The sequence below is a fragment of the Caloenas nicobarica genome, chromosome 5, assembly GCF_036013445.1.
Source record: "Caloenas nicobarica isolate bCalNic1 chromosome 5, bCalNic1.hap1, whole genome shotgun sequence".
Taxonomy (NCBI): domain Eukaryota; kingdom Metazoa; phylum Chordata; class Aves; order Columbiformes; family Columbidae; genus Caloenas; species Caloenas nicobarica.
The window spans coordinates 15,961,932-16,034,020 of NC_088249.1; the positions used below are offsets into that span (position 1 = coordinate 15,961,932).

The window sequence follows — 72,089 nt, forward strand, 5'->3', positions numbered from 1 at the left end:
TGACCAAAATAATAAGGAAAAAGAATGGTGAGAAACTATTTACAAAGCTAGTTTTCAGTGGAGTATTTCTGATTACTTTTATTAATTATTGAGTAATTCACGCATTATTCAAGGTTTGCTGCAGTTTATGCTATGGTCAAGCACACTTACGGATTGGAATCAATTGACCAGCATCTTGCGCTCCTGCCTCCTGTGTAAATGGTGTGCTTGCATGCAGATGGAGAAGGTAGCTCTCTACGCCAGGGCTTTGCTCTGCTGGCTGCTGTTTCTCCTGCTACCTTGTGTCTGAGAAGCTCTTCCTGGACTATTTCCAGTCACTCTCCTGACCTCACACAGCAGCACAATGATCCGTCTTAAAATGGTGAAGTTGTAGATACAAATCAGCTCTGCTCTGCTCTCTTTCATTGCATCTCCTCTGAGGATTTTGCACTGTGTTCCTAATCCCCAGAGCCTCGAACCCAGATACGAATCCAGATGGTCCGTGCCCTCATAGCCACAAAGATAGATTGGACAACCCACACCTGAGATCTGCAGGCCGACAGCTTTCTAAAATCTGGTTCCTAACTTTTCAGACTGGGAATCATGTTGATTAGAAACAGAGGTAAGAAAGTAAGAGAGGGAGGGCAGAAAGAGAGAGCAATGTCCTGTGAAATGGAGCACCTTTCAAGCATTTTTTGATGAAACTTTGTCAAATATACAGACCTACAGACAATGGGTTTAGTCACCAATTCAATTATATTTCTCCTGGGCATAGAAACTCCTGGACTTGTAGTTTCAAAGATGATTCTGATGCCTAGGGTTCACTAAAGACACAATTGAAATTAGACTTCAGCCTTCTTTTAATTAGATCAGACCAAACAATTAGACCAAAATATGTGCAGTTTTCTATATGCAGGGGAAGTTTAAAAAAATAAGTTATGCTGATGGTTTTTTTCTTAGTGATTCTCCATCCTTGCCTTTCAGCTGGAACAACCCATGCTCTTGTACGTTTACTCAGCCTCATCTTTGTCATCTATCCATTTCCATAATGGCCTGGGCAACCATGGTTCTGGTCTTATTTCATCCTTCATCTGTAACAACCTCAAGGACAGCAGAGAAACACATCCTTAATAGTAGCATGGAATAAACAGTGAGGTACCTTTTTAGGCCTTACTAAGGTTTGATGAACTTTTGTCACCTTATCAGCCATTTTCCAGTGGAACAACTACAGACTGTAACGTATTAGGCAAATTTACCAGATTTCCATGGTAAAGGGGATGAGGAATTCCTCCTGGAAATGTGCAACCAGCCCTACCTTTTACATCATATCCACGAGGGAGTCAAACAAAGTCCAAGAGTAAATGTGAAGGCGATGTTTTTATATTATCTTTTACACATTCCAATAAAGAGTATTTAAACTTCTGTAAAGACAGATGAAACCTAAGCAGCAATGAATATTTAGTCTAAAAGTTATCCAGCACTTATGTGATTCAGGCAACCTGCAGTTCACTCAGGATGTAGGGACTTCATTCTAACAGCCACAAGAGACTAAGAAAATAGTATTTGTATGGAGAAGCAATATGTTGTGTGAGGAACTGATAAAGCTGAAAAAAACCAGACATATTTGGGGGGCATACAAGCCCTTCCTCACATCTGGGACTTTTTTGGCCACTTTTAACAACTAGTCCCACACATCTTTACCTTTGCATTTATAAACAACGAACAGTGATTCTACTGAGCAAATCCATTCGCTAAAGAGAACAAATTGTGAGAAACTACCAAAAGGGAGCAAGCAAGAGGCCTGTTTATCACTGAATGCAGTATGTCAGAGCTAGAAAACTGAAAAGGCAAGAACAGGCTTACATGATGTATAGCCATAGCTTTTCTGGCCATAAATACAAATCTGCAGTGTCCTCTAACTTCAGGTGCAGGAGCACGAGCTAAAGATAACACAATGCAGCTTTCCATGTTGGTCCTGTTCACTCCTCACCTAAACTGACACGGATTCACTGATTTTGGCAAAGGTATTTCTGATTTATACTAATGGAAAGGAGATACCCTCCCTTTGTTTTCCAGGTGCAGTGCAATAGCCCTAATTTATCTGGGAGAAAACTTGAAAAGCACTTCCTGAAATTCTGGTACTTTTAAGACTTAAAACCCATTTCCAATATTTTATTAACTATTCATTTAATATAATTAATATTAAAGAATCAGTTATCTCGACAACTTATTCTAGATGTGCTCAAAGTTGGGAATCTTGTCCCACAAACTGGAATTATCAAACAATTGAACAAGTCTTCTGAAAATCAAATCTGCTGTTTGTATGTGCAAATACTATCTCCTAAAAACTTCCTGATAAGGTCCTGGGTAGAGACTTTAAATGCAAAACCAATAAATTTGCTTTCCACACTTTGAAAATGCTGCATTAGATATACAGAGCAATAAGAATATCTTTTAAATAATAGCAACAAAAATATTGTCATTTCAAGCCAACATTCAAAGTGAAGTGATGTTGTACATTTAGCAGCCTGACGACGGTATTTTAGACTCAAACCCAAAAATTAGGCTGAGAGAGACAGTGGTTTTGAGCTACAGGAGGCTTTGAAATCTCAGTGCTGAAATGTTCTCTGTTTATGTTTTTCTTAGCATTTCACCAAGTCAGACACTCTTTTTGAGTTCATTGACTCACATCCAGAAATGTCATTACCAAAAAAAGTTTAAGTGGATTCTTCCTAGGCCTGACTGACCACAAAGCTTGAGAAGTGGTCGCCTTTGCTTTCTCTGCTGCTGGCTCCAGCTAAAAACCATTCCCATGTATCAGAAGACACAAGGAAAAATCTACCTACAGTCAGATTGGTGAATATGTATTGATTTAAATGAAGTTTTGACAAGTCAGCTTGGAAGAGAACCTTCTCCCATGCCCTCTGAATTTTGAATACATATTGTAAACTCTATCCATACTGACAAAACAAATAGCCTCTTAGAGTCCATTATAACCATTATGGCTACTTAGATTAAAGGAGCACAATAATGTTTGTTTGCACAGGTAATCAGTGTTGCACTCCTTACTAATGTTTCCTGAGTAGCTGCTGTATTGGAGTGTTAATCATGGTTGTTCTCATTATCAGCAATTGTTTAAAAAAAAAAAAAAGCAAACAAGATAAATACTCTCAAATGAAAGATGAAAGGGAAAAAGAGTAATGGTCATCATTCTACTGAGTGTTAATATTCATCTTAAATTTTTGAGAGACTGCTTGGATGATACTCTTTGTATGGGTTTTTTCTGAAAACAAACAAAAAAATATTTTCAAATACCTTCAGTTTTTATTTTGAGCTATGACACTTATTTAAAAGGCACTTCTAATCTCCATAGCACTGAGCCAGAGCATGGACCTGTGCTGATGACATCAGCCAAGGATCTGGCATTGCTTCTGATTTCTGCGATGTGCTGAATACATCCTGGAGGACAGGACCCCGTTACTGCCTCTGCCACCAAACACACCGCTGCCTTCGGGTAGTTGGACTTGGCCATGCCATTTTGACAGGCGGGAAACCTGGTGCAGGTGATTTTAAAAATGTGCCCAAGATAGCAGAGGAAATCATGGCTGGTAGTAGGACCACGACCCAGGAAATCCTGGTTCTGGTTCAGGCATCATAGCCCTAGCCAATATCCATCTCAACACTTCGGTAGTGTGACTGCTGCAGACAAACCGTCATGTGCTTCCTTGCACCAGTCCTGGTGCTATAAAACACTTAATGTGTTACTAAGCAAAACATATTTGCAGCCTGTCATTGATTCGGGGCCTGCAGTCTTACAAGCACCATATCATTTATCTTCCTTATAAGAGGGAAAAATTACTGGAATCTATTTTCTCTCCATAGAAACTACAGAATAGAAGCCAATGCAACTAATAAAAAGCACTGGTACCATGTGGACAAGAACAGGGCACATATTCAGCCCTTTCTTCAGCCATTCAGTCTAATGGGAAATATGGCTCTATGTGGACCGCATGACTGAGGCCAAAGATTGGATTTAATATATCCACAGTCCAATCATTTCCCCAAGGGAACTGTCAATTACCAGTGTGATACAGAAAAGATGCTGATTACCTGGGCCAAACTCTGCTCTTGTTTGTGTCAGAACAATATCCCTGATTGCACTTGCTTCCACGCGACTGCGGGTCGAGTTTGGCCCCATGTCCTCAGTTCCCTGGGTTGTCTGTGAACCGCAGGAATGCTTCGAAACAACTACGTGGACGATTGCTAATGGCAGGAAAATCCACAGTTCTTCTGACATTAAGGCATTGTAAATACTGAAAGAAATCTGTGTTGTATTTTTTTGGCGTACAATGCCTAAAGCCTTATCTCTCATTCTGTCAGGAACCAAGAACTATGTATACAGATGGTGCAATTTATTATGTTCTGTACTGTGACCAAGTGCTGAAATACCTTCAGGAAATCACCAGAAAGCCTGAAAAGCTTTCCTGTCTCTTGTGACTCCAGCTCACTAAAACTATAATTGAATGAGCACAATATATTAAGCACTGCATGTTACACAGTAGACTTACAGAAAAGGACGCCATCTCTTCCAGCATCATTACAGGAAAAATATTTGCTGGAGAATTACTGCCTGTGTCCAAGGTCATAATGTCTGTCTCTGTGTGCCGCCCTTAAAAACTCACAAGATGAGGATTTACAAATAAATGTCTAGGCTCAATGGGTCTACCTCAGCTCAGGTGTAACTCCATTAAATTCCACTATGCTGTTCTCTTTGTAAGATGTTCTTGGGCCTAATAGTCGTGACATTTAAATCACTATGTCAGGGCTGAAATGAGTGGAGGTTGGTGTAATAGCGTATGAAAAGAGAATTTTAGCCCTGTATCGGCTGATAAGTTAATATGTTTCCATTTCTGCTTCGCTGAGCAGATTTTTATTAAATTGTTTATTAAACTTGGCTCAGTGGGTGCCAGAAATACAAAGAAAAACTAAAATCAGTGTCTTCAAACTCATTCACCTCTGGTGTGAAATGTAAATCTCAAACCTTGTTTGAATCCATTTGCTTACTTCATTCAAAACACTGAAAACAGGACCCCTGTGCCATTGACCGAACAACAGACGCTGATACACACTGGATATATACCTGACATACACCAAGCCCAACTTGTAGCAATGACAACCATTCGCAGAGCAGCTGTTTTGCTCATTAAGTGCTTCACTGGAAGTGAAACCATTTTCATCTTTGATTTTCTACTCTTCATCTTTGATTTTCTCCTGCTTCCTCTTTGCAGGGAGGCTGGGCTGTGGTGCCTCGATATTAGAGCTTGCTCTTTATCCTCTTCCCCGCAAGTGCTGTTAAACATTTCCACGTGCCTTGTTATGACACAGAAACATGAATGCCACAAAGCATCTTCTTCATTACATCGCACGGACACCGGACTGGGGACACAGACCCGACAACTCCTGCCTGTCACAGGCAAAGCCTTCCCATCCCTCGGGGGGGAAATACGTAAATAAATAAACGAGCAAACCCAAAAACCACTTGGCTGCAATTGGGACGAGGATCCTCCAGGACACGGGGGTGCCGGTTGATCTCTCGCCTCCCCCTGGGCTTGGCCCCGCTCCCGGCTGCGGGGAGGGCGCGGGGGGCGGGTGCGGCGCCTCCCGGGCCCGCCGGAGCTCTCCGAGCCGCCTCGGGGGCCGCCCCCGCCCTGGGCCAGCCTCGCCGGGGCCGAGCGGAGCGAAGCCGCCGCCGGGAGGAGCCCGGGCGGGGAGGGAGAGCCGAGGGGAGCCGGGCGCGCAAAGGACTGCCTCGATGGGCTTGAAAAATCACTGCAGCAGCAGCGGCGGGCAGGGGGGAGATGCAATCCCCGGGCTGCGCTGCCACGCCGCTCTCTCCGCCTCTCCCCCGCTCCGGCTCCGGCAGCGCTCGGCCCTTCCACCCCCACGCCCGGCCCCTCTGTCCCCGCGCCCGGCTCCAAACTTTTTCGGCCGCCCACTCGCCTCCCGGGGTGTGAGGGAGCCCCGGGCTCAGCGGTGAGCGCCGGGCGAGGAGCCCCCCGCGCGGGCGGGCTGCCGGCGGCGGCCGGCGGAGCATCCCGGGGAGGGGCGGCCGGCGGGGCGGGCAGGGAGGGAGGCGGGCAGGGCGAGGGTGGAGGCATGTCTCCCCGCTGAGGGAGCCGGGACTTGCTGGGCGCTGGGTTTTCCCGACCACCCTTTCCCCTCCCCACCCGCCCATCTCCCTGCCTCTCTTCCCCCTTCTTCCCTCCCTCCCCTCCCTCCCTCCCCTCCAGAATTAAAGTTGGGACAGTCGCGCTCCGGGGATGGGTGCGAGCCAACGCCTCTGCTGCCGGCTCGCTCTGCTCCCTCCCCAGGTCGCCCGGAGCCCGCGCCCCCGCCCGCCCGCCCAGGAGGGATGCTGCTCCGGGAACTGCTGGGGCTGCTCCGCTGCTGCTGGCCCTCCCTGCTGCTGCACTGTGCCCTCCACCCGCTCTGGGGCTCCGTCCAGGTAGGGCTGCCCGAGTCTGCCCAGAGCCGCGCCCGCCCGCCTGCATAGAGGGAGCGGTGGCGGCGGGGCCGGGGTTGGGGGGCGGCAGGCAGAGCCCCCCGGCCGACACCCCGGTAGTGCGGGGAGGGCGCTGGGGCAGGCGGGTGCTGGCGGGGCGGTGGTCGCGCAGGCGGCCCCCGGAGTAGGGAGAGCTGTTGCTCTTCTCGGCGCGGTGCCCCCCCACGTCGGCTGCTGCGGGACGGAGCGTGTAAGGGGTGGGCGGCCGAGTCCCAGCCCCGGGAGCGCTGAACTCGAGGTGGTCTGTCTGAGCAAGATGTAGTTGACTTTCTTCGGCGCGCTGGCAGCCAGAGGGTTTGTAAGAGCATTTTGCTGTAAGTGGCAAGATGCACAGGAAGAAGCAGTGCACCGGGTGAAGCTCCGGCAGTCTAATTTTGGTCATGTTTTGCCGTGGGTTTTTGATGTTGATTGCAAATTGAGGATTCTCTGGGTAAAGGGCTGAATCAGCTTTTGCCAACTCCGATGCTGTGATGTTGTGTGACCTTGATTGTAATGTGGGGTGACCAGCAAGATGGACTGAGAGAAATTAGTATATGGTAAGGGAGAGCGACCATCCAGTTTGGAGAATCAGAACAGCAGCAAAGCTGAACTCAGATGCGTCACTGATATTTTAAAGTTTATTTATAATATATGCCTTCAGAGGAGTGATTGATGAGCCAGCCAAGTGCTGTTCAAGAACAGAACAATCACAGTTTCTTTCTTGGATAAAACACAGTGGAGACTCCACATCTTTTACTCCCTGTTTTAAACTTAGTGACTCCCAAGTGATTAAAGAGAGACGTTGTTTGTTTTAGCATCTTGTCTTTTGCAGTGAATGACAAAGGGGATTTTTGCTCCGTAGGAATTAAAATGAACAGAAATACAACAAAAACAACCTTCTTTAAACCAATGCCCCTGTCATAGAAATCTCTGCCAGCACTACCTTCCTGCTGTCTTGCTCAAATATTCAGGTAGCTAAGCTTAAGTTAAAACTGTTACGGCATTTTTAAGGGAAGTACAATCGTGTAAAGAGATGCCTTCTGCAACCTCTCTCCTGTAATCAGTCAGTCAGTCAAGCAGATTAAAAAAAAACCTCACACGAACATCTTTCTGGCAAATTACTCAGATGATCTAAACCAATGTTTCAAAAATAATTACATTTGTAAGAACTGAAACAGGCTCTGGGAAATGCAAAAGCCAAGGGGCCCAGCCTTTCCTTGCAATAATTTGGAAGTTTTGTTGTCCTATTCATCAACTGCACTTGTGCCTGCTGTTCTGTGGAAGGGCAATCAATAAATCTGCTCATGCTCAAGCTTTTTCAAGCTCTCCCAAAACTAGGGTGTATCTAAGGCTCCCTACAACAGGTACCAAATGGGAAAGGCAGGTGTGGAGCTCTCACTGGCATGCTGGCCTTCCTGTGGCCAAAACTCCCTCATCTTCAGACCCATTCCATGACTCCCTTACCCATGTTGAGTTGCTCTTATCTTCAAAGTCTTGCAAGCCATATTCTCCTCAACTAATTCAGTAGTATGTCCCATCATGTTGCTCTCCTGTCCCTGCTCCATCTATAGCAGCCATCGTGTTTTCTCACATCTCTTCTCCCAGCCCCTCTTCACCCATTTGTCTGTGCAATGACTTATGTGTGGCAGGGCCCTCCTCAGGCCCTGCCTGCCTTGAGGCACTTAAGAGAATCAGTCAGATGCTAATCAGAGGAGAAGCATTTCTCTTATTAAAACAAAATGAACCAACGACAAAGACCAAAAAAAAAAAAACCCCAAAAATGCAAAACACAAGCAAACAACAACAAAAAACCCCACACAAACAAAAAAACAAACCAAAACCCACAATCCTTTCTTATTAGTGTCATAGCCAGCACTGTGACAAAAAGGAAGGGACGATTCTGTCTGAGGCTTTTGACATAATTAAAAAAAAAAAAAACCAACAGAAAGTGTCATGATGAATAGCAAGGTCATGTTTTTTTCTGGTTTCATAAACATGGATCTGGATTAACTCTGATGTGAATTATGCAGAGCTGTCCTGGGATTTACGCAGCAATCTTGAGATCTCATCTCTGTAGACTGCTTCCAAGACACAAAGCTCTTCCCACTTCAGCAGGCTTTTAGAGGTCTCTGTGCCTTTTCAGTCAACTGCACTTTTCTTTTCAATCCTTCCTCCTTTTACCTGATTCAAAAATTCACAAGACGGCTACCCTCCGGGGACTGTATTAATCCTCTTTTCCCATCTCACTCTGTAGAGCATGCTCGTGGACTGCTGCAACCCCATGGGACTCTACTGAAATACTAAACAGCTCTGACCACATGCAGATTTATTATTCTACTCTATGCAAAGCAGGACTAGGACCACTGTTTCTGAAGGAAATCTCGGATTAAAAAGAAATACATCACAAACACGAACTTCAACTGAGAGACTGCAAAAGGAAACCACCAGTTACCACTTTGTTTGCTTTTCCCTGGACAATTGTGGATCAAATTTTAATTGCCATGAGTATTTAAAAGCGTTTGTATATTTTTTTGCAAAGCATGTTCATATAAAAAGCACAAATCCATAAAGTCAACTCTTTATGTCTTTTTAGAGCAGGGAAAAAATGCATCAGCTTGAAGTCCGGGCAACATATATGTCCAAACTGGCCAACTGCTAAGTGTATTAAGAAAGCTTCATGCCAAAAAGCAACCAAGTTTTAGACAGGTCAAGAAGACACATGTTCATGGCACCTCCAGTGCCTGGAGGAATGTCTGGAAGGTGCAGAAGTGATGACTAGGGAACAAGCCCTGTGTGGTCCAGCTCTGGAGATGACCCCTTGCCAAAGCAACCTCTGTGCTAGAAACTGCCTGGCAGCCCAGCAGGTTTCTGATTAGTCATTATCGGCAAGGTGCTTCCAAAGCCCCTTTGGGGCCACGCTACTGTCCAACAAAACAAACTAGCAGTAAAGTTTGAGGCTGGACTCTAATTAGCAAACCTGTGCAGTGAAAGATTAGGCTCTTTCAACACACCTCTTTTCTCCTACCATCTCATGTAAAGACAGCTTACCTTGAATTGCAGGCAGTAAGAAAGAACATGGACTAATTTATTTCATCATCCTCTGCCAGAGCAAGATTGTTCCCTAAAGCATATTTTCTCATGATTTGCTCTGCTTACCTTCAGAAGACACAAGTAATAGCCTTCATTCCTTTCATAAGAAGACTAATAGATATCAACAGTGGGACTCTTTTTTTTTTTTTTGAAAAGGAGCCAAATGTCATTTATTTTTTTCTTAATCCTATCTCGCTACTGTTAGTTAATCTTCTTGCAGCAGCCTTTGACTATTTCTCTTCTCCTGGCGGCCCTCAACCTTGATTCATGTCTTTCCTTTTCCTGCCAGATTTCAGCCAACTTACAGTATATTTATGATTTTAAACTAACCCTCCAAGACAAAGCCCTGGCAAGATAATATCCGTGTTCCTACAGGTATTCTCTAACAACCACACATTTCACTGAATAAGAAGCAAAGGGAAAGAAATAGGTGATAATGCCTGTGCTTTTAAACATCAGCTATTTCCCAACCATTCCAAAATGATGGTAGCAAATTTTGATAAGGGTTCAGACTAAGGTATTGAGAGACACATCAGCTTTTTTTTTTTCCCCAGAAATAATATTTTAAAAACACAAGAGCAGAGAGTGGCTGGGCATGTATAGGGTTAATCTTGTCTGCAAAGTAGTTGAGGAAAACATCCACTGGTTTCTGAGGACACTCTATTACCAGCCTAAGGTAGAAGAGCCTCCTAGGATTTAAAAGCAGTCAATAGTTCTAAAAAAAGGCAGGGCAAGCCTTTAGTTCTGGTTGATATTAAGTTAGAGCAATAAGTCAATGTAGCTTTTCCATAACCAGCACCGTCTTCAGACTTATATACACAAGGCTGCTTCTGGTCTGCAGATGAAGCTGGCACCAAGTCTGCTCAGTGTTATTCTGCCCTGTCTCCATCCTCTCCCATTGCACTGGCTCCTGTGAGACTGTACCAAGCCATAGGATTCAGCAACTGGGATCCAGGTAGGGGATGATTATTGTAGCTAGGAGTTAATAGTAGTTTTCTAAATCAGCTGCTGGGGCTAGTGGAGAGATGTTGCCCTACCTCCTCTGTGAGCATGGTAGATGTTGTCTCACCAGTACAACTAGGAGGTACCCCAGGTGTTCCACTGCCACCGCATGGAATGGGTGCTCTTCCTACAGAGCTCCTCTTGGGAGGGTCCCTAACACCCCAACCCAGCATGTGAACGGCATTGGAAGAGCTGAAACGGCATGGAGGATATGCTGCTGGCTGTGATCACTTACTTTAAAAATAAATAAGCCTTCTTAGGTGACAGATTTATTACCAAGCCGTGAGGGATTATGAAGCCGAGTCACTTTGATTCATGAGAACATTCAGAGAGTTTGTGTAAGTCCCTGGAAGCTGTCTGGGATGGTCTTTAACCATCCTCTGACTGTTACCTGATGGTGAAGGGGAAAGTTGGAAAGTGCTTGTGCTGAATTTGTTTTTCCCTATGTTTGGTAATAGATTTTGACAAGCTGTTTAAAGAACTGAGCCTTCTGACTTGTGCTGTGCTGAGCCGTCCTTCCAAATCAGCTACACATAGCCTCTTCTATTCTTTCCTCCCTCTCTATAATATTTAATCAACAAAGCCCAACCTCCGTTTCCCTGAGGCCAGAGTAATACATCTTTCTGCATTTAGAAACCTCCTACGCATGTGAACATGTCCTTTGTGCAGTGATGTTGTTTTAATTAGCCATGTCTCTCTTTTCGGCCAAAAATACATGAAATGACTGTGGCAGCTTTCCTGCAGCCAAAAGGCAGCACAGCACCCCGGTACCCAGCTGTGGGCAGTGCCAGGGTTGAGAGGGGAGAGAAGACAGACTTTTGTGCCCAGAACTGTCAGGGGAAAGGAGGCAAAGCTTGGGCAGGAGAGAGGAGTGGGGAGAAGGCATCCCTCGGTGACCCGGGGTGGGCAGAAGAGGCATAAAACACATCAGAAATTATAGCATGAGACATCATCTTTGTATTGACTGACATATTGTGGAAAAGAGCTAATTAAAGAAGATTATGTTAGGCCCAAACTATTAACATTAGGACAAGAACCCAAGAGCGAACTGTACAAGGCAACAGTTGAATGCCAGCATAACTGTCCTTAGTTTCAGCAAGACACAAGTCTGCCCCAGGTGGTCTCCTCATCTTACATTTAAAGTGCTTGTTAGATAACGTGCTTATTCATCTTGTCCCCTTGAAATTTTATCCAATATTTTGCATGAGTATCAGTCCATTCAGAAAGAGCTGGCTTAGAGGCCTCTGAAGTAAACACCTCTCAGAAAGTCCTGAGATGTTCAGCAAATTTCCTTTTCATTTGGGACTTACTCTTCTTCATTTCATAGTATTAGATTAGGAATTCTACTGAATATTCCTCCTGGTCATGTAAATATTACTGATCACAAGAAAAATATGCTGTTAATAAATGGTTCTTGTCGCAACTAGATCAAGCTATTGAATATATTGTAAATTAGTACTGGCTAAATCATTGTTGGTGGCCAAGCGATGCCAACTCTTGGGTTCTGCAGTGCATCATCTTCAGCTGTATTACTAGCCGACACTGTATGTTATGGAGTCTACAAGTCACAGTCTGTGGCATTTCCATTTTGACCGTGTTATTGATGTGGTCCACAGATGAGTAAAATGTGGGCTCCCTCTCCAAGTGGTGAGAAGTGACACACTCCATTAAATGCTCTCTGAACATCAAAGGGCGGCTGGCAAAGCTGAGGAGAGATCTCCTCTGGCTTTAGTTCTGCCATAAGGAAGATGAACATAATCCTGACCCTAACTGCCTTGTAATTTTTATTAGCTCTCTTTGGCTTGCAGCAACAACCCTGTGAATAATGCATGCTGCTAGATGGCTTTCCTAAGGAAAGAAGGCCTACACAATCACAGTCTGCCACAACCTGCCTTTTCCTTACCCTATAACTCAGAAACCAGCCAGCCAGTTTCACCCAAATTTGACAAAGGGAAAGAGTTCTTGAAGATACTGTGTTACGTAAAGAAATGTAAAATGGAGATCACGTAGGGATGTAACTTCCTTGAAATGGCCTTAGTGAGGAACACGAGCTCAGTTTTCACTACAGGGCTGAGATGCCATTCGGGTAATCAAGCCCAAGAAACTCACTCACGGCAAATCAGTTTTCACTGTTTCTGCTGCTCATGCAATGACTTGTTTCTTCACAGATCACTCAGGGTGAGCCCCAGAAGTCATGCTCCAAGCCTGTAGCAGAGGGAGTCACAGAGAGCTGCCAGGAAATCTGCCAGTGCAGGCCACCTCCACCGTTACCACCGCCTCCTCCGCCTCCACCGCCCCCGAGGTTGCTCGTGGTGCCCAGTAAGTAGCTGCTGGTACGGTCGTGGTGCGCTGAGGGAGGGCAAAATAACGGGGACGCCTGGACAGATGGAAGGAGAAAGGATGTGGGAGAGGGCACAGCTAGCTCGTTTGTCATTTTCCACTTAGCAAATGGAGGCAAAAATGTTCTCAGTAGAGATGGAGATCTGTTTTCTGATCAATGAATAATGCTTGGCTTTTGGAGGAGAGCCAGAGAAATTCCCTCTTTTCATTGCATTATATATGATTCGTAGGTTTAAATGGTTTCCTAATGCCCTAACCCTGGGAAATACTCTCCCTCGCAGACACAGTGCTGTGCTTCCCCTTGAGTTACCTGACCCCACATGTTGCCAGGTGTGCAGCTGGGAGGTTTGAGTGCTCTGCGACAAATTAATTTATAAGCAGGCAAAAATTCAAACACTCTGCCTAGACCACCCTGCAGGTTTGGCTCTCTTCAGGACACTGGGGCTCTACTGGTTTACCACAGCAGTGAGTCACATTCACTGGTTTTAAATTGTTTATGACTGTATACAAAAGTCAGAGGCATGTCAGGAGTCAATGGCAAGTCAGCAGTTTTCCCGCTAATGCACATGCAGTCTACGACTCATCTATTTCTCTCCGTGCAAATCAGTGCTCCCAAGCCTTACCCAGCCCACCCAAGCTCCTCTTAATTTCCACCCACGCACCCCCATATCCAGCACACCTTGTGCCTGCGGTTCCTGCCGGCTAGCTCTGCCAGCTTCCTTCTGCATCGCTATTCCTATGGTCGCTGACACACAGATCCTTTCTGCAGCGCGACAGCTGTGCTGGTGGTCCCTGGCAAGGCAGTCCCTCTGCAGGGGGACAGACCTCGCTGGAGCTATCCAGGCTGGCTGAGTGCAGGGACATGGGCTGAACCCTGCACAGATGCTTTTAGGTCCCAGGTGTTTGGTGTTCCAGCAAATCTCCTTAATGCTTCTGTATTTTTGCAAATTTGTCTCTCCCTAAAAGGCTGCCTATTAATTTCTCTCCTTGCTTACATAAACTCTCCTGGGAACAGTGTTGCAAAGTATATCTATTATCCTTCTCAGTGCTTCCCCCATGGGAAAAGAAATCATTAAGTAGCATCATTTGGCTGTTTGTCTTTATCACTGCCATCCTCAGATGTGCAGAAGACATGAAGAAGGCTTTTGCACAGCTTTTAGCGGGGCAGAGGAATAGCAGAATTTTACAGTGTTTTCTGCCAGAAGAATGCTTTGCGTTTGTGCCACAATGCAGAAAATTAAGGCAAAGGCAGGAAAAAAAACTAGTGAAACACTTGGGAAAGGAAGTACAAAGTTTGGAAAACAGAGATGAAGGGTTTTTAATAGCAGGAAAAATCAATGTTCAGGAAAATGTCATGGACAGCAATATAGAAAATTCTCTTGATCTTTGTCTCACAGTTGGCAAATAAAGCACTTACTTTGCCACTCAGTCTACTTGTACCTGGGGTACCCCGTTGCCCCAAGGGAGCTGCTCTTACCCACACAAGAGGTGGCAGAGCAGTGCCAGCACCAGGACAAGCCCAGGGACCAGCGCTGCTGCTCAGCTGCCCCAGGATGAGAGCACTACATGGCTGCCCAGCTGCATCCCCTCCCTGGGCTGACCTCGGGCAGCTGCTCCGAGAGCCTGGATTTGTCTCCTGGGAAGTAAGAAGGAAATAGTATCAGAAAAAAAAAAAATAAATAAAAGTCTGTCACACATTGCAAAAAGACGAAAGAGAAATCACATGGGCCTGCGACTGGGATAGCCTGATGCTTACACAGGCTGGATTGCCAGGTGCTAACTCAGTTCTAAAAATGAGCTATATAAATCCAGATGACTAATATTTAAACAACCTATTTTGTTTCAAATACGATAAAAAAAAATAGATTACACATTCCTTTCACCAGTAAGTTTTAGAGCAGCAATCAAGTGCCTCATCTTGAGAGATGCTTTCATTATTATCAGCTGTCTAGGCACTGTGATTTAGCCCACGTGTACACAGCAATCCCCATCCTTATGAGAATGAGCAAGCCTCATGGTTAAATATTGATGTTACAGACACCGCTTTCAAACAGCATTCAGAGGAGAGGGCAGTAAAGGGACAAGACAAGCTATTATTAAGTGGTTGATGCTAGACTTGCACTTTGCACTTTTTAAGTGATTAAAGATAAGTAGTAGAAAGACCTCTGCAAAAAAGCAGCAGCCCAGGAGCTGCGGGTTTTTTACCTTTACAAGGTGCAGTGTCTGCGCCGTGAGCCACTTCATAAAGGTGCTGGCATCGTTCTCAGAGCTTTGTGAACCACAAAAGGCTGCAGCCTTAAAAGGTCTTTTTGCCATCGAACTGAACTTTGCTGGAGGTTGAGATCACAGAATCACAGAATCACAGAATGTTAGGGATTGGAAGGGACCTCAAAAGATCATCTAGTCCAATCCCCCTGTCGGAGCAGGAACACCTAGGTGAGGTTACACAGGAAGGCGTCCAGGCAGGTTTTGAATGTCTCCAGAGAAGGAGACTCCACAACCTCCCTGGGCAGCCTGTTCCAGTGTCTGTCACCCTCACTGAGAAGAAGTTTCTTCTCAAATTTAAGTGGAACCTCTTGTGTTCCAACTTGAACCCATTACCCCTTGTCTTACTGTTGGTTGTCACCAAGAAAAGCCTGGCTCCATCCTTGTGACACCCACCCTTTATATATTTATAAACATTAATGAGGTCACCCCTCAGTCTCTTCTTCTCCAAGCTAAAGAGGCCCAGCTCCCTCAGCCTTTCCTCATAAGGGAGATGCTCCACTCCCTTCATCATCTTTGTGGCCCTGCGCTGGACTCTCTCCAGAAGTTCCCTGTCCTTCTGGAACTGAGGGGCCCAGAACTGGACACAATATTCCAGATGAGGTCTCACCAGGGCAGAGTAGAGGGGAAGGAGAACCTCTCTCGACCTACTAACCACCCCCCTTCTAATACACCCCAGCATGCCACTGGCCTTCTTGGCCACAAGGGCACAGTGCTGGCTCATGGTCATCCTGCTGTCCACCAAGACCCCCAGGTCCCTTTCCCCTACACTGCTCTCTAACAGGTCATTCCCCAACCTATACTGGAACCTGAGGTTGTTCCTGCCCAGATGTAAGACTCTACATTTTCCCTTGTTATATTTCATTAAATTTTTCCCTGCCCAACTCTCTAGCCTGTCCAGATCTCGCTGGATGGCAGCACAGCCTTCTGGCATGTCAGCCACTCCTCCCAGCTTGGTGTCATCAGCAAACTTGCTGATAGTACACTCAATTCCCTCATCCAAGTCGTTGATGAATATATTGAATAATACTGGTCCCAGTACTGACCCTTGAGGGACTCCACTAGATACAGGCCTCCAACCAGACTCTGCCCCATTGACCACGACTCTCTGGCTTCTTTCCTTCAGCCAGTTCGCGGTCCACCTCACTACCCGATCGTCCAGTCCACACTCCTTCAGTTTAGCCATGAGGATGCTGTGGGAGACTGTGTCAAATGCTTTACTGAAGTCAAGGTAGACCACATCCACCTCTCTGCCTTCATCAATCCACCTTGTTATGTCTTCATAAAAGGCTATGAGGGTGGTCAAGCACGACTTCCCCTTGGTGAAGCCATGTTGACTGCCCCTGATGGCCCTCTTATCCTTGATGTGTCTTTAAGATGGCACCAAGGATAAGGTGTTCCATCACTTTCCCAGGGATGGAGGTGAGGCTGACCGGTCTATAGTTGCCCGGGTCCTCCTTCTTGCCCTTTTTGAAGACCGGAGTGACATTTGCTTTCCTCCAGTCCTCAGGTACCTCTCCCATTTCCCAAGACTTGGCAAAGATGATGGAGAGTGGTCCAGCAATGACTTCAGCCAGCTCCCTCAGCACCCGTGGGTGCATCCCATCTGGACTCATGGATTTATGGATGTCCAGATTGCTTAACTGGTCCCTAATCCAGTCCTCATCAACTGAGGCAAACTCCTCCATTGCCCTGCCTTCCTCTGGGGCCTCAGGAGTATGGGGGTACAGAGATCATCTCTGCATCCTTCTAAAACAGCTACTGTGGTTTGCACCTGATGATTAAAGCCAATAGATACAAAATTCCTGTCTGTCCAGTTACTGCAGACACTGACATCTCAGCTATCTGCTAAACGAAGCTACCTTGTGCTCTTCGACATGTCCTGTCTGGTCTCCAGCTGCTGCTATGGAAAAGCAGGGAACCTTCTTTGTGTCCTCTCCATCAATCCCACCTGAATGTTCTGCAAACCCTAGATGCATGTATGGGATGGCACTGGCTAACCGTGAGCAGCTGAATCACTGTCTGAAAGGTTTTTATTCTGCTCGAGGACAACTGAGGACTTTCAGGAACAATTACAGTGCGTTTAGTATTTCTTTAGACATTTTGGTATTGACAGATTGATCCAGTGACAAACCTTTAGTTCTGCTTCCTGAAGAAAGACTTACACAAAATCTGGTAAATGTTGTGAATTCCAGAATTCATGTGTAATAACGCCTAAAAGTTGTGTTGACTCTGAGGGACAATAAGCTAATTCCCTCCACAGAAAATGGATAGAATCACACACACTTAGCAGCCAGGCTAAATACATGAGCAATGGTAGAAACACCAGCTTTCCAGGCTTTAGGAGGCACCTCGCTATTGTCCTCATGTATTTCCAACAAGAAAGTGTGGGGTATGTTTCAGTGCACCCTGAGGAGGCATGTCATTTGTTCAACAATACGAATATGGGAATTGAAATTAGATCATGTGGCCCATATATTTTCGAACATGGACAACAAAATTATGAGCTGGTGAATTCAGAGAGTTCCTCTGCCCCCCGAACTCCAGGCCCCAGGGAAGAAAAGGCAGACTGTTTTTGTGTTCCTTCAGCCATGACCCCATGCCTCCTTTTCCCACATTTCTAACTCCTTCATACAGACCACTGGTGTTTCCCGTGTCCCTTCCAACCCCTGTCCTTGCGGCCAGGATCAGCTACATTGGTCCCCATGGATGCTGGTTTTCTCAATATTGCTAGTTCAACTTTGTCTCTTTCCGTAAAGTGGGACACATGGAGCATTTCGGTTTTGAGTTTCCCAAGTTTCTTTCCAGATGCACTTTGTCAGTATCCCACTGAGATACGGCTGTCTGGTTCAGTATAGGTGTGTACATTACCAAGGGTCTTCAAGGAGAGGGGCTCCAGCCCATGCTAGGAGTAGCTAGGATGGTGGGGATTATGTGACAAAGTGCCGGGGACTGGCAGGAGACATGGTGGCTGAGCCACTTGCGGTTCCTGCAGATGGTCTGGCGTATTGATGTTTTCACAGTAACGCTCCTTATGCAAGCAGCAGCCTGCTCTTTAACCTGTGCCTAGAAAACTGCACGTTGATGAAGTGAAGGGAAAGCTCATGAGGCTCTGAGGGGCCTAAGGCCAACTCAGCTTAGATGCTGACAGCAAAGAAAAGAGGAACTTTCAATGAAATTGAGTGTTTTCCCTAGATATAGCTGTAATGACCTGAAGGAGATAGAGATCCTCAGAACCTGGCCTTTAATTAACTGTTTCTTTTTTTCCTCCCATCTGCTTTCCTCCTTGTCTCAGGATTTCAGCCAGGACTAAGGAAAGGTAGATAAACTACTTGTTTAGGCAGCTTCACAGACCCATGAGATTAAGCTAGTTCAAATGATCCTTCAAAAATCTAAAACACGGCTGTTGTCAACCCTTAAATACTTTGTGAGCCCACAGGTTTCTCCAGAGGCACTGTAAAGAAGAAAGGACTTTGCTTGGAAGAAGAAGCTAGGCTTTCAAAACAGGAAAGGGTTAAAGCTAGATATACACTGGCATCAGTATCAGTTTTAACTTGCTGAAAGTTTGAGGAAAAAATATTTCAGAAGTGGCTTCTTCAAAGTGGTACAAGGAGGAGAAAGGATGTTCAGCATGAACTCCCCATTGCTGGTTTAGCAACATTTGCTGCCTCTGCTCTACCCACCTCACGTGTTGGTTGAGGAGTCCATGGTACTGCCATCTCCTCTCTGGATGACAAAGTGTCCGGTCAAACATTGTTTCAGTCAAAATTTAGAGGAAGAAACTTAAATAAAATTTTTAATCTGAGCTTAGTACAGCTGAGTCTGGGTATGTGAACTAACCTCTGACTTGTTGGACACTTACACATAGGTACACAGTGAGGTCTTTACAGCTCCTGACCTCAATGAAAGTTTGCCCTGAGCTGTCAGTTGAGATAAAGCATGATTAAGTCAGTGCAAAGCCAAAGTGAATGACATCACTGCAGTGGACTCTAATCTCCAGGCTGTAATTGTATGATTTTGTTTTCCAAGGTGAAATCTTTTCCTTTATCTTTGGAGATAGTGCATCTAATTAACTAAGTATTTGGGCTGGTGAATATGCCAAAATAAAAATGAGCAGCTGCAGGAAGGGTGCAACTTTTTGGCAACTACATGAACCCAAATATAAAGCTTAATTTCAGAAAGTGTGCAGGGTCCCTTCAGTGCAAGTAGGAAAGCTAAGGACATTCAGATCTTTTCAGACAGATGGTCACAATGTGTGTATACAGGCAGGAGTCTGAAGTACAGGAACACTCTGGAACTTCTTGAACTTCAAGTAGGTTTTAAAACAACTGAAATGTGCAGATTTGGCTTGCTGACTTTTAGCAACATAGCCTTTCACAGCAAGAACTTGTTAGAGAAATAGAACAGGTATGGCTCTGAGACATAAAATAAGAAGAAATTTTTTTTCCTTAGGCTTTTCTACAACCTAAATCCTGGTGGTAGAATAGGCAGGGTGACCCAGTATGGATCCAGAGAATGAGTCTGAGCTTCACGCTGAGCACCGTCTCCACGTGGCCATTCATTCAAGCAGGAGACCTGAGCATGGTCCTGATGCTCACCACACCGCTTCTTGTACTATAATACATGGGTAGCAATGTTGATGTGCTTGCCTACACAATGCCAAAAGGACCTCTGTCCTTGGCAGAGGGCTGTGATTGTCCCCCAGGAGTTGAGAGGAGGCCGTGACTGCAAACTGAACTTAAATCCTTCTGGAGGCCACCATGTGTTTTAAAACATGAGGTGCCAAAGAATTTGCTGCGAGCAGTCTGGTGTAGCTGCTATAGTATGGGTTGAGCATCTCAGAGAGTTCTGACTTTAAGTTTCTCTTTGGGTAAGCCTTTTGTTTTGTGAGTGCTTTGCACCTTTCCAAACAGCTACTGCAGATGCAATTCTGACCCTAAGGGCTCAGCTGACAGGACCAGCCTTTACCTATGGCTTTTCTGCAAGAAGGACCGCTTCTGAGTGTTTTTGAGATATTTGGGCACACTTGAGGAGGCTTGGATTAACTTCTCCCAAATGCTGATGTCCCAAAATAATTGTTAGCAAACAGATGGGGGTGGTTTTGTTTTATAGTAAGAGGAAAAAGTTTTCCTCCATACCTTATACAACATAGCAGCTACCAAAACTGAATAGTGATGGAAGAGACCTACAGTAGCACCAAAATGGTAGGGGGCACATTGTCTCCTACACCAGGACATTTATGGTAATGACAGCTACTGTGAGAGAATATTGTTTTACCACAAGTCTGGTCTAGACAGTGATTTTTTTAAATGCAAGCAGAATGCTGAAACAGGGAAGCCCTTTCAGTTTTGGTAACACAGCTGTCATACTGTGAATTACAGTCTTGTGTGACAGCATTGTTTATAATTTACAAAGCAAAACCAAAATTCAATTCTTGGCTTCTCTGACGTACACTTTCATTTTACTGGGCGATTGTAAGTCTCAGAACTGGCAGTAGGATTTTGAGGCTTTCAAATCTAAATCGAAATCAAGCCCCACAGCCTGCAGTCATGGATGATGGCACATGCAGAGTCTAGTCCAGGTCCCTGTTGTGTTGATTTCACATCACAGATACTACCTGCTCTGTTAGCACAGTGAATCAAATCATTAAGAATCCAAGATGGGATTTAGGCAGATTTCACCCACCTAAATCAGAAATGCAATGATTAGATTTCCTGCCTCAAACTGCAGTGACCTCTGATTTTATTACGAGAGACATAAAGACTTCAAAATACTGATATATTTTGCATCTAGAGCAGTTATTTCTGGCATAGCAATAAAAGTTAGAAGACCTCACCTCCCAGTCAAAACGAGAAGATTATTTAGGGTGAAGAGATTTCTTAAGCAGCAATCAAATATGAAGTTTGAAATAGTTGAAACATCTGGTATGTTATATTACATCTGAAGAGCTGGATTAGTGACTAGAAAGCCGGTAAGACTGAAAAGGTTCATACTAATACTTTCATTATATGATTCTGCAATCACTTCGTGCACCTAACATCTCCTCATATTGGGCTATTGTAAACTATCTATCTTTGTAAAACACTGGTTATGATAGACCGTCAATCACAGCTTCATTTTTTTTCCCAATTCAGAGTTTTTCACCACAATAAATTCTGAAATGTTTTGTCGAGTCTAATTTTTGTTTAGGCAAGTGATGAATCCCCTGCTTTGGGACCTTGCAGATTTGTTTTTAATTTTTCATGCAGTTATAAATCCATATTATGGAAAAATCCACTCTCTTGAAAATTCACTAGTTCATACGTTTTGAAGTATTTAAAAGTAAGCGCCTCAGGCCAGATTTTGCAGTGCAGGAATCAGTGGGAGTTCTGTTATCTATAGATTAAAAGCATTGTCTAATTTTGAAAACAGAAGCATCAGATATTAAACTGATTCTGCAGTATAACAGTCCTTTCTACTCTGGGATGCATATTCCAACAGCTTGGTTGTATTTTTTTTAAGCAAAAGGAGTTGGCTAAGCTGAAGACATTAATTCCCTGTGTGGATGGCAGTCCATTTGTACATGCCTGCCATTTCACTGATTAAGAAGATAACAAATCTTCAGTGAAGTTACTGATGAGTCAGAGGCTGCTGATTTACAAGTAATTGTAGGTTCCCCTGCTCATGGCAGAAGGAATTGTGCCTCATCTCGACAACTCAGAAGTAAACTCTTAATTGGCACAAGCTGTTCTTGGCAGGGAGGGCTAAGCAGCTGACCTTGGTAAAGCAGACCCACAGAAATATATGTTCTTGTAATGATTTTGTGCAGTCTTTGTCGTAAACATGATATAAAAGTGTTGCATTGCTAGTGTAATTGCAACTTACGGGTAATTTTCAGTTGATGCAGCAGACTGAGGAAGCAGCAGTGTGGAGATTTGGAATGTTATCCCAAAGTGAGTAGTCTATAGTGTCCAGTAGTATAGTACAAACATAGGTTAGTAACTGATGCCACTGCCAAAAACTGACATTAATAATTATGCAAGTTAATTTGACAATTCTACTAGTAAATCATATCACATTATAACCATATATATATATAAAAAATTGTGAATTCCTAATTGTTATTAGAATTAATTGGTTTATAATTTTGAAGTGTCCTTTAGACGGAGTTGATATTTAATCAGCTCATTGGTTAGAAATATTTTATACAAATATCTGTTCCTTGACAAATGCTGCTGTTTAAATTGGACTTTTACCTGTGGAGCAGATTCTATTGAATCATCCCTGGACATTTTCTTCTCCTTTTGGAAGCAGTGCATGATCTTATTTCATAGCCCCTATCAAAGGGGCTACCAGTGGAGCAAAGGGAGGGTCAGGTTTAACGCTCAGTTTGATTTGGCAAGCTGCAGGGACTGTACCTCACGCTTGGTTGGTGTCATTCTGCAGCTTTGGCTGCCTACAGCTGTAGGCTTCGGTAGGGAGTGATGGTGAGCAGCATCTCTGCCAAAGCTCTCCTACCTATGCAGGTCCAGACTGCTGTGTAAAGCCTGAGGAAAGTGCAGATAGCAACTAGTAACCAATTTGCTTGCTTTTGTGACTGTAAGGCAGCCTGTGTCTTTTAGCTTTCAGAGAGTTACAAATGTGCTCTGATTGGTGATTGAGGACTTCATGTTGGGCATTTGGCATGGTGAAATGACTCGATCTGTTAATGTGATGTAATTGACATTTTAAGTATTCTATATTTTATGAACACTGCATACAAATTATCAGTTGATAAATGTGATTTTATTTTTATTAGGATTAAATTTACCCCTGGTTTGGAAGGTATTTCACATTTCAGTTCCATTTTACTCTGGGTGGGTCATCAATTTTATTTCCCTTGAGTTGAACCTGAATATAATTTGGAAAAGGAACTTGAGTGCACTAGGTATGGGAATTATTAATTGGTCTCCTCAGGGACATTTTTAAGTGATAGCTATAGCCCTTACTTCCAGCAATAACTGAGCCACTGAAGTGATACAAGGAATAAACTACATAATGTCAAACAGGAGGATCATGTTTATATAGATGCTGTACACTAACAGAAGTGTCTGCTATATAGTCAGCCTGCTGTTCCCTAAAACTCAGCCATATGACTTGCAATATGTCTTCCTTTGTAAAGTGAGCTCTTTAAAGCCATCTGTACTAACAAATCTAAAGTATTTGTCTATTGTAGTCGCTCTCTCCATAGAGCATCTGAATGCCCAACAGGCAAACCATTAATTTTTCAGAGACAGACACAAACTAGTGCCTTAGAAACTCTTGCTACTAATATATTGGGAAAATATTCCAAGTATTTCCAGGTATTTCCAAGTCTTCCTCAATCTGTGTTAGGAAATTCAGCCTGCAGTTGGCTGAAGCTGGTTTTGTTTCTGCCTTCCCTGAAGGCACTAATTTTGAGAAAGTTTCAACTCAAAGCTGTGAAGCTTGTCCAATGTCAGCTGTTATCTAGAGGCTCCTGAGCTCTTCTAAAAGCTGCTAAGGATCTAAGAGATGATATCTTAATCATACCAGTAGCACTGAATTTTACTCGTATTTCATAGCCTGTCACTTTGATGGCATCAGTCATGTGGATACTATTCAGCCTGAAGAAGTTGTGTGGATCTGGACCTTAATTCCATCTATATATAGAATATTATACCAAGAAAATATCATCTTTCTGTGGCACTGAATCTGCCAGCCCCGAGGTGTCTCATTTACTGGTGAAAGACTGGTCATCAATGTAGGAGCTTAGACTTCCAAAATCACATTTCAGCTGTTTGAATTTCAGCTGATACCATCCCTCCTTTGAAGGCCTGTTAGCTGCAAGAGCTAAAAGATGGATAAGTTTTCAGAAGACTTGATGGTGATGTGCTGTGACTCCTGCAAAGGAGGCATCTTGCCCACCCTGTGAGGAACAGTGCAAACAGAGTCCAGGTGCTGCTTCGTCCTCTACCACTGACCTGCTGGGAGATCCTGAGAGAGTCAGCTCTCCCATCAGCCCCTCAGAGTTATCATATCCGAAAATGAGATATTTTTTCACCTCTGTAAACTTTGTTTTTGAGACTAGTGGATGTCAAGCACAGAAGGTTATTATTATTATTTTTAGTCTCAAAATTGAACAGCCATGGTGCAAAACATCACTATGTCATGTCTTATTTCTTCCTCTGTCAATGATGATACAACTTCAACAAAACCCTGACAAAGGAGTGTAGATCAGCAGATACGGGAATTAAGAGCCTGGAAGGGCTATCACTATATGTACTTACAGTGTCCATATGGGTGCCACTACCACAGTACCTTAACAGGCTCTGCTGTACCTGCCTTCACAGTGCCTGCTGGGGCAGGGGTTTCATCCAAGGCTGCCTGAGGCTCAGTAAAAGCAAGGGCTAGCTTTTTAAGGCTTTTATCACCTAAAAATGCAGATAGGTGGCGAATGAGCTCTCCAAACTACTGAACTCACAGCAGCTGTCCCAAGTCATGGCCTACTCCACCTTATTTTGGAGAGGACAGATGCTTTCTGTGTGCTGTTTACTAAGCGCTTCCTCACTGCTGACCTGGAGGCAAATTTTCTACACGTCTTTGCTCCTTGGCAGTCACTTCTGCATGAGATGCCCTCTGCAGCTGCAGCAGCTGCACCGCCCCGTGCAGGAGCCCGTCTCTCCCTGAAATACCTGGTAGCTGGTGATGACCACATCTTCTGCCCTAAAACAGCCTCTGGAACAGCCTGAAAGCAAGCCAGCTTGACTTGGGGAGACAACTATCTCTTCATACCTACCTTACTGTGGTGGATCTGGGAGGCGATATTGGCTATGTGATGGAGGAGGAAAGCTCTGTGGGAAAATTCATCTCCTGTCCCCAGTGAGTTCCAATTTGGAAGTGACTTTTTACTTCTTTCACTGGTCCACACTTTTGTCTGATGTCAAATGCCTCAGGGCCCAGTGCCATAAGCCTGCAGGCAAAGGTAGCCCTTTTTCCAAGAAGCTTGAAGAAGTCTCCACGTATTCGATTCATAGCAGCAAACCTCTTCCCGCACATGTTGCAGTTGCTCACACCTGTACTGAGCTCTGTGCGTCTCAGCGGGCAGTGGGCTCACCACAGCAAACATCGAAGCAGAAGCTTCTGATTTTTTTCAACCTCGTTATGAGATGCAAAGAGAAAGCCAGAGCCTCACACTGCAGGGTGGCGTACGGGCTCCTCGCAGAAGCAGCCGCGGGACAGGCATATCTGAGGCATGCTGGCAGGGGATGAGCTGCAGTACCCGCTTGGTCTGCAAGGCTTATTACAGCCTATTACAGGTGTTGAGTTCATCCTTAAAACGTGTTGGGTGTTCACTCACCTCTGTGTATCATACTTGGTTTTAGATCCTCTCTAGGAAGTCTGTGGTAGCCAAAGCAGTATGGGGGAGGGACATATATAGATATCTCTATGTATGTATGTGTGCATGTGTGTGTGCTTATTGAATACTGATGGAAATATGTTCATATGCTTTCTGGTATCAGAGCGCCTAAATGGCAAAGACAGACTTAGCATGAAGATTCAGTGTTTTCAGGCCTCTTTTCTCCAGGACGCTCTTTTCACTGCTGTAACGTGACAGGGTGCCACAGTTTGCTGGGGCAAGCAGATGATCCTCAGCGCTGATTTTTCCCCGCTGAAGAATAGCCCACACTCTCTGTGCGCATCACTCGCCGCTGGAGAGCCAGACTGTGTGTTTGTGCAATGAAGTGCATGGTACCGTGCTGGCGCATCTCTGTGCCTCTCAGTGGTGCCTCTGTTAAAAAGAACTGAGAATTACTGTCCCCAGGTCAGTGCCGTGCTGCTGTTGTTCTGTTGTAGACCATGGCCTCGCTGCTTTGTTTGCTTGAATAGGTAGTTGACAGGAAGGTCAGGGAAATACAGCTGGTTCTTGTGGAAATATAGAAGTAGTACTTATAAATTTACCTATTTACCCTATTAGAGAATTGGGAAAGAAGTAACAGCAGTGCTGACGTGTAGCCTTGTGTTGGGCATTTTGTCCCTACATCTTGCAGCAGTTTGGAAAGCTGGGACTACTGTCCCCATCCTGGAGGAGAAGCAGAGGCTGGGGGTGAAGATCCTTCCAAGTCAGCCAAGGAGAAAGGGAGAGAGCTGCAGCTGGAACCCACAACCTGAGAGGAATTTCTGTCCACCACCCACTATGACACTCTGCCTGAAGAGAGGTTAAAGGCTATATCATAAAACTCAAAAGATTAAACTTAAGCTTGTATCTACATTCAAGCACGCAAGTTAAAGCATCCTGGCTCTCTGAGTGCTCAGAACCTCTGGAAATCAGGTCACCTTCTAAAATAAATTTGAGGGTCCTAATTTCACAGCAAATTTTCAGGAAGTTGTGACGTGTTTCTTAAAGGCACCAGATAATCGGACCGATGACTCCTGTGTTTTGGCCACCAAGTACAGCAGGGTTCACCCGAGTGACGGCTCTGACGGGGAGGCAGCGCTTAGGAATATCTGGGGATATCACTAGGACTATCTTAGTGCTGCCCAGCCTGGCACTGAGCCAGGTTGCAGAGAGCAGGGAAATGTGACGGTGCCCACAAGGCTCTCCAGAATGACCATGTTGCTGTTGAGGAGGAGGAGGCTGCTTTGCAAGGCACAGGCTTCAGTTCACATTTGCTCGGGACAGAAACCGATAGTGTGTGATTTAATCAGGGTAAAAACAATTCCGTCCTTTTTGCTGAGGGAGAATCAGATGGCGAGAGAGAAACAGCATCTCATCGGGAGACTGCTGGTTAGAAAAACATGTGACAAAGTCAGATCAGAGGGCAGTGGCTGACGTGAGCGTCCATTGTAAAGATAAATGCCAGAGCTGAGTGTTAACACAGAAGCTAGCTATGATGTAATCTCCTTAAAAGCCTTTTTTCCACAAGGCCTTTAAATACCCCTGTTTCTCCAGATCACGCTTTGGAGAACAGGCTCTCCCTCCGTGCTTACTAGCCCTGCTCTCCTCCAAGAGACCTTGGCAGCTGAAACCATGTTTTGCTCCTATTTGCGGGGTCGAAGCTCAGTTCTGGCAAGTCCCATCAGCTTCACCGAGAACCTAATAGGATTAAGGCTAGCGGATCTGGCCCTCAGACTGCCAGTTGTTTGGAGCACAGACTTTCCCTCCGTATTTGTTCTGATAGTCCTTTGACTGCTCTGCTGTCTGCACCATCATCCTTCCATAAACATGTAGGACTCTGAACTGAAATACTAGTCTTCCTCTGCAGCCGTGCCAGAACCAATACGAGTTATCTTACAAGCTTAGCGTCAGCCTTCCTGGGCACCTCATGGGATCCCACCTTGTTTCTGTCTGTAGGTCTTGGCTGCACAGAGCTCCCGGGCACGGCATCAGCATGCCGGCTTGGGGCAGAGATCTGGCGCCTGCCCGGGAAGCCAGCAAGGCAGTTTGCTACTTCCACCCCTGTCAATGTTTTTATGGCCAAATCCAGTGTTTGCATCCACTCCCAAGGAGGAGGCAACATGATCCAGCAGGTAGGACTGGCCTGGTGTCAAAAGATGTTTTGTTTCCTGGCTTTTTCACTGAGCTGCCACAAGGCGCTTCTTCACAATGTGCTTCACTTATGCCTGGATGACCGATACTTTCAACTGATATTATTTTTATTTTGGTCCATTTTCTAAAGGACTCTCAAATCTGCCAGGGAAAAGCAGCCGCATAAGACCTACCAAGGCAGCACAGCAACATGGGGATTTAGTGAGATCCACTGCAAAACCCAAACCTAAATGTGTGCAGGTTCAATAACCTTTAAAACTTAGATCTTAAGCACCGCACTTAAAACTCTCCCACCCAGCTCCTCTCTTTACTGACTGTATCCAGGCTCACTTTTTTTTTTCACCTGCAGTTCCAGTCCTGTTTCTTGCAATGAGCCATGTACTCCTCTGTCACCCATGACCTTTGGAAAACTCCTGCAGAACTCTCCCTTTCCTCTACCACCGGCAAACTCCTTTCTCCAAAACTGAGCAGCCTCTCACAAACCTGAGCATGTTTCTTGTTTGAGGAGGGAAGTATTTCTAGAAAGGGGGAGAGAACTAAGGAGAGGGGGTAACTGAGAGTTTAGAATAACAGAATCTACAGTGTAAAAACTGCGGGGGAGGGAGTTTCTCCAGCATCATCCCACATATGTTTTTATTATAGCAGAAGCTCCCGCTGCGTAGTGATTGCAGTATCCCTCTTAAAAGTGTAGTAGGAACATATGCATTGAGCAGCTGCATGATATAAACTTGTCTGCAGCATAATGTGATAAACAGAAATATCATCTACTACAGGAATAGCTAATTTCCACCAGTATTATTTAACCTAGCTCCTCCAGGGAGGCAGTAAATCAGGACATGCTTTCTGCTGAGCACATCACTAATTATTGCCTGGTAGTGGTTGTTTACCTGACTAGCTCAGGGCACTCTGGAAATCGCTCTAAGTTTACAAGCAACAGGAAGAGTACAGATCTATGAGGACATAAAAAAATGAGAGAAAATTGACATAGATTTCTTTTTTTCAGATAAAAATTTGCTCCAAATTTAGGTGGTTCTTATTTTCTTTAATCCGCTCTATTGCACCTCATGTACAGTTACGGCCATGCTCTGGAGGTGAGAGTGGTGGAATAAGGTATTGCTGCTCTAAAGCAGTTTTTTGGTCTTTCCTTTCTGGGTAGCATTTTCCTCCTGTGCCTGTTCTCTGTGGTAGGATCTTAGGGAACGGGTCCAGCAGAGCAGTTTTCTGGGTCACCACTCTTTGGGGACTGAGATAATCCAAATCCTTTCCATTATGTTCAGATTTACTGGAGATGACCTTGCCCCAAATGGACTACATTTGTTATTGAAATTGTCAGCCATTCCTGCTTTACGTTCCTGCTGCATTGGCCTGGTCCCTCAGGTTAATGATGGCTGTTAATAAATCTGGCTTTCTGTGCTGCCCATCCTGCGGCCTTTTTCCCCAATTCACTAAGCAGGTAACAGTGTGTCCATCACTTAGAGCATAACAGCCTGGGAAGCTCATATTGTATCGTATTTGCTGGATTTAATCCACTCAACACTGCTTTAGTGTTTGGAGCTCTCCTTTAGAGCTTGCTTTGTTTCTGCTTTTCGGGGGAGGCAAGAGCGAAGCAGCAGCTAGGCTGGGGCCACATCGCAGCCGTTGTGCCCAGAAACTGCAGTGCCAAAGCACCTCTATGGGTTGCTCTTAGCCACATCCAACCTGGCCTTGAACATTTCCGAGAATGGGGCATGCACGACTTCTCTGGGCAAATATATGCAAGCATACGGCAGTGTATGTGATGCTGCCTTGCTTCTCTAGGTGGTCTGTTCCCGGTGTTTCTTCTGTGTAATTTCATATCTCCCAGGGGGCTGAGACTGTAGATGCCATTGGGGTGTCAGGAGGGCAGCAGTCCCTGCCCAAAGCCCTCTGGCCAACAGCTAGATGGGTTTGATTATGGCCATGGCTTACCATGGGGCAAAGAATTTGCCCCGTTGCAGTCGCGGCCAAATCCAGTGTATCTTTCTTTAAGGTTTAACTGTGTGTACATACCACTGGCAATGGCATGTGGTGCCACCAGCAGCTTGTGGTTGAGGCTTTACCTGCTCAGACTCGTCCTGTCTTGCATCCACCATAGCTGAAATTCGGGAATGCCTCTGCCTTCCCCTCCCTGAGCCTGCTCGCAGCCTTTGCTCTGCCTTTGCTGTGCGGTCTGGAGGCAGAGGAGGATCGTGGCCTCTTGCAGGCTGTCTCCGAGGCTGCGGCTGAGCAGTCGGGGAGGGGGACCGACCCAGCCCCCAGGGTTCCTGTTGATACCAGTATTGCCTTTGGCATTTGATGTGGTGTACTCCTGCGTCTCCCCTTCAGCAGTTCAAGCGTTGTCGATTATGTTATCTGCGGGCAGCAACTGCAAAGGGAGGTTGACGAGGTGATTTTTGGATCTGCCAGGGAGACAGCGAAGTGCATCCATTCACATCTCATAACTCCTCTGTCTTCAAAATGGATCATTTCAGACACATACAGAGGTGCCCCAAATGTGAATGTTTGCCTTTACATGTTCAGCCAATGTAAGGAATCTTTAGTACAGGGAAGAGGAAGAAGCAAAAAAGGAATTGGTGGAGTTTCTCACATATTCTGCCACCAACACTTACTAAATAATCTTGAGGAGCCACTCAGAATGCAAACACATGGAGCAGAACTATTGTCAGCAGTTTCATTTATATGGATGCATACCCCTTTATATACATACATTAAATATATCATATCGTATATATCCTTTCTATATATGTGTGTGTGTGTGTGTTTATACACATACATATACAAGTATGTATGTGTATACATATATGTATATACATATATGTGTCATATATATATTGTGTGCGTGTGGATATATATATCTCTACAAACACCAGGAGTTCCTCTCACAGCCCACGGACACCTGACATGGTTAGACAAGCCTCTTCTTCATCTCTCAGTGGAAAATGGCAATCCTTCCTTCCGTGAGCCCGTCTGTACCTGATCACCAGCCTGAGCATTGCCTTCTGCGGGCAGCTGTGGTTGCAATGTGGACGTGAGCTCAGGTTTCCCTCTGGCCACATGCAAGCCCAGGGCCCGTGCGTGGAGGGGCCGCTGCATGGCAGCACGCACACATGGCTTTCTGCCCCCATAGGAGGCCCCAAGGGCTTGCATCTCCTCGTCAGCCTCCTCTCCTCCATCCTCCCAGGAAATTTTCTCCTCAAATCCAAGAGTGTCGACAGATCTGGTTTGAAGGGAACACATATTTTCCCTGTTCTTGAAATGCCTTTTAGAGTAACAGCTGAAGATCTATATTTGTATCAAGGTCTAGCAGTACCACTAACTTCATTAGAAGGCTCTTTTGAAGGATTTGTTTCTCACGTGCCAGCTGCCTCTTGCTGTTAGCAGCCCTGCATATGCACAGCATGTTCCTGCCATGTGGATTATCCAAACACATCCGTAGTGGTTCCTACATGACAGAATACAGCAAACAAACAGGGGAAGCTTGCGCTGACACTGACTCACAGATCTCTCCACATCACCCCAGGTCGGGTAACAAAACTTGCACCTGGAGAGCCCACAGCCACCAGGGCTCTGGGGACCCAGCTCCTGACCTTTGGCAAAATTCAGAGCAGCACTTGTGAGTGTCATCATGCAGATGCTGGGTCAAGGTCCTCAGCTGGTGCCAGTCTCACAGCTGGGTGAACTTCTACTAGTTTACATCACTTGAGATCTTGACCCTTTGTATCAGCTGCCCAAGACTTCATTCTGATGTACAATTAAGTTAATCAGCATTAAGCTAATCAGCGCTCACTTTGGGGTGAATTTACACTATTGGGGGGGAGTAAAGGGCCTTATGTGAAAGTAGACAAGAGACCTCAGGCTCAGCATTGAAATTAGCTTTCTCAAAAAAGATGTGGGCATGTGATAGAGACTCTCCTTGTTTCTCATCTTTTACACAACACAATGCTTACATAGTAAGTGTCCAATCCTTGGTGTCTGTATGTGTGTGTAACTGCTCCTCTGTAGGGTTTCTCCTCCCAGAACCCAAGTTGTTTCATGTTAATCAGGAGATTCACTGAATGCCTCTATTCCACAGGGGGCTGGGTGAGACACCTTGTTGTGAAGCGACTCAAGCTGCAACACATTCAAAATCCCTCTCCAAATTTAACTGGGCATGTCCTGTGAGTCCTTTCATATACCTTGACATCTGAAATCACATCTAAACCTCTCCACATTTTCTGGGCTTGTTCCTGCATCACAGTGTGATAATGGCTGTAGGAACTAGTGGCTTCTCTCTCTTGCAAATGGACATGCTAATGTGCAAATCATGTGAATATATCAAAATAATAAGGCAAATAAGAGTGGTGAGACTGGAACCCCAAACCCTGCCTTAGCCAACAGATCAACAGGTCTCTAAAATGTGTGACATACATAGAGGTTGCTAGAAACACATTGCCTGCATCTCCAATTCCTTTTAAGTTCCAACCAAGGCCGATAAGACACTTGAGGCCCTTGGAATATAAGGCTGCCTTCAAAATAAAATCCAATCTCGCTTCCTAGCATGCTAATTAAAAGTGCACGGCTGATTCAGGCAGCCCTACAATAGCAAGAAGAGTGCTGCAGGCATAGAGATGGCAGGGTTTAGCCTGTTGTGAGTATACAATATTAAAAATGGGCAGATGTCTCATAAAGATGATTACGCCAGGACTCTTGACCTTTCTGCAAGAACAGGAATAAAAGCAGGAGGAAAAACAATAATCAGTTTTGATTTATCTTGAAAGTGCTCTTCCTTTTTTAGGCATGAAGCTGCTGTTGTTGTAGAGAGGTGAGAGGGGTCACTGTCACCCTTCCACGTCACATCGGTGCACGTTCACCATCTGCTTGGGACTGAGCCCGTAAGCAGATTGACACACTCAGACCTCAGCCAGTGACACCTCCCTTGGGATTGCACATGGGACCACGGGTCACTGCGTCCCTGAAATATTTTCCAGCTCAGCCCTGTGTTTGGATTGGTTTGGCTTGGTTTTATTCAGTTTTGTTCTGGTTTGTTTTGTTTTGCTTTGCGGGGCTGGCTGTTGGGCACGAGCCGGTGGAGCCGGATGCGCTGATGCAGGTTCCCTGCCTCAGCATCGCTGCTGGGGGCTGCGCAGCGGCACTGGCTCAGCCCAGCCTCGCCCCCGTGATGGAGCCTGACTCTCTCCTGATAGACCTGGTGGTGTTAGTTTCTAATGTCCCGGCATTCCCATGCAAAAGGCAATTAGCCTACAACCCCTATTGCAATGGAAAGTAGTAACCCTAATCAAGATAAATGACAGGACCACTAGATTTCCAAAATCTGAGCTTTAAAAAGTACAGCCATGACCACTAAAGATAACATGTGGGTGTATCCAAGAATTCTGAGTCCCGTTTCTGTATTCTGTCACAGGCAGTACGAGTATATGTGACATACACAAAACCATTTAACACTTAATCCAGAAGATTAAAACAGCTTCATCACTGTTTTTTGGTTTTGGTAACTCAGAGCAATTTTGAGAACGACCCACTCTGAAATTTGCTAAAAAGAATTTAGAGACTTCTTTGTGATTTCATGGAAACTCAATTTCCAGTGACACAACCTCTATTTTTGCGCTTGCACATTGAGGGAAACCCTCTGTAGCTGAGCTAATCTTTCCTGGTATGCACATTTCTGGCTAGAGCCAAGTGTGCACAGATACCTGCTAACATTAGAACTGAAGCCGTGTCTTTATGCTGAGCATTCGAAACATATTTAGTCAAAAAAAGTGCATGAGATTTTTGTGGTGCTGAAATAGTTTGCAGGATGCCTTTGCTCTAAAAGTACTTTTTCATGAATTTGTTTTCAATAAACTGGATCCAGCCACCCAGTGTAGGTCTGAAATGGGTCTGTTTATTCATTGTGTTTATTTATGCCTGTTGCTGTTGGGAATACGAGAAGATGTCGGCCCTCTGAAAGTAAACCTAACCAACATTTGTACTTCATAAATTTTAAGGCCAAGACAAAAAAGGCATTGTGCTCACATGGACTTCTCAGGGACAGAGCATTTTCTTTATGTACTTAATTCTTATTCTTAGTCCGGTCTCTTTAGTTGCATTTAGACTTCGTAAAAAAAAAAAAAATACTAAAAGTCTACCTTCAAGTAAATTTTTCAGTTAAATATTCCACCAGAGCAGAGAGGCTATTGTAATGGATAATTACCCTTAATTACCCTTAAATACTCTCTTTCTAATATAAATATGCTTAGTCTCCACTTGTAATGGAGTACATCCCTGAGTCATTTACTAACTCTACCAGTATCCATCACCCTATTTTGGGGGAAGGAGGAAGGCACTGTTAAAAAACACATTCTCTCAGTAGTGACTTTGTATTTGTATTTAGATCTCGAGACATACCAGTTCTCTGGCTTTTAACTCAATTCATGTGTGTCACACTTACTATAGCTTTATAGTTTCAAAACATCATGTGGAATTAAGTTGAATGTCATACTAAAGTCTAAAGTTATCACACCAATACTAATACATCAATAGATGATTACCAAACCAGTGATCTCCTCAGACAACACCTAGTTAGTCTGACGAGATGTGTTTTCCTGAACCTGTGCTGTTAAGTATCAATTATTTACTTTAATACTTTATTAATTGAATGAGATCTTCCTTATTTTGGCAGGATTTCCATCAGGATGACAGGCTATTGATTGCTTAGCTCACCCTGCTTATTTTCTTTAAAATGTCATCATGTCATCCCTTTTCTACCACTTTTCACCAACAGTGTGTTCAATGTGCAGAATGACACTTTGGGGCTTGGGAGAAAAAGCACATTTGTTTTGCACTGTGAAAAATCCCTTTCTCCATTCAGCTGATTGTGAGATTACTGAAGAGCAGCCAGGAATGAGTCAAACCAGGAGGTAATCATGTTCTGAGCAGCTGAAGCTGCTCACATGAGACTGGTGATGGGTGCCAAGGGAGCCAACCCCATGGCCGGGCTGGCCAGCCCTCAGCTCTCAGTAGCCCCATGGTGATGATGAAGGGACTCCCCATGCCCAGGGATGTCCTCCTCTCCCCGAATACTCCACTGTGAACGACAGCAGTACGGGGCTTGTGGTTCCTTTACATAGGAAAAGGCACAATTTGGTTCTGAAACTGCACACCTTTTGGAGGCTTATAATGGATTCGAAAGAGGTGGTACAAAGAAGGGGGAGACAAGGAAAATGTGTTTTCCTGCATTTTGTCAAAGCTTTTGTAAGATGATGAAACAAGTGGGCATTGTCATTGTTATAGGTAGTGTGGGACATCTTCTGCTCAGTGTTTTGTACAATAATTTCAGTATCCCCTTAGAGTAGGCTTTGAGATCCGTGTTTTCCCTCCTCCAGAGAGTGCCCAAGAAATACATTGTTTTTCCATGCAAAGTGGCACGGCTGGAAGAGGGTGCTGCAAGGTGTCCTCAACCCAGGATAATTTCTGATCACTGATGGCATGATGCATGCAGGCTCAGCCCCTTGCAGGTGCAACCTGGTTTTTCTACACTGTGGGCAAGTGAGCTGGGGACTGGGACCCAGGCAGAGGACGGAGAGTTCCCCCGGCCCTGGGCTGCCCCGGGAGCGGCGCTGTGAGCCCCAGCCCAAGGGGAGGGAGACATCAGTGCCTCCCCAACATCAAGGGCTCAGTGTGGGACTTACTAAGAGGCACTTCTCTGAGGACATGACGCTTCCCAGGCACCTTGCTGGATCTTTGGGAAGTTCCCCTCTTGGCTGATTTTCCCAGCTGATGCTCATAGACACGTAACGTGGCAGGCACACAGAGGCCTCTGTGCGGGCCAGGCTTTGGCATCCCATCCACACAAGGGGATTAAAAGCAGTTCTGCTCTTTCTCAGAGGATAATCATGAGGAGGAATGCATTAAGGACTTAGAAATGTCACAGTAATGAGAGTTATGCGAATACATACTGAGAAAGGCAGAAAATAGCACGCAACCAGGAGCTTATTGGAAAAAGGGGGGATATTATACAAAACAAGGTTACCTAGCACTGCAATAATAAGGAGTAGACATACAAAAGACTTTTTAAAGCTGTATAAACCCACCAGCCACTAAGAAACAGATTTTGATAGCTTCCGGTGCGGTTTCTCATGCTTCTTTCTGAGTGCCTGGTCTGGACCAGCAGGGAAGGAAACTGTGCCAGGTGGGTTAGGGATCGCCTCCACATCAGCAATTCTTCTTTTCCCGTCACTACTAACTACATATAGGCTGTCAGGAGTCATACTGACTATTCTATCCCACCTGTATCTGCTTATTCTCCATGTAAGAATACAGTGATAAACCACCAAGGAGCACGCGACACAGAGACGTGACAAGCCTTGCTTTTTACCCTGTCTCTGCCATTTGTCAGTCTCATCTGTTGTGCCAAGGAGCAACCCAGTCTCACCATGTCATTTGGCTTTATGAATACTTTGGTTGATCCCGCCTTGGAAGAAGAACAAGGACAAGATAAGGATGGCCTTACTAGCCCCATTTTTTATGATGTCATCAAATTTTACATGGCATCTCCTGATGCATTTGTTTCTTCTGATTTCACTGCAACCTTTTATGTTTGTCAGGGCAATAATAAGAGGGCACAGCTGGCCCTGAGGCTGCCTGCTTGCTCCTTCGTGCAAACATCTTCGTCATCCTCTGTTCTGGAATCTTAGAAAATAACAACATGGAAAACTTTCAGAGAATATTAAAAACATGAAAAACATCAGCCTTATCACAACACAATAAATAATTCCATCACCCACTGAAACTGACTTCTGCAGCTAACATAGAAATAAAGTAGAAATCCAGTTGCTGATGTAGTCGGGGAGTGGACGTATTGTGAAAAGAAGAGCCAGAAACCATTGGATTTTCAAATAATTTAATTTTTCAACTTTATTTTTCTCTCCCATAGAAAAAAATAAAACCAAAACCAAACACAAAAAACCACCCTCATAGTCAGTATATGTACAATAAATTGAAGGCAATATTTGCTAGACAAGTATGATCAGAGTGATAGCATATGTTGAAGCCTGATGCATGTGAGAAAGATAGGACCTCTTATGTGGCACCAAATGCCGAACTGCCTATAATCTATCAACCTGTTGGCTTTATTATTTTGGTTGCTTTTTATAGGTCTTTACCTAGTCTTTTTCTAAGGTGCTCCTGCAAATTTCTCTGAGTGAATGTTGCCAATTCTTCTCTAGATAATGCAATGGGGAAAAAAAAATTCTCAGTAATTGCGTACATCAGGATTTTACCTGATGAGTGTTAAACCTAAGAGTATGTAATGTCTTTTCCTAATCAAACAGGGGAGGAACAGAAGATATCAGCTCGCAATAAATGATGCATGTGTGATAACGTATTTTAACTTGTGCACCTATTTGCAATATGTATAATAGGCAGTTCAGAATTTAGGATATATCAGATCAAATAATTAGACTGAATAAATAGACTTCTGCTATATTTAATTCTCTCCCCTACTTAACTGAAAATGTAGATTTAGGCAGTCCCATTGACTGATCCATTATCAAACTTCGTTTAGGGTGACCCAAATTCTCACAAGTCTATGTGGTTGTGTATGCTGAGTTAAGGGTCTCTTCCCTCTCTGCCATTGTCTGTGGCTCACCATCCCTCAGGAAATGTGTCCCCTCAAAACAGGGGAAAAGGTATACAGCCATGAAGGACAAGATCTAAACCAAATACCACCCATATTACTCTTGATGCAAAATATTGCTTGTTTTGAGTGGTACTTACATAGACAATTCTAGCCCTAAATTGAAGAGAAATGTAATAATAATTGCTTATATTTTCATGGGTTAACTTTTCATAATGTTGATGTTTCTTAACTATTGGACATACAATTCAAAGACAATGTAATGGGAAAGAAGCTTGTCAACTGTAATTGTCTAAAAGCAGTTAATAAATGTAATAGAATTCCTGTTCTTTTGGAACAAACCCACTTTCCTTGCTCCAAGGTTACAATGATAGCAGCTGCGATACTGATTGGTAGGCACTGCTGCAGCTCCCCAATAAACATCCCCTAATGTGGTTTGAAAGCCTACCCTTATCAGTGTAACATCTCTCTCTAACACTAAATCTGGTGCAGCAGAAGATGGCAAATGCAGAGGGAGGAGATGTTTCCCATGGGAAGCAGAGCTGAACCTTTCTCCTTCACGCTGAGCATGTGGACAGCACTGACACAGAGAAGTTGGTCATCTAGGGACCATGATAAGAAATGTCTACTACCAAACTAGTTGATTGCTTAGGAAAAAAAAGTTACCTAAATGTGAAATATCCTCTTTGCATGTATCTGTGGCCCTGGTGTAGTGCTGTTGCATGGGTGACTGAAGCATATCTGATTGCACACTGCTTATTTGGGAGAACTCATGTGTTTTTCCACACTCTTGTTACAGCTCCCAAGTCTACCTTTTGTCCCACTGAAGAGACCTGGTGGCCAGGCCTGGTTATTATCATTGCAGTATGCTGCGCCACACTAGTGTTCCTCTTCGTAGTTGTCATCATTTGCTACAAAGCCATAAAAAGGTAAGACTCTAGATGCTTTTACTGTGCTTAGGGCAATACAACCCCTCAAAGGTTCACCCAAGACTTGGCTGACACCATGTTATTTTAAATACATCCTAAAGGCAAAATGCATCCTCTAGTCAATGTGTGTTTTTATTGGAAAGTCACTGTATGTACCAAATCCTGCCTGTGTAAAGGATGAAGTTTAATGCCCAGCTATGGGTGCGAGGAGGAGAAAAACTAGAAATGGGACAGGGCCACAGCGTTCAGATTAATTTGAACTCTCCAAAGTCACGTTACTGCAGGTTGCTGGGGAATGTCAGTAGCTTTGGTCTGGCCAAGTGTAGAGGTAGGAAACACTGTCCTATCCAGTTCTGGTAGTATTCAAAATTTACATGTGGGACGTGAGATTTCTGGCCCAGGCCTATGACTAATTGTAGCATTTCAGATTAATGCAAGCTCTTTTAACCAAAACTCTAGGGTGATTAGTGTATTTTTTCTTTTGGAGACACTACTTCTAATTTTTTTGCTTCAAAATGATCATCTACAGAATCCATTTTGAAACTCGTCTCTTTTAATTTAAAAGCCTATGTGAAGCCTGTGTACAGCACGGTGTGTAGTAACTATTTCAGCTCCCCAACACTGTCTTTGCAATGGATGTGCTTGCACAGGCTTCCAGTAGTTAAAAGTGATTAACTTTGGTTACATGTAAAATGGGAGTGTAAATAATTTCTTCGCCTAAATAATATTTCATATTTTGAGTGAAAAAAGTCAACATCCGTACCTCTCATGAGATACAGCATTGACATCCGAACCACAGTTTGGATTAAATGGTGTTTATTCAGCTTTGGGATTTTTTTTGGGGGGGAAGAGAAAATAAAATACCTTTTATGAAAAGCGTTATCTGCACACAAAGCAAGTGCAACATTTTTTATGAGCCTCAGCAGGCATATCACAATGGTGGAGCATCACACATGCTTTGTGGTTGAAAAATTTGTGCAGGATTTGGAGGACAGTATATCCAAGAGCATCAAAAAGGGAGAATTCAAACAAGAAGACAGAAGTCTGTGTCTAATTTCTTATTAAATTTACATAAGTATCTCTGCTATTCTAGTTTAGCTAAAATGAATGCTTATTAGTTTTGCAGAGTTGGAAGGCTTTCAGTCTAGCTACTGAACTTCTTAAAAATCATCTATGAAGGACTGAAATTGGAGTCAAATTGGGTTGGTAACACAGAGCAAAATTTCTTACTTGTAGTTTCTAATCTGCTAGTGGCTGCTCATAGGGGATTGGTCCAATTCCATGTGGAAAGTTGTATTTGTTTCAAAAACAGCTATTGTATTTGTCTGCCTAGGGCCAAACTGTGAATTATTTCTGCCAAGGCTGCAAAATATACCAGCTGGAGCAGTAACTCTCCAGGGCAACATGTGCCTAGCGAAGAATTGCTCTTCAAATCTGCTCTGATACTGGTAGATGGAAGGTACAGAAAAGAAATTTAAACAGACAAATTTAGAGCTGCCTTGAAAAGGCTGTGGGAGTTCACATAACAAAGTCTTACGCTTCATGTCAGTGAACAACAATACAGATACTTGATGAAGACACCCATTATTTGTCAACAGTGTGAATATCAACACACAAGTCAGCTACTTGAGCAGGCATTAGGCTCAGAGAAAGTGAAAATTCCTCTTAGATCTTCTTATTGTTGACATTCACACTGCTGACAAACACTAAGCTGAAAACTGCTTAGATGTGGGACAGACAGCTATAAAAGAAAATCTTATTAATTATATTTTTACAGAGTAATTAGAGCATTTCTTTTCATCAATGGGTCCTTCCTAAAACAGCTTTGTTAAAAGGATGCCCTAAAGTGCTTGGCAGCATTCCTCAGTAGTTCTGGTTCCTTCATCCACTATAGAAGATATCTATTGATAAACACTTGCAAATAAGATAAGACGTTTCACAAGAGACGCATTTCTGCCTTTGACACAGAGTATTATCCCATTTTGTTGAGCTGAATTGGCTTTAGCTAGTGTGAGAAATCCTTCAGTCTATTTTTTGCTGGGAGGTAGAGGTGGATAGACAAAGAGTGAGGGGATTAATCTGGGTGATGCTGAAGCCTAGAGTCCCTTCAGTGTTTTCCCAGCCTCTAGCTCTGTAGCTGTGCTCTGCCCTGTCCTCTCTCACACCCCATCCTGCCAGGCCCTCCTTCCTGCACATCTCCTGGAACTGGGACCTCTGTCGCTGCAGCATTTCTGACAAATCTGTCCCTTACCTCCAGGGCAGTGCGTTGTCTCTTACTTAGAATATACCCATCGCCTTTAGATGTGAACACCACCCACTCATCCTCCAGCCGCGTCTAGTTTGTGTTGTCGATATGGCACCACCCTCTTCACCCCAGGAAAGGCACATGCTGACTGTCTTGATGTAGAGATCAGAACGCAGCCTGAAGACCCCACCTTTGCCTGCCTGAGTCTTTCTTAGCTCTGGGTGAGGGTAGTGCTGTGGCTCACCACTGAACAGCATCCTTTCCTTCTTGTACCATGTCAGGCATGTCTGCAGGTTTCAGAGGTGTCCCAGCCTCGATTCCCTTCTGTCGTGTAACTGGTCTCTGTGCGGCAGAACAGGAGAGTGGCAAAGTATGCTGAGGATGGGACTGTTTCCCATGCCCACCACAAACTGCCCCTCAAAGCCCTCGCCTGCTTTGTTTCATCTCTCTGAAAGCATTTGCCTGCAAATCAGGGGTGTCACTGAGATTCATCACCTACTGTCTGATGAGCAGTGTCAATGTGAAAGTGGCAAGAATTATTAACCAAACATATGCTGTGTAAAACCTTGTGTAAGACTGTCACCCTCCAGCATTTTTAGACAGGAGCAGGAGAAGGAGATCCATGTCTTCTCATTTGGAAACCCTCATTCTGATGAGAGCCTGGGGTGTGACAAAAACTGGAAGTGCCAGTAAGCAGGAAAACTGCCTTGGCAGCAGCAGATGGCTCATATATTTTTTTCGTGCAAAAGGAACAACATTTAAAAATTCTCAGCAGCCCATTAGCTGAAAAATATAAATAAAAAATAAGTAAGAAGAAAAATACTGAGAACATGCTGAATATGATTTCAGATCTGGTGATAGTACCAGTTTTACCCATGGACAGATGTATCTTATGTATACATCTACCTATATCCTATGTATCCTGTCTATAATAGATCCTATGTATCTCCTATAGTAGACAGGTGTGGTTTATATCTCCCAGTGACAGATCCATAAGTATTACAGGAGACTATTGCAAAAGCCTAAAGCATATGGCTCAGTTTAATTAACAGTATAAGCACTGAAGAAGTGCTGAAGAGTGAAATAACATCAGTCATCTGGTTGTAGGGTTTAACAACAGTTAAATGTTTTAGTAGGAAAGTGCAGGCAGAGATTTATTTGCATGGAGCTTGGATCTGTTGTATTAATCCCTCACTTTCATACGAATCAGATTTGAAGTAGAAAGAAAAAGAAAAATCCTTTTGTGCTTAAGTTAAAATGTCATTTACTGGTTTCAAAGGGCCAGACCCAATCAAACTCCCTCATGTCTGCTCTTCTGTAGCAGGAAGAGAGGGAGTGACTGTCCTCGAGGTATTGTAACTGGGCTGTATTTTTATTCAATCTGTATAAAAACTGCTTCTCCTGGAGTGATTTGTTTTCTCTTGTAAAAGCTGAAACTTCAGCATATCACCAATTTTAGGTACTAAGAGGTTTTGTGATAAAATACAACCACATGGATTGCTGCTTCTTTTATAAAGTCACTACCAGAACCAAGCCAGTATGTTGTTATCTCCATCCCTGCATCTCCCTTGGAAATACTCGGGTTCTCCCAATGTGAAATGGTCATAAGAAATGCTGAAATCCATTCCAATGGATGGATTTGACCTCTCTGGTCCATGAGGGAACTAATACCAAAATGTGTCAATCAGCTTTAATATTCAGAGGACTGACAGACAGGTTAAACTGTTGGGAAGATATACATGAGGCAATTCTTCGAGGGATTTTAAAGCAGCCTCCTAATTTCCTTGAGTGATGCTGGTGTCTGCAGTGCTGGGCACTGCAGGACTGGGACACCAGGTATAGATGGGTGCTGCTGCATAGATCAAGCACCACAGGAGATTGCACGTGATGTTGTGTTGTGCTACAGCATTGTTACACACAGCGTCATAGCACCTTCGGTTTGGCAGTGGAGGAACAGCTATTTCCTCTGGTCGTGGTGAAAGGGGGATATTTCCTCTTTTAGACAATGCAAATCTTCTCTTAAGAAACTTTTCCATAGCACATTAGAAACATTTTAAATATTGACATTTAGCAGCAGTCACAGTCTGTAACATTTGCAGATTTCTAGGACAGGCTCACTGGCCAGGGCTCAGACCCATTGTAAGCAGTGGGACTTTTCTGCTCATTTCATGAGTAACAAAAGTTATCTCACAACCAGTGACTTCTGTAACATATAGGCAGAACAGACGAATAACAGGTTCAAAATCTGTAATACCTCCATGTATTTCTCTAGCATTTCTTCATCTGTAAAAACCTGCCGTTCTTTCTGTTTCCCTGGAACACTGTCACAAAGAAGTAAAAACAGGAGATCCAAGGACAATTCATAAACTAGCACAGACTAGAGGAAGCTGGATCATTTCAATATTACATGGATTGTGGACTGGATTTGGGCAAGTGCACCGTGAATGCCAGCAGCTCTAACAAATCTTCATCTGATGTAAATTGGTGCAGATTCAAAAACAACCAGTGGAGCTCGATTCATTTTATTCAGCTCTGGAGATGGCTGTGTCTTAAGCTTTTTTTAAATGTCTCCAAGCACCTCAATAACTCTAAGACAGTAAGACTGGAGGGAAGTGAGAAGTAAACACAGTAAAGAGGATTAACAAGACTTGTTTGGTAAATAAGCAACTGAGATGGGGGAAAGAGGGACCTGCAGTATGTAATCATATTTCTGCAGCTCACTGGTGTGTCATTGTCTGTTAGGGGAGGAAGATATGTACATAAAAAGGAAAAATAAATCCCTGGCTCCCTGTATAAAATTAAGATACTGGAGCCATCTCTCAAACCTCAAAAGGGAAGGCAAAGCTGAACATCCTGGTCTCTGTGCCAGTTGATGCACCAGCTATGCAGCCTGGCAGGAGGTGTTTCAAATGGTTTGCCAACATGTGAAAAACCTGTACTTAGTACATCCAGAATGTCCATATGACCCATGAGCAGCCCATGGGGCTGGGTTGTGACTCCTTGGCTCTGCTGGATTTTAGGTAGGATGCATACCTCTGCTCTCAGATGTACCGCAGGGTTTGCTGCCAAAGAGCCCTCTTGCTAAGTCAGCAGAGAAAGCAGGTTGATGATAGCAAAGTTTTGCATGATATACCTTTTACTCACTGTTCAACTTTGTCAAACCACAACAGTTTTTTATGTGTCCCATAGCCTGAGAGAAAGGTACCAAAATGCCTACATATGCACTTCCATAAACAGTCACTGAGTTCACCTTCAAATAATAATTAAATGGAAGAAAACATTGTACTGAAATAAGATGACAGGTCATATTTAAACTGTGTTAAAATTCATTGCTCAGGTATTTTCTAGGGTACTCAGCATTAGCATATGATTTATGGACCCTGTGTACTGCAAGGTCTAGTTTCAGTAGCGGACGCAAGGTTCAGGAAGTTTGTTTTGTTTAACAAAATGAGGCAGGTACTTGAGAGGGGAGAACACGGAGGCTCGTTTAAGGAGGGTAAAATAGTGGGCTTTGGGGCTGTGTGAGCTGGTGTGTGTGGAAGAGTGTGTCCCATGGTGCAGGGGTGTAAGTCCTGCTCAGCAGGCCATGGTCCCGCACCTCTCTCCAGCCCATTTTGTACCACTCACTCCTCCAGAGAGCACGGACTGTGTAATCCTCCACGTTGCCATCTCCTATGAGAAGCAATGAGGCTGAGCACAATTTACTTCAGAATGGTTATTAATTGCAACAAAACAATGCTTTTCAGTGTGGGGAGAGGAGAAGGAAGAGTGCCCTAAACTTACTTAATGGCTTTGAAGTGGATATTCATGGCACGGCTGATGACAGGCAGGTCAAGGTGAATTGAGGTTGTTAGTCTCTTTTGTTTTCCCTGATGCATTAGAAGGGTTTGTACTGAAATGGTGCCTTAATTATCAGCAGGTGCCTGGAAAGACAGTAATTACTCAGAAGATAAAGTGAGATGCTTGAAAAACTGGGTTAAAAAGTACTGTTTGAGAGGGGAACACTCAAAGGGAAGAAGAAGAAGAAGAAGGTCTGTGGGGCCAGAGCTGTGTCTTTGATGCAATTCATTAATGTTAGACCGGTCCAGCTCTGCAGAAGAGGCCAACCTTTAAGAAGTCCCATTCAAAAGGGAATATGGTCTTCACTGGGAAGACCTGGGAATGTCCCTGAGGGCAGTTGAAAGAAAGACAAACTTCAAAATTTTGGAAAAACAAGTGTGCTGGTTTGACTGAAAATGAGTTAATTTTCTTAATGCAGTTAGAAACCTTTCTTTTTCCTATCTAGCACGGTCATTGTTTGGACTTAGTTTGAGAACAAGAGATAACACCTCAGCACAGAGGTAATGTTTTTAATTGCTCTTGCCTGAGAGCCAAGGACATTCTGAGCACTCTGCCCACAGGTGTGAAGCATCAAGGAAGGGGGGATAGATGGGGCAGAGCTTGGCTGACACCCAGACTGATCAATAAGAGTATTCCATCCCGTTAGCGTCATACTTCATATTTAAGGAGAGCCAGAGAGAGAGTCTCTCTCTTTTCTTCACTCTCAGAGACCTGTTCAGGGGAGTTCAGTTCGGGACTTTCATTAGTTCGGCCTTTTGCCATCCTGCCGTTTTGCAGAGGCCTCTGGGCCTTTCTGCCTTTTTTCTCTCTCTTCTCTCTCTGGGATCGGCTGTTGGGACCAGGTGCTGTTTCCTGGGACTGGCTGCTCGGTGTGGACGGAGCTCATAAGGAATTGCATTGAGTATCTTTTATTTTATATTCTATTTCTATTTTATAGATATATATTTACTAGTAGTGTATTAGTATTTTGTTATTTTCTTAAACTGCGTTTATCTCAATCCAAGTTTCTCCCTTCCCTTTTGATTTTCTCCCCTATTTGGGGGGTGGGAAGGGGGGCGAGTGAGCAACTATTGTGGTTGTATTGCTGTCTTGGGTTAAACCGTAACAGCAAGGAAAAAAGACAGTCACATTGTAGCCTGATTATCTTTTCCACTGGCTGAATGTTGATGCTTACCAACAAAAGGATCAGCATCTACCACTGAGCACCACTGTCCAGGTCTTCCGTCACCTCTAACCAAAGCCCAGTGTTCCCATGTGTTGCCTCCATGCCTTATCAACTCCCAGTGGTCTATTTGCTCTCGTCCTTAGAATGAGGTTGCAGATGACAGTTCAAATACTCTGAGCAGCCAATCTTTCTGCAAGAGATCCCATTTTTAAACCATAAAGAAATGAGTTCATAGAATCACAGAATGGTTGAGGTTGGAAGGGACAGCATGAGATCATCTAGTCCAAACTTCTTCTCTAACAGAGTCAGCTAGGGGAGGTTGCCCAGGTCTATGTCCAACTGGGGTTTTAATATCTCCACAGATGGGGAGTCCACAACCTCTCTTGAGTTCTTGTTGGTTTTCTTGTGTTCTTTCAAAGCTATCACTATTTATTAAAATAAACGTCACTATTTATTAAACTAAATGTAGCCCTGTTTGATGAAAACTGAGTGCTAGTACAAGGAAAATCTGTTGTTCTTCCAAACAGTATTGAAGTCTGGTTGTTGGTTGTGTAACAGTTTCCAAGACAGAATATATGAGACAAGTTGTTGAACAGTTTTACAGCTTGACCCAAGCCCACTGGAGATGCCAGAGCTCTGCTGTATTCATTTTGCTGATTCAATGTCATCATGAGGGATTTGGGATGGGGGACTAATAGTTTATGCTGCCCAGTGTTTTTGGGGTGCATCATTTTTTAAGTTGAATAGCAAAAGTATTTGTACTGCTTGTTAGCAGGTATATTTGACACATCAAAGGCTGATGAGCAAGTGGATAAAGTAGCCTTTTATTTGGAGAGATGGCTGAGCCAAGCTGCATGGGCAGTGCTGTGCAGGAAAGTTTGCTTTGCTGTTGCCTGTGCAGTACACGTTGGTTGGATAAGCAGGAGAATCTGCTCTTCAGGGCTGTCAGTCTGGGATTTTCATAAGCACTGCTTGTTTGCATAACTATTATAGGGCAGGATTTCTCAGTCTCTTTTAATTTATACCAAAGTCACATTCGGCTAGGGGGAAAGTTTGTTGTCACAAATGGATGACATACCCCACTGTTTCTCATAACTGGGAACACTGGAAGCCTTCAGGATGCTTTAGTCTTTAGTACAAAACAAGTGGTCTAAGTATTTCACAGAATACTCTCCTGTGGATCATTTTTCACTTGTCCACTCCTAAATTGTGATGTATTGACAAAGATTCCAACAGAAATCTGTGGAGCATTATGTTCTATTCTGTGATCAATTAACTTTTCACTGTGACCAGAAATAAACTCGCCATTTTTCTGTTTTCTACTGCAGATGAGGGTACCACATCGAATGGGCAGACCTCTTGTGATAAATTTAAGTCTTGTACAGTTATTGCCTCAGTGCAACTCTGTAATAGCCATGGCTGGATTTAAAGGCTCATGCCAGAACATAATGTTAATGGTGGTCTAATTATATTGGTTGAAATATTCCTGTTTTACCCCAGTGCAATTAGAAGGTCCAAGTGGATACTAGAGCTTTGAAACACACAGGAGGGTTGCTAGGTTTACCGTGAGTTTTTTATCTGAAGCCATAACTTCTGAAGAAATCTGAATAAGTATGAGATCAGGGTTCTCTTCAACTACTAGTCTAAAAACTGACTTAAAACTCAAGACTCCTACATATTCAAAATCCTACAAGGCAAAGAAATAAAGTTTTCTTATAAATTCATTTAATATCTAAGCCAATCCTAGTTTTTACAAGCTGACATGAGGACACTTGTGGCTGGCCCTGATGGTGAAAAGCACAGCTGTGGCTGAGGTGTACCCAGCACAGTGTGCAAGAACATTTGAGGAAAGTTTTGGGCTTGATTATCTGGGATATCTGAGCTTAGGACTGTGTTCGTTACAGCCTGCAAGAACCCAGCAGTAGCACCCTGGGATGCCTGGGACAATCTTTTTTTATGACTCAGAGGAAATGGTACCCATGGTAGTAGGGTGGGGGTGTAAATCTGTTACTCCAGCTCTGTATCACCCAGAAATTCCCTCTACATAATGAGAATCTCATAGGAACCTGCTGGTCGCCTTTATTGCCCCCTTTTACTTTCCACAAAGGATTTGCAGTGCATCTGGAGTAAAACCAGTAAAGCCTGATTTCTCCAGTGGCTGAACAACTGCAGCTCTCAGTGGGTTCAATGTACATGGTGGATTTTCAGGAGCTCTAAAATCCCGAAAGTTAGAAGAAGAAAGCCAGGAAAGTGTGGGAATGCCCCAGCGGTTCCCACACATGCCCCACGCTGTCCCAGCCAGGCTCTGCCGGGGCTCATTCTGCTCTGCCTCGGGGTGACAAGAAGCCAGACCTGACTGTGGAGCAGCTAAGCACCATTTGGTCCCCTACCCATCACACACATCCAGCCACCTTCAAGATGACTGGGACTGTTCAGCACACCTCTCAGCCCTGCCTGCATGACCCATTCCCTCCCAGTCTCTGCCCTTTCTTGTTTTCTGCAAAGCTCTGTTTCCTGCATCACCCCCACATTACCCCACATTTGACCATGCAAAAGATACCCCTTTCCTGCCTGACTTCTCAGCATGCTTCTGGCCAGCAGCCTTGGCTTGGCGCCACCCTTTGCTCCACTACTTCATGGCTTCTGCTGACTTTGGTTTTGATGCCTGGCTCTAACCCGGACTTGTGTGTGCAGAGACCCTCGGAAAAGGTAGAGCTCAGGGAATGGCAGGAGCTGTGCTTGGATGTGTTTCCTCCTGTGCAGGGAATCTCAGCCAGAGGTAACAAGGCATTTGACTGTGGCAGCATTCTTTCACACTGTAACTTATATGCATTAGTTTCACATCTTTGTCTAATTAGTCACAACTTGGTTTGCAAACAAGATCTCAGCTTTTCTATGCCCTAGCTGAGAGCAGATGTTGATAAAGGAAGTCTCAGGGGTGCTTGTCCACACCGGCTGGTTTTGGGGATCCCCACTGCTCTGAAGGGAGGTCGCATCACACACACCCCACCTTGCTGTGCTGTTTGCTGCCATGCAGCCACACAGCCCGTGGGGAAAAGGGGTGCAGGCAGGGTCCCCCTTCACAGAGCTGCAATGCTTCTCAGGCACACATTGATGGCTTGCAGCCACCCTCAAGCCCCTTGCAGCTGTGTTGCCACCACTTGTGTGGCTACACGGTCTGGTTTCTGCTAACTCTGTCCTTCCTTCTCTGCACCCCCCGTACTTACTGCTAAATATTTATAATGCTCCCGTGTTGCTAAGCAGCACACAGCTCCCCGCATGGGAGAGTCTTGCTGCGAAGGCGAGACATGCAGTAGGTCGGCATGGGCAGATCAGGGGATGGGAGAAGATGGCCTCAGCTGGGGTGATCCTGCTCTGCTGCGTGCTTACCTCGCTCTGACTCGGGTGTCCCCTCCATCAGCAGGCACGTGGCCACCCCTTCCAGTACGTTTGGGCTGGAGAATGATGCTCCTGGTCTGTCCGTCTCACAAAGCTGTTGACTGAATAGTCATGTCACAGAGCAATTGTGGAGAAGAGCATCGCAGCATCTGTTCCGTAAGCTAATGCCAAGGGATGGAGTAAAGCACTAACAAGGGAGTCTGACGTAAAGGGTCAGATCCCAGCTGTGTGCAACACAAGAGTGGGAAAATAGGGTCATTCTTCATCTTGAAAAGAGGCCATGCAAAGAGGTTTCAGGTGGAGAAATGATGCCTCCTTTCTTGTCTGCTCTTTGAGGCAGTAGCAGGAAACCTTACAAAAGATTTTAATACTTCAAGCAACAGAGACTACAGGATAACCCATTTTTTCCCTTGAGTTGCCCTGAGCCCTGGGAAGCCAGTGTGGAGACTGATTGAACTCAAATCCTTTCTCAGAAATTGTCCCAAATTACAATTGTCTAAACACAGTTCCCAAGCTGCACCAAACCAAACCTTTGCGTAGACATCAAGGTGTGCAGGACTTGCTGGTTGCTCTACCTCTGTACGGACTTGCCTAGTTGTACTCCTGGAGCATGGGAAGGCTGGGAGCGCGCTGTGTGATCCCCTGACGAGGTTTGCATTTGTCCTGCAAAGAGAAGAGTTTGGCTCAGCAGACTCTTCTTTGTGAGTGGAGCAATTCAGAAGCAGCTGCTTGGAAATTAGTGGTCTTCCTCTAGCTGGTGGCAGACAGAGGTTGCCTCAGATGCAAAGTGATCAAGATAGTTGCAAAAGTCAATTCATTTTACAAGCTTTTGTTTTCTTCTGAGTTGCTTGCATTTGTTTGTGTTGCAGACACTCTTCTATTGAAGACATTTCTACAATGAAATATCCACAGAGAATTTTGGTTCATCTGCACAGAAATTAACCATTACTATTTAAATAATTTTGTGAAATTTAATTTCAATGATTCTGTGAAACAGCAGTAGTGTTGTTCTTCTGTATGGACCAAGTCCATCATTCACGTTTGTGCCGATGTTAGCAAGGGATCAAATAGCAATGTAGTTATCTATATTCAGCAAAAAATCTGGGCAGAAAGTAGCACAGAAGATCAACTTCGTTTTGCAGATGGAAAAGTCCGGTGCCTAAACTGGCAATATGTACAGTCACTTGGCTGATGAGAGACCTACTGTCCTTCAGAGACAGCAGGAGCGCAGTGAAGAGCAGCCCTTGCTCATCTCCTCTCTCTGCCCCTTATTACTTCAACCCCACATTTTTCCCATACCGGTGGCCACCCTGACCCAGAACACAGGGCGCAAAGCACCAGCCCATCTGCAGCTGTGGCAGAGGATTCCTGCACCTTTCCCTCTTCCCCTTCCCCCTCCAATACAGATGTCTTTTTTTAGGGACATACATATTGACAATCCCAGTCTGTTTCTGCATTGCCCCATGAGCCGAGCTCCACACACATACCGTAGCTGTTTACACTGTTCTATGGCAGGACAGGCCTTTGAGGGGTGAGAGTGTGTCCAGCTTGTTCCCAGAGGGCACTGCCAGCATGTAGCACACTGCCAGGCATGGCCATGGCCATGGCCATCCTCCAGACATGGTTTCGCTCTGTTTGAAACAGGGTGCCTTCATTCCGTGCATTTAATATCTTCTTTTTGTTTAGTGGCTTTTTGCCAGACTTGAAGGCCAGCAACATGAGCTCTTTTTTTTTTTTTTTTTTTTACATTAGGCCCATTCATTCTTTTCCTTTTGTCCACAAAGCATATCAATGATGTATTCCGCACTGAGAAGACCTGCTGGATAATGTTAGCTGTAATATCCCTCCAGTCAATAAACCCTTTTAAAGATCATTACAGGGAATACAAAGAATGGGTCATAACGTGAGGGGTTACTGAAAGCATTTTTATCAATTATGTCAGCTAAGAGTTCAGTATCCTAATAGTAAAGCTGCTTCTCTTCCTTAACACTGGTTTTGTGTAGGAGCATAATTCTGAAGTTAGCTTAATTGAAGGCCTAGTAGGAAATGTGATCATATCACCTTAGGCTCCCAGGGACAGATCTTCCTTTGTAACATCAGAACAAATCCTCTTCAAGTCCACCCAAGTCTGTGGAATTACTCTGACTTTGCACTGCTGAAAATAAGTGAAGACTAAACTCCACTTCTTAAATTTCACATGTGGCTCAGCAATCTATTTCGATTACTTGCAATCTGAACAGGCCAAATCCTCCCTTCAGATACGCCCGGAGCAACTCCAGCAGGCTGGGATGGATGCATTTCTGCAGCGAGAGCTCTGCCCGCCACATTTTGCACCCGAGCGCATCAGCTCAGAGAACGTCTGAGTGCGAGTGAATGGCTGTGGAGCGGCTCTGCATCGACCTTTTTTCCCCCTGAGAGAAGCACTCATCAAAAGACAGATCTTCCATCTGTGCATAGCAAGTGGGACTTGACTGTCACAGGGGAGCGTGAAACACCCTGAAACAGAAATCACCCACATGCCTGCAGGGCTTGCTTAAATATGCTCCAGAAACTGGTCAGCTAAAAATGGCTGTGTGGGAGAGCTGAATTAGCCATAAATTGCAGGCTTGAAAATGCTCGTGTGAACAGCCAGAAAAGAAGAAACTCTACTTAGGAGATAGTATCTTGGGGCTGGATCTAAGCCTATTGATGCACCATGACTTGCAGTGCTGTGAAAGAGACTTGCCCATTTTGTATAATTGTCCTAGCCCATGCACTTGTACAGATCTTCTCCCATTCTCCATGTATGAGAGACAGAAAAGATCTGAAGATGTTAAAAATTGCATGCTTACTTTCTCCAGTAAATTTTATTTACCAGCTGAAAACCAGTTTTGTTTGGCTAAGACTGAAGTATTCAAAGGTCTCCAGGGAAAGAATGGCCTTTTCTGGGTCACAAAAGACACTTCTTTTTTTTTTCACAAGGAGCAAAGGGGCAATACAGCTTGAGAAAGGAGACCTCTTTCAAATGTCCAAAACTGAAAGTAACCCAATACAGGTAATATCACACAGGTTACCTACAAGACTTTCTAGTCTGGCAAAGTAAAAAATATCACTTATTGGGATAATAAGTGGGGCAAGACAGTTTGTGTCTTTTAGGTGCTGGACTATCTTACTTACCAGACTGGAGATAAACATACAGGAATACATGTGAAAGCCTTGGGAAACTGAGAGTATTGAACACTGGTCCTCGACAAACATTGAGCAGTATTGAGTGCGTTGCTGAAAGTTGTCCAGATGGAGCTGCTTTTTATTATAACAGTAAAACATTTGCTTTGTACGTGGGAGGTAGCTGAGCCAGTAACCTCTTCCTCCGAGTAATTAATAGTATGCTGCTTGTTTTCTGGACAGAGAGATGGTCCACATATGGCTGTTAACTAATTTAATAGAGAAAAACTAAGGTTTCAGAGAAATTTCATCATTAGGGTTTATTCTTTTATTTCTATCTTTACATTGTCAAATAAAAAATATCCAGATTTTTCTGGTTCCTTTGAGACGGTCAAATGGAGAAGTCAGAATGTGACTCTCTTCCCATGACTCTGAAAACTATCTTCAGAGAAGTGTTCTTCTTTAACACGAGCCCCGTATGTCTGGGCCATAGCTCCGGGCTGGGCAACCCAGGTTAGTCATTAGGCAAGGCTCGTGGTGGGCAGCTGCACACAGATTTGATGAATGTGTCCCAGAAAACAGCGGTTCTCAGTGCACTGAGCCCCTCTAGCTGGTCCTGTTCACAAACCGGTCTTAGAAAGCAAGTTTGCTTCTGCCACCGGTTGCTGTCATGGGAACTGATTTGCCTCTGACGACTGATGGCCAGCATGAATCAAACAGCTGCTTGATGAACACCCACAGTACCGAGAGGTAAACAGCCTCCATTCACATTCTTTATGATCTTCTAGACATCTAGGTTACTGGGAGAGGTGATTCCTGTAATGGAATAACATTATAAAATTTATTCTTCCATTCCTGTCCTGTATCTGCTAAATAAGGATGTTCTTGAAGTGTGACCGTAGCCCACATATCATCTTGTCTGGGCTTCCAGCAGTGAAGTCTAGCCAAGAGCTCTAAATATAGCTGCCATAGGTACTGCTGGCATCCTAACTCATGAGGCAAAGCTGAGTGAAAATATACCTACCAGGTATTTACCCTTTTTCTTGGATAACTTTTTAACCCAGAAAGATGCTGCTGCAGATGGATATCTACTGGTATATAGGTAGCTTGGATATTTCTCCTGTGCACTGGGGACACATCAGGATAGACCAATCCTATGAAGCAAATGGGTGTGTCGTATGAGACCCAGTTTTGTTGAAAATCATTAATTTTTATGTGTTGATAGCTAATGAAATATTCATCGGTACAGAGAAGAGCTTTGAAGTCGTTGCATGTATAAGCAATACATCTTCAGCTCTCTGATTTGCCCCTTCCCTCCTGCCGCTTTGCCCCGAGGGCCGGCAGGCACTCAAGCCACCCAGCACACACGCGACCCAGCACATGCCACCGCCAAGGCAGGAGGGGTCGGCAAGCCCCGGTGGTACTTGCCGGTGGAGCAGCTTGCCGGCCGCTTCTCTTTCCCCATTGCGCAGCCCCGTGCAGTGACAGGCGAAAGCGCGGCTGCCTGCAGAGCATGGTAGCAGTTTCGTTGGTGGTAGCAACCATCTCAAGGTGAAACTGCTTTGAGAGACAAGTTCTTCACCTTTGTGAGAGGTGCTGAAAACACAGAAGGATTTTTGGCACAGACACCTTGTACATTGGCACAGGTACAGCTGTGCAAAGGCAGTGCAGAGATGCCTCATAGCTTTCACTGTTGGCAAAATCTCTGTCAGTTGATACTGATACCAACACAATGCAATCTTTTTTTAATATATATTTTTGCAAGTGCCTTTTAAGTACGATTTACAATTTTGTACCACTGCTCAGGAAAGAGTGGAGATGCACTGTGGTCTTCTGAGCATTGGGCATCTCCTCCAACAGTGCACAGCTGGGAGGACAAAGCAGCCTTTCCTCCACTAACTGCATTTTAAAAGAAGAATGAAGCTCTGTTCCTGTTTTGTAAGAAATATGGTAGGTTTTTCCCTCAGAGGATAATCCAGGGCAGCAAATCCCATGTGGAGGCATCTCCTGACCGTGCTGAGTTGGGTATAGGGGTCCCAGAAGGAGGTGAATTTAATATCCCTTCATTTCTCTGCTGCCAGCCCAAGGTCACCCTCTCCTAGCTTGGCTAGGTTTTCCCAGAGCCCAGCCTTCCCAGATGCTGGCCATAGTGCACTGGCACTCAACACAGACATTGCTATGGAGGTAGGCAGTAGGAAACAGGTTTGTAATGCTCAGGCTTGTCTTATGAAATCAGGTTTTATTCTTAACTCTCATCCCTTCCGAGCAAAAAGCACCTTGAAGAGTATGAGCATGTGGATTGTGTTGTGTCTTTTAAACTCTGTTGCAGTCTACTCTTCTGGACAAAACTTCTATTCCCATTTCTAGGTGATCTTATTCTCCTCAAAGCTTCAATAAGCCTGTAAATTAACAAGGCATAATAAATTCCTGATTAAATGAGTAGTCTGCACATCTTTTGTTTGATTTTGTCTGAAAAGTCATATATTGATATTTTCTTAAGTGTGTACAAGCGAGACACAAGGTGAAACTCGCCCGTAGCACTCTACCGAACAACTGCCTTACAGACAGTAGGTTTATGCCATATTTACACCAGTAGCCAAAGCTGGCAGGGAGGGTTTTGTCAAATGTACAGAGTTTTGTGACTAGACTAGGGCCAAAAACTGTGTCTGAGAAATTTTCTGAAGACAGCTTACAAATGATGTTTGAATGTGCATCGTTACATTGACCTTTACACAGGACTCTGCAGAGAACTGGTACAAGCCAATATGAATGTCTTTGATAAATAAGATTTATAATGCGATCAGAACCTCATCTGGAATTGAAGGCTGACCTGTGAAATACACTGTTAAATGGCTGTTTGATGCTTTCTTGATTTTAGGACTCATGCAAATTAATGCATGCATGGTGGAGAGGTCATTATGGACCCTGGTGCATCATTTCAGGCATGTACTAAGCTGTACAGAGTTGCGTGTACCTTTCATTCGCAGATGTTTGGCATGAAGAGCGCACCAATTTGTTTGCTAAACATCAAAGCACAATGTGTAGCAAATCATACTGTAAAGGAGTGCAAACCACTTGCTAGCGAACGGCCTGTTTCGCCTGTCACCAAGTGAGTATGCCAGATACAAAACGTTCCCTACTCATTCCCTTACTAATTTAAAACGTCCCTTTTACTAATGAAGAGCATTCCCTGGAATGGAAATGCATAAATACGGGGCCACAACACTTCAGTTGAAAGGGGGTTTGGAGTATTACATGTAGGAAAATCATGCATAATCTAGCTTATCAGGCAGAAAATAGAATAAAAGGGTTCCTCTTGGTGTGTAAGAGGAAAACTTGCATGCTTGGATGTCAACAGTCAATGAAACGTGAGGTTAAAAAAAGCTAGTGACACACAGAGCTATTGACACAAAAAGAACTAGTGCCCTAATGCAAAACCACAGTTTAAAAATCACAACAGGCCAAAATGACTTTGCTCTCTAAATACATAGGTCAATTTTCATCACTGTGACAAGTGCATACAAGTCTGCCGAGCCAGTGATTTATTATAAATGGTGGAACTGAGGCAAGTTTGACACCAAATCCATGTCTGACATGCTCATGGAGACAAATTAAGTGAAGGAGTTAAACAGAGCATTCTCTAAGTCTGAACTTTCATCTCTGCCAAAAAATAAATAAATAAAAGCCTTAAATAGCCGTTTCATTGAGACCCAATGAAGTAGTTGCTCTGTTTTGCTAGTGCTAACCCTGAGCAGTTGATAAGGCAGAAGCAGAATCCTGATAAAATCTCCATTCCACTATTTGCAGGCTCTGAAAAAATACACTTTCAATGCATGCTGGTGCCAGTGGTGTAAAACCAACAGCAACCTCTCCAACAGTGTCTCCAGAGAGATCTCGCCATCAAGGGAGAGTCTCCAGACCTCCCAGGTCTGTGCTGGGAGACCAGCCTGGGGAGGGGAAAGAGCAAACGGCTACTCTCAGGAAGAGAAACCGAAGCAAAAAGAGGAGGAGGAAAGGAGAAAGAGTTTCAGGAGGACTGAAGAAGCTGATATTGAAATCACTTCTAGAAAAAAAAAGAAATATTTAGATAAAAATGAGAGAAGGACTTTTTAACATGAAGAAAGTAGAGGAAAGCTAGATAGGGAAAGAAAATGGAACTGTAGAGGTGCAGAAACACGTAGGAGACCAAAAGAAAGAAAGAAGGGCTAAACAGGGGCAAAACAGCAAAAAGGAAGTGGCAAAAATGTCTTCATTTTTTTGTCTATTCATAGAGCTGATAGTCAGGGTTGGGACGGGGCAGGGCAAGCAGAGGGGCAGAAAACAGAAGGAATTTTTGAAAGAAGCACAGAAGTTTGCAGACAGTCACATCGTTTTCCCTGCCCAGGAAAAGCCAGAGGAGTATTGCCATCGCGTTGTCGACTCCTCTTGTCAGGGACGGGGTGGGGTGGATGGGTGCTTTACGATGGCATGAAAGAGAAAGCCTCAGGAGCTTGTGTCAGATACAGACAAGCACAGTATGTTCATGGCTGAAAAAGGGTTCAACGAAGCTCTTAGCCCGCCCTTCCATTTCCATTCTCCAATAGCTGGAATCGCGGCTAATATATTAACAAGCTTTAACTCTTACCAGCTAAGGAGCAGCATAAGATATCGCTATCAGAAGTATTTTCTTTGAGATTTCAAGCAAAATAAATTTATCTTCCTGTAATCCTTCTCCATAAATATTTCACTAATACTTTGCTGAAATTCAATGTCATTAACTATTTTTTATTAGTTGTTGTTTGTTTTGTTAAACGATGTCAAGAACAATAGCACAGGCTGACTGTTGTATTACATTTGTTTGTCTGGTCCTCTTTTTGCCCATAGAAGCAACTTAAACTCAAGGCATAATGTCTGAAATATCCATGTGGAAAGCACAAAGCTGTTTCCTCCTACTATGTGTGCAGCTTTGGCTTTAAATAAAGGTTGCACCACTTCTGAGGAGAGAAGTTGTGGGGGAAACATGGTGTAACATGGTCTGTTATGGCACTTATGCGCAGGTCTCCCTTTACAGAGTCACTTTAAAATTCCAAATAGGAAGATTTTGCTATGATGTGCAGATGCTTGTTAGATTTCTGCACTTGCTGCGCCTTTCCTGAATTGCTTCACAATTAGCGTTGGTGATCCTGGCCTGTGTTACCAGGTGGTGCCTGTGGCCATAAAATAAAAAGGGGATGCTTCGGTGTTTGGTGCTGGGGGACACCATGTTTCAGCCACTAACTCAGACACACAGAACATGGACATTTGTGTCTGGGCTAGTAAATTAGCCTTCCTTCACAGATAATGCAGAATAACATGAATGCCTTGGGCACAAAGCATCTGACTGATTTTGGGTATCCACTTTAAGCTGTTCTGAACTGTGCTTTAAAAGTACCTGTTTCTCTCTTGGTCGTGAAGGTAGTCTGGGATGGTCACCACAGTCATGCATATCTACACTGGTCAGATGAGTCCTCACCTTTGACCAAACATGGTGGTTTTATGATCGCTGGTGAGTTGGGCCCTCAGTGGACATGACTGGTCATCATCACAATTTGAATGATGTTGCATTGTGAGGAGAAAGGCCCAGGACTGCCCCAAGGCAGAGCCTGACCCAGTGCCTGAGTCTCCGTTCCCGGGATGAAGGTGAAGGTGGAGGGCTCTCCTTCCATCAGCCTTCGTCTCATGCAACATTCATGCCTGTATCTTTACACAGGCTAGCATGGGGAGACTGACAGCCCATTATCTGGGCTTACGAGCAGACTCCTCATCTTCCATGGATCTTGAGGCTTGATAAAATTTAACTGCTGCTTTGATCTCTGTTCAGAAAGGGAAAACAGAGAGGAAATGTTCAGTGTTATGATGTGCCTTACATGTCCTTGCTTTCAATCTGTATTGACAAAGAAGATGTTTATCTCTGTCCTTTCTTTTCCCCCCACCCTGCCTATACATCACCGAACCTGGGATCACCCAAGGAAACCAATGAGAAAAGAGGAGAATGGAACCAGTCGGGCTGAATATGCAATGACCTCCTCCCAAAACAACAAAACAGTTGATAACAATGCAGTCGTATAATCCCCAAAACCCCACCAAGGCGCAGGAGGTGGTAGACTTTCAAAGCACACATGTGGAGTATGCAAGGTGGGTGAAGTAAGGCAACGAAAGGAGCTCTGTGGCCAAGGACTTCATTTCAGAAACAGCGCTCGCATCAGTGATTCAGAAGAGAAAAGCAGGTTGCTCTTCAGGCTTTCTGCTTCTCCAGGGGAGGATAAACTCACCCACCTGGGCTGCCCGGGAAAAGGCCTCACAAAGGCATAAGCATTGCATGCTGCATCTCATGAAAGCGATGTCACGATGCCTCCCGCTTCTTCTTCTTCTTCCTCGCTTCCTCCAACTTTTCGGTTTGAAATGAGTGTCCAAAAAAAGCAGCTTAAATAGGATCTTTTGAGGAGAAAGTGATCTGCTAGAGTGGCAGCAGTTTATTATAAAGTGGGTCTGAGGGTCATTGGTGGGAAGTGTCACCTACATGTTCCTCCAGCCTGTACAATTTTGTATGCTTATACTTCTTTCTTATCATTCTTACTATTGCATTATTAAAAAGGGAAAAATATTTCTGTTAAGCCATCAAGCAACCAAAAATTGCATGAACTTGTGACTTATCCCAGGAAATTCATCTGCAGTCTGATGACTATGCAATTTCCGTGGCTGAAAACTTTTCAGGAAAAGAAATAAAAATGTAAGAGTTTAACAATTAGAATTGCTATTGAAAGGGAGTTATTAAGAGGTGCTTTGAACATTATTACTTTATAATCAGCCTCCTTTTTTGCATCACACTTCATTTATTGTCTTTAGAAAGTTCTTTGTGAAATTCTTCACTTTTCTCTGTGTTTGCATCACGCTGATTCCCCAGGGAAGCCCGGACAGGAAAGATGTTCTTTACATCTTGCGTGAGTATTGGAGTGGGATTGTGTTGAAAGGACTAGCAGCCCTTTGAAGTCCTCTTGATTCACTGATTAGTGTTGTTTCCTGAGAGTGTCAAGTCTCCTGAACTGACCCACCAAGGACATCGTAGTTCTGGCTTGGAGGACCGCTTGTGAGGGTCTGGTAAGCTGGTTGTGCCCATGTTAACTCGGTCTCTGCCTCTCCTGGGCAGAGACTGCCAATTGTGCCAAATTCAGCGTCATAGCTTAGTGTTGTACTTCCCGTGATGTAGACTGCAGACTACTTCAAAGCAAAGCTGAATCCACTCAAATTCCTTTCACGTAAGATCTCAGGTTAGACTCAGTAAGTAACCCTTGGGATAAAGGCGACAAGACTAGCCGAGGCGCTGGTCTTTCCACACCTCCTGAAAACTTTCCTTCGTGTCGCACCTCCACGTGTGCACACCTCCATTTACCTCTGTGCTGAAGGTAGTGATGCAGTGAAAGACAAACTTCCACCCTGGCTTCTAGTCTGGTCGGCAAGCTTCGATACCACTCAGTCTCCATATCTGTGAGTAATGACCCAGTCTCGCTCCAGGACGTGGCTACACCCCAGCCATCGTGTCCCTCAGTACTGCAACACACCAATGCTTTCAGTTTTATGTAAGGGTGCGCCTGAACTGCAGAAATCAGACCTGGATTTTGAATGCATTCCTGTCTGCACTTGATCCATCACTGGGATGGAGAGTTTGGGCTGATGGTAGAGGAAGACAATGTTCTGCAGACCTTCCCCAAAAAAGCTCCAGGATGTTCAGATCAGCAGTTTCAGCTCAGGCCCATCTCTAGTTTTCTATTACCTATTGAACAATAAGGTGTATGTAAATGTAAGTATCTTTTCAATGATAAAATGAAATGCTGCTATATACTGCTTCTGAGGATTTTATGGAGTTATTCATTTAGCTTTTTAGCCTGTCATCACTATGTAGAAGTTTAGCTGCATAAAGTTATTTTTTAAAGGCTAGACTTTCTTGGGAAGTGAATGCAACTACAAAAGTGAAAGAGAATAAGCAACCCTTTGCCCCGGAGTATGGTCATTCCCTGCCATATTCATGTTGTGTGCTTGCACAAGACACAGTGATATGTTCTTAGATCCAAAGTGGGATTAAAATGACAGAATTTACACTTCGAGTCTAGTATCCCAAATGTTGATTGCCTAAAGCACTTAGCCCCTAAATACTATAACAAAAATATTGCAAGTATATTTCTAGAATATTTTTTAAGCTATAACATTTATTTTGGTGTAGTTACCTATGTTTGCCTTTTTTTTTTTACTCCAGTTGTTTCTGCCTAAATGTGGCATAGTTTGAGACTGGTTGCATGTTTAGCTGAGAGTAGAAGGTATGAATGCAGATGAGTTTAGCATGATACAGGCTCAGGATTAGCACTTTCTCCTAAAGGTTGTTGATTTTATTTATTCCCTAATACAGCTTTAAAGGTATGTTCTATAAGGCCAAAATCACAAAAGGGATCTGTAGCCCATTATGTCCATCAAAATGTGTCTGTTTTTGCAAGAAAAAGTCTAAAGAGTTGGTCACAGGACACTTTCTGATTTTCAGTGATGTCAATAGTAAAATGTCCTCACTAGAGAAAACCCAGGTGCACGACCCACAAGAAAACCCACCCCGGGAGAACATAAACATTAAAAGCCTCACGATGAGGAAGGAGGCAGGGCGTTTCAAGGAGGCACTAGGATCTATTTTCAACTCTGCCGCTGTTCTGCTGTTTACTAGCAAGTAATTTTGCCTCTTTGTGCCTCAATTTACCCATCTGTATAATCAAGATAAAAATACCAGCTCTGTGGCAGTGTTTCGAGACATATAGATGTATCTCATTTGCATAGGCAGATTTATGCTATCATTATATTCAACATGCTGATATTAAATAAACATATTTGGGCACATTCTCACCATAATATTTCATAAACAAACATTCCCCAGTGTGCTTTTGTAAGCCATTGGCCACAGCAGAGCAGCAGCAGCCAGGCTGAGAGCTGCTCCGCCGCTTGTCCACAGCCTCTGCGCTCAGCACCGCGCGGCTGTGTGGTGGGAAGGGATGGGAATGGGAAATCCTGCACCGGGTAGTTTTGCCATTAGATTCCTGCCTGTCTAAGTACAGTTGACTACACTGCACCAAAATTTAAGGTGGTCTTCAGAAAGGCACTTGGAAAAGTACACTGGAAGCAGATGCAAGTCTTCAGAAAAGGGAGGACAGAAAGGCAGCGTCTTTGGGGAATGATTTCTGAAGTTTGCTGATATGGTTTAGGTTTCATCTAATACTCTACGCAATAGTTGCAAAGCTTTTGTAGAAGAGGCTTCTGTGCTTCCTTATGGAACTATAATTAAATTCAAAGGGAAAGGAATAGGCTTGATGGATAAGGGCTTCACTAAGGCTTCACTAAGCAGTGACCCTGGATCTGGGGAACTGGCAATCCAAAATACAGCTTTACAAGCATTTTGAGATTATTTTTAGCCACCAAAATATCAGGCATAGAAAGGTCCTGCATAGCTCGGTTCTCAAAATAGCCAGATCCGCAGCAGATGCAAAGGTGGCCGATTTCTACACAGAAGTTAACCCCTCTGCTCTGACCACCACGAGGCAGACTCAGAAAACTGCCCTGTTCAGCCTGAGGGAGAGCATCAACTTCAGATTTCTTCTTAAGGATCACAAATAGCAGAAACAAGCAGGGAATGCACTTTAGGGGCCCGAGCTGCAAAGTGTTGAGTTTCCTTGGTCCTCAGCAGCACCGGGAGGGTAGAACTGAAGCCCCAGCCCTGCCACCCTTCCTGGCTCAGACCCGACACAGCTGTGTGACCGGGAAAGCATCTCTACCTTGGATAGATGCTGCAACAACAGACATGGAAAGAAAGAGGAGAGTTCTACTAAATATAAGATATAAATATATTGATATATATCTATACAGAGACCTAATTGTCCAGCCTTGCATGCCATATGGTCACAGCATGTGAAGCGAGTGTGGGCCTCCTGCTCCAACCAGGTCATGACCATAGATGCTGCCAAGCAATGGAGAATCAGGCCTATGGTAGATATGTATTTACAATACTCCCTGCACCTGTACGAACAAAAATATATTATTTTAAATTGCAAAATAGTGTGTTTAAATCAATGCATGAATGTAAATATTCTAAGATCTGCCTTCTTGACTGTGTACCACATGTACAGATGAAAACAAATATTGTTTATAGGAAATCTGTATCAGTGGTTAAATGACTAAAGAGAAAAAAAATATCAGAATTAATGTTGTCATGTTTCTCAAACAAGCCATTAATGTATATTTAGTATTTAAGGATATTGCTCAATAAGTATGTTCCGTACCAAAAACTGTGTTGCATATACAGATTGTGCAGTACCCTATTTTAAAAAGACACCATAATTAATTTTTATTTTAAATAAAAATGTACTTGTAAAAAGTTTCCTGTGTCCTGTTGCTTATGTAGCTGAGAACAGAGTCTACATGTTGAAGAGAAATGCTGAAGGGACAAATGGCTGCAGTGCCTCTTCAGGCACTTCTCTGACTGCCCAAATTAACCATGCTTGCTTGAACACTTTCTGTTCTGGTTTTGGAGAAGCTCGTGGCTGCTGCTCATGCCTATGTCCAGCTGAGTTCTAGTTCTGTCTCATCTAACCCTGCAGTTTTAGTGCCAGATATGTGCACTGCTGGTGCTTCATATATGAAGGAATTACAATCGTACATTCCCACAGCCCTCCAAAGCTCAAGAAACTTCTTTATGCCAGAGGTGCTGCAAGTTCCTTAACAATGTATTCTAGTTTTAGAGGGGTTTTTTTCATGTTTTGCATAATACTACATACCTTTGTTTATTTTGGTGCAAGAGATAACGTGCACCATTTTATATTCTAACTTCCCATGTGGACTTCACTCTCCCTTTCTCACACAAGAACAAAAGCAAATTGTGGACCAGTCCTTCAGCAGATCAACACTGATTTATAACAGCTTTAGCCGGGATTCACCCTGGGCAGTTTTATGCCTTTACCAGGCACAGAGCACAGTCCATGTGAGGTCTTCTGGGCCCAAGGGGCTCTCACAGCCTGGACCCTCCTTCAAATGGGGCTCTTCCTTCCCCAGCCTGAAGTAACTCCCTAGGCACCTTCAAGTGAGGTCACCTGAATTTGAGCCAGGGAGGAAGGGATTTTATTTCAAATGGGGGGTACCTTAGTTCCTTTAATTTCCAGGAGAGGATTCCCTCACAGTACAAAGATTTGTCTGCCTGATTCCTAGTGCTTAACAGTTTTTCTTGGTCCTTTGGGAACGATTTCATAGTTTAAAGAAGCCCTTAAAAGGAACAGACCAACACTAATGCAAAATGATCAGATGGCAGTTTAATGAATTACAGCAATAACCATTACAGCATATATATGATATCCAGCAGGCTTAAATATCAGCTGTATTTTGCAATAGAAAACTTCCACATAAAAATCTCCCTGTGACCACTGAGAAAGAAGATGCCTCTGGAAGGTATTGGCCCCGGCTTCAGGCATCAAGCTGCCAGGTCAACATCCATACTGCCAGTCTGCAGCAGAGGAAGAAGGATGTCACTTTGAAGAGAAGACTGCCATGACTGGGAGGAGGCCACTGGGAAACCAGTCAGCAGAAAAAGGTCTGGTGAAATTAAGGTGAGGTCCCTTAAATTCTAGTAACAGTAAAAATATCAGTCCAGAATTCACTGCCATTTGGCTGAGATTTATTCATGCTTTAGACATGATGAGATGGTCACAGGAACCTGAGCATGCACATGTTAAAAAGTGACCCAACTACTGGTGCTCTTCAGTGAGCAACAGGAATATTTGTTGCAAATCTGATTAGACTAGAGCACAGCAGAAGAGCTCCTAACCTAAAACCTGGGGTTATATTTATCGCATAGCTGAAACATTGCTAAATAATACAAGGCACAGCAACTTGCCATGCTGAAGAGCTTGGCATTTCTTGATGTGCTCTTCCTCCACTGCCCCATCACTGGGAATCAGCATTATGATACCAAGAAAGAAATTAGATTACCAGATTTAATATTATTTGAAGAGGGAGCAAGAGATTTGTAATGCGAGAGATGCAGTGTATGATGTGATTTTGGTAATATACAATCATTATCAAGTGCATTTCACTGGTTTCATCTGGACACATGCATTTCCAAGGTCTACATGATTTTAACAGATGTCCAGTACAATTAGTTTCAAATTACAGCCTTCTACATTTCTGAAAAATGCTCACATTTGGGCATGCTTGATTCATGCAAGTGTAATATTTGCCTCCAAAACAATCAGATGTTTAAAAGACCTCACAACTGATATTTTAGTATGTACTAGTCTTCAGTTATTAAAGTGTTAACATTCTTAATATTCAAAGATATTTCTTTCTGTCAAAAATATCCCTTCAGAGCAAATCCTCCATTTAATAAAGAATTTATCTAAGTCATTTCCTTAAGGTTCTTTTGTAACTATTATGTCTTCAACCATTTTAATAGCACAGAAACAATTGTCTAATTGCAAGCTAACAGAGAAGTTGCCCTTGAAAGTGGCCTGAATCTAATTATTTTTTTCTAGTATTCAGGAAAAAATACTGGGAATATTAATACCAAGATTCCTGGCATGTTCTGAAATTGTGTTATTTTTGGTTCTAGTTAAAACAAAAGCACTCACTGCCACATTTAAACACTTGTCCTGCTGCTCCTGTCTTGCACCATGCCGTGGTTTGGTATTAGCAATTCTCCTGATTAGCCTGAGCATATGAGCAGTGCCTGTGCCATGCCCGTGTCCTCCCCGCCCAGCCAGCATCCATACTGTGCCACAAGTCCTGGCAATGGCTCCTTACCTGGGCAGCTAACATATAGCACAGGGGTGGTCCCGGCAGCCACGGTGAGAGGCAGCAGAACTTGGGTGAATCGCGTGGCCCCCGAAGGATGATATTCTGGGGACAGAGAGGGATGGGACAGCTGCTGGGTGTGGGACGCAGCCCCAACACCTCTTTTGTGACCCTGGTACAGACAGTCACGGAACAATTTCAGGTATAGCAACAAACTCCTTGAGGATGAGGGTGGGTAGTCAAACCCCCTTTATTGTATGTTATAAAATGCCATAAAAATATAAGACTCATGAAAGAAGCATCATTGCACCGATCAGAGTTTCTGATCAGCCTCCGGTGCTGCTGGGGAGGAGGCTGGACAGAGTGGATGTGATGCATGGAGACCCAGCTCTGCTTCCCTTAACAGCTTACAAAAGAAAATCCTACAGGCTTTAATTTCTGCCTCACTGTATAAATAGCAAGGCTTTAACAAGCTGATTTTATCATGAGTGCTGGCTAGATACATCAAATCTTCTTTCTGGCTTCTTGGTTTACTCAATCTGTGAGCTCTCATTAAAAAAGCAGTTAAATGGTATTTATATGTATCTGCCTGAGAGTATTTTATACTATATATCACTGTGGCTGAAAGAGAAAGGAAGTTTCTTTGTAAATAGCAGCTGGCTGTTTTGCTTTCCTATGCATTGATATAAATTTCATGAACTCGTTTTCGTGCAGCACAAAAAGAACTCAGAGCCAGAATGTGAATAAATTTCCCTTTACGTTCAGCATCGCTTCCCCCTGCACACACAAACAGAAATGCTTTCAGTATTTAAGGTTTCATTTAACACAGTCATAGTCAGAAGCAAAAAAGAAAATATAAAGAAAAGCAGCGGTACAGTAGACACATCCCAGTGAAGGAGACTGTTAGCCAGAGACAGTCTTTCCTATTTTGATTTGTAATTTGAGGATAATTCAATTAGACATTTCAAGCAATTTAAACATTCATGCATTGTCCAGCACCAAAGCATGAACTGTTCAGCAGCAAACTAGACCTGACAGCCTTAGCAGGCCGAGTAAAAATCCCAATGTTTAAAATGAAAAGCCCTCACCTAATTGATGCCTACCGGAAAATTAAAAAAAAAAAGGGGGGGGGTGCAAGTGGGGTCTGGGAGGGTGAGAGAACTACAAATGGTAGAATGAGGTGTGTATCCTGGCTGGGGGCTTCACACCTCATTTGCAGCCATTTGCTTAACAGAATATTTCAAGTCCTGCATGTTCCTTTTAGAGAACGATTAAAACACAAATGCACCTGATCACCCATGTGCTCCAGTGGTAGCCGAAAGGCAGGGATTTAGGAGCAAAATGGACGGGACCCACAGCTGCTTGTGAAAGCCGGATCCCTCCTGCCTGCACTTAACAGCACTGAGGCATCAGAAGGCATCACCTGATGCCATGTCCTGGCACCGTCCCCACCATCTCCACCATCCCCACTGTTCCCACCATCCCCACTGTATGTTCCCACCATCCCCACTGTATGTACCCACCATACCCACCGTACCCACCGTACCCACTGTCTCCGCTGTACCCACTGTCCCCACCATCCCCCCATCCCCACCATCCCCCCATCCCCACTGTTCCCACCATCCCCACTGTATGTACCCACCATACCCACCATACCCACCATACCCACCGTACCCACCGTACCCACTGTCTCCACTGTACCCACTGTCCCCACCATCCCCCCATCCCCACTGTTCCCACCATCCCCACTGTATGTACCCACCATACCCACCGTACCCACCGTACCCACTGTCTCCACTGTACCCACTGTTCCCACCACCCCCACTGTATGTACCCACCATACCCGCTATACTTACCATACCCACCTCCCGCTGCACTGCTGGCCACCAGCAGCCAAATCCCTGCAGAGGATAACCACGGGGTGCATGTATCCGTGCCCACGAAACAGAGGTATTGGCTGCTTGGGTGATGGCTTAGTGATGTTGAAACACTGTATGCAAGAATTTCAGGGGGAATTTAAACGAAGGATGTTTCAGAGCCTCGTCTGCCTTAAATGCTTTGTCCCTTGTGACCTCTGAACCCAGGGGAAGAAAAGCTATTTGTCTTTTGCCCAGCAAGCTGCCCTTGAAGCAGAAGGTCATGTTAACCTATCGACCAGCTGGCTGGCAAGACTGCCTTGATGGACACACATTTGGGCTGCTCAAAGTCATTCTGTTGGTAACAACTTTTAGAGGCAAGTGATGAAAGCATCATGAATCATCAGGTAAAACTTTGCTGTCAGGCTACATGCCTTTGGCGTCCTGTCAATGGCTCCTCAGAGAATCTCTGGAGCAGAAAACTCACCTGCAAAAGTTTTCAGGGATGTATCACACTTACACCCTCTTCATTTTAGGCATTGTGCAGGATCAGGTTTGGACAGTAAAAAATCCAAAAACTACGTACAGAACATGTGAATGCCAGATACAGTGGTAATTTTCCTTGAACCTTTCTATTTGAAGACCCAGTGTCCAGTGTGCTTACAACCTATTCAAGTGTGAATAGTTCGTGCTGAAATTTTCTGTGCTGTCTGTTGCAAGCTGTTTGTATTTGTCTAGGAGTTGCAAAAGAACAATTCCATTGCTTCCAAGAATTATATTTGAGGAAAAGATATTAAAACAAAACCCAACAGTAAATTCAGTCTGTTTTATTGAGAATCTCTAATTCCTCAAATCTTTGGAGAAGAGATTAAATTTGACAATCAGATCAATGCTTTTATTGCCAGTTACAAGCCTCTGGAAACTCATGGTTCCCTTCTTTACAGATCGCTTGAATGGGACAGGTAAATCCTCTGAAAAGTCTGTCTGCAGTGAGGTTGCTCCATCTCTGACATTCCTGCTAAAATTAAGACACTGGATTTCAGTCAGTTCTTGTCCAAGATTTAATCAATTCAATATCTGTGAATAAAGTCAAGGGTAGAGCTGAATAAAAGCAATTGAACTAATTTATTTTTAAAGCTGTAGTTTGGGAGGATCAAAACTATTAGCAAATTCAGTTCAAAATTAGCAGTGAGTTTTACTTAAAATAGTTGCAATAGTTAGAAAGTTAGATGCTCTGATCTTTGGATATCTTGGTAGAAACAGATCTTAGTAGAATAGAAAATCCATTTAGCAGGAATAAACGGTCTCAACAAAGGAGAATCTTCCTACTGCCTGTGTTAGTGGCAACGAAGGATATTTTCAGTGTTGCCTTGAAACAGGTGATACTGATCACGCACACAGGTAGAGACCCTCAGCATGAGAAATCCCTCAGACAAATGACCATGAGAATCTGCTCCCAAATCCTCTTTCCTGGTACAAAGCTACAATTCAAGAGCCATTCAAACATGTGTCCTGCAGGCAGGCACCCTGACACACACATACACAGATACACGGGGACACACGGTGCCTGTCTAGCGGTGAGCAGGAGGTATTTGTAATTTTCCATGACAATGAGGCGTAAACTGTTTCTGGACATCTTCAAAGCAAACTTTTCTCCCTGCCCCAGTCACTGAGGCAAAATTGTTATAACCTGATTCTCCTTTGATAATGACACGGAGGAAATGGAGTGGGAGACGTCTCTGGGTTTATCCTTTTTCTTAACTTTTTTGAGTACTGATGGTGCACATCTGAAGTTACTGAGGCTTTACAGAGATGGACGAATGTACCTGGATGAAGAAATTACAGATGCAGCAGTTATGTTGGTTTGGGGCAGGGAGGGGTTTGTTTGATTTTGTGTTTGTTTTCCCATGCCTCATCACCTTCAGTATGAATTCAGGTCTCCAAATTGAGTTTTCGGCCACATCTGAGTGATTCAGCACTTTCAGGTGATGATCTTTCTGACCCACAGCTGTATTCAAGGAGGTTGCCCAGGAAGAAGTTAAAAAAAAAAAAAAAAGGGCAAATTTAGCAAGCAGTTTCCTAGCTGAGTCATCAGACTGAATGGTACCCCCACGGTCACTGGCCAGCTTCACTGGCCCCACTAAAAGAGGCATTGGAAAAAGCATCAGAAGTTTATCTTAGTAATTGTGATTTTATGTAGGAATTGTGTTGTTAAGATACCACAGAGGATGGAGCCAAGCACTTTTAGAATTAAAACTTAACCATTTCTGACCAAAAAAACAAAATAGTCTTCTCTGAAATGCTTCTTACTGTACAAACAGGAAACTCAGCCACCAGAAGTCTGAGGGCTGCTCTAAATTCAGCATTCCCTTTAAATGAGTTTTAACTTCCCAAGACGAGTCTTGCAATGAAATCCCATTTGGTATTTCTACTGTTCTGGCTGCTACCTAAGTGTGGTAAGAGACATTCTCTGCCCAGCACCATGTAAACTGAACAGGCTCACCTTTTGCTGCCAGGACCTTAAGGGATATCAATAATACTGAAGTTTCATTTGTCATATAGGAGAAGAGGTTTATTCTCAACATTTACGATTTATGAAACCTGACTTCGTAAAGCCACTGAATACCTGAAGCAGGATTCCTCTCACTTAATTTAAACCAAACTAAAAATATGGGCTTTCATGTATTTAAATTATCAAGAATCTTGTCGTCAATTGAGAAAGGTGGCACCTCCAGATGGCAACCCGTCTTACCCTGACAGAAGTACCTACGTCTGGGGGACTGAACAGCCCCAGCCTGTTTGGTTGCACAAGCAAAACTGCTGTAACCTGCGAAGTGGCTCCCAGGGTCTGAATTTACAGATGGAGGTAGAGCAGATGCTGCTGCATGAGGGCATTTCAGCTGGGCGTTATCATTCAGTCCAATGATGCCAGATGCCCATCCTAGTGGGAAATAATGCAAAATTAAGTAATAATAATAATGATAATAAAAAATAATGAGAGTAGGAACAGTCCATCCAAAACTGAACATATTCATATCAACTTGTTCAGAAAATCCAACCTCATTCTGGAAAACAGAGTAAATTAATTAATACAAAACAATAATTTAGAAAATTTGAAGAAGAACATCGTGTACATCTGTGCACAGGCAGGTATGTGCACATATGTGTGCAATTTACTTCAGCCTGACTACAGAAATGTTGTTCTGAAAATAAGAATTCTTGGGCAGACAATACTTTTGAGGTCACTTGTGCAACCTGGTCAGGCATCCACAGACCAGGCACACCTGAAAAGCCTGCGGTGCATCCTCCTGGCACCCGGTTAGCAGCAGGACACACAGCTTCCACAGCAACTGTGGGGTCGCGGCTGCTCAGAGGCTCAGCTTCCCTCTCTGGTGATAGAAACCCAAACTGGGACCTCATGGGGTCTGAAGAACACAGAGCAGAGCAGCCCGGGATGCTTTCTGGCAAGGCCATCTCTCCAGTGTGGAAGTGAAAATGAAAATGCAGGTTACAAACATATTAAAATGTGAAGCCCCCCTCCCTACAACTCATTTTCTTTTTTAGATTAACAAAAACTGCAGCAGCCATAGGGCACCTCCTTCAAATCTGTTTTTCCTCCTGGTTTTAAGCTGTTTTTCGTATCAGGGAAAACTACTGAGACGCATAAGTGAGGAAGCTGATGCCCTTTGATCTGACTCGCCCCTAGGGCGAGGGGCTGCATCGGCTGTCCAAGCTGGCTGGTCACACGCTGTCGACAAGAACGACCAGGGGTGCCTGAAAAGCCACATCATCCCTTCTGATGGCTGCAGTCTGTCACCGTCGCTTGCATTCAGCACGCGCTGCACAGACATGCCCTTTCTCCAAGGGAACCGAGCAGCTGAAAGCAACATGACACTCCATCAGCTTAGGAAAGTTTAAAAACAATCAGCACTGAGTTCGTTTATGGTTTTTCAGGGATTTTCTGCTTTGACTTACATTTAATCAGCAGAAATAAGGAAAAAAAAAAAAAGAAAAAAGCTAAAAAAAAGGTAATCTAAAATATACCAACCACCAACCCACCTTTCCCAAACATTTGAAGTTCTCAAGCCACATTTACTCCAGGAAAACATGCCTTTATTCCAGGAATGTTCCTGGTGATTTTATTTGTGGCATGAACAGAATTTTTTAAAATAGCTGTTTCACAATTATTTTTCAAACCTGGTAACCGCTCTCCTGTTTACACAAACTTGTCTATACAGGGCGAGATCTGCTTCAGAACAGTTTGTCTCAGTCAGATGATGCATCAGTACCTCTAGAGTTTGTCGGGAAAACTATCATAATTTAAAATCTTGCATTGATCTGTATTAATTTTCAACCATAACTGAATTAAGACAATGACCTCTAAATAATGTGTATGAATGAGCCAGATCATCAGCTGACGCTGCAGACCCTTGATGCTAGATTGGAGAAGGGGATCCCAACTACCAAAGGCATTGCTGAAAGCATGGTGCCCAGCAGATGAACCTGGCTGCTAATGATTAAAGATCTGCTGATGTTGTCAGATCTGAAGAACTGAGTGGAAGCAGAGCTGTTGATTAATGTCTTTTATAGGGTGGTGCACGACGTGCACTGATTTCAGTGGACCTGGCTGGTGTAGGGTCTGGCAGCTGGTGGGTTCGTGTTCAGGCTTTCAAGACCCAAGGGAGTGCTGTTATATTTCATGCATGGTTCTGGGGTCTGAAGTAGATAAGAGAATGTTTGTTGAAACCAAAGTATAAAAGATTAGTCTGAAATTACCTTTTCCAGAAAGGAACATATTTTAAAATTACACTGGAGATAAAAAGAGCTATTCCATATTAAGTTCTGCACATTTTATCCCATGGTTAACGTGACAGGAGACAGTCAGACTAAGGACATGCACAAGTGACAAGATTCTTATTTGCAGCAGCGGAAAAAAACCCCTTCAGTAATGAAGACAGAATTCATCCATGTATCATATGATTGTGATAACGAAACTAATATAAATTAGATGTGACATTTAGATGCTGAAGAATAACCTACATTCCATATTTGTTGTGATGATTCACAGCAATGAACTTGACCCCCAAAAATGCTACATAAGTGCTCAGTGTTATTAATAATAATCATTATTCTGAGAATTCCCAGATGGGTTTATTCAACTTCCTTTCTGCAACAGCTCCAGTCTCCTTTTATTCAGCAGGTTAATTTTATTCCCTTCTAATTAAATGTGATTTTCTCAGCAGATGCCATTATTTTTTTATTCCAATATTTGACTCAGCAGAGCTGAGCAATGGGCATCCCATCCCGCTCGC

General features: G+C 43.9%; 1 protein-coding gene across 2 annotated transcripts; it reads left to right on the forward strand.

Annotated features, from left to right (window-relative positions):
• Positions 1-6,391: 6,391 nt before the first annotated feature.
• PRIMA1 (proline rich membrane anchor 1) lies at positions 6,392-58,210 on the forward strand. Of its 2 annotated transcripts, none has more exons than XM_065636717.1 (4): positions 6,392-6,484; positions 12,781-12,931; positions 38,174-38,303; positions 58,084-58,210. In XM_065636717.1, the coding sequence occupies exons 1-4, from the start codon at positions 6,392-6,394 to the stop codon at positions 58,181-58,183; spliced, it is 474 nt and encodes a 157-aa protein (XP_065492789.1). In that variant the 3' UTR covers positions 58,184-58,210. The 2 variants fall into 2 exon arrangements, with proteins under 2 accessions (XP_065492789.1, XP_065492790.1); XM_065636718.1 differs by lacking the exon at positions 58,084-58,210 and adding an exon at positions 54,975-55,054.
• The last annotated feature ends 13,879 nt before the right edge of the window (positions 58,211-72,089 follow it).

What these genes read in the sequence shown, in the direction of transcription:
- PRIMA1 (XM_065636717.1), top strand. Translation starts at nt 6,392, where the DNA reads ATGCTGCTCCGGGAACTGCTGGGGCTGCTCCGCTGCTGCTGGCCCTCC. An exon ending in GAGGTTGCTCGTGGTGCCCA is followed by an intron (nt 12,932 to 38,173) that starts GTAAGTAGCTGC and finishes CTCTTGTTACAG; the next exon opens with CTCCCAAGTCTACCTTTTGT. An exon ending in TGCTACAAAGCCATAAAAAG is followed by an intron (nt 38,304 to 58,083) that starts GTAAGACTCTAG and finishes GGATCACCCAAG; the next exon opens with GAAACCAATGAGAAAAGAGG.